This window comes from Cataglyphis hispanica, chromosome 11 (assembly GCF_021464435.1).
Source record: "Cataglyphis hispanica isolate Lineage 1 chromosome 11, ULB_Chis1_1.0, whole genome shotgun sequence".
NCBI classification, from domain to species: Eukaryota; Metazoa; Arthropoda; class Insecta; order Hymenoptera; family Formicidae; genus Cataglyphis; species Cataglyphis hispanica.
Genome location: NC_065964.1, coordinates 1,694,506 through 1,765,000, shown reverse-complemented (window position 1 = coordinate 1,765,000; position 70,495 = coordinate 1,694,506). Strand labels below are relative to the sequence as shown.

Sequence of the window (70,495 nt, the reverse complement as noted above, 5' to 3'; positions counted from 1 at the left end):
TTTTATATATATAGTTTGTGCAAAGCATTGTTCAATCTCGGGGAATAAATCACTTAAACTCCACGAACTGTCAAAATCAAATGTCACGCAACGTCTTGAAAAGTGAGAATGAAAAAAAACTCTCTTAGAGATTTTTGTGAATCCTAATTATTTAAGAAAAAGTGCCAAATTTTTTTTTTCTTTTTTTTACAATCAACTTATATAGGACATGATAACTTGACACATGAAAGTTCACACACACACACATGTATAAAATAGATTTAATTTTTCCAGAGATTATGGCATTACATTTTGATCAATATGTATATGTATTATATACAAGATGAATCTTTTTAAATTACCCATCCCAATAACTTTTTCATTTTTGATTCTACAATCAAAAATAAAAAAATGATATAAACAAATGTTTCAGACAAAAGTTATATGATTTGAAGAGGGCCGCATAATGAAAATATGCACTTGACCTTGAGTAACCTTTTCAAGGTCAGGTCAATGTGATCGATGTTTTCTTAAATAGAACCTCCCATTTTTATTGCATATTCTTGTTGCTTATGCGGAGAGCTTTTCAAAACACTATAATAAAGTATTTTTTCATTAAATATTTTTTGAATTATTATATATCTTAATCTGACATGTTTTGATATAAAATATTTAGTTTTTGATCTAATATCCCCTTCAAACTATACAACTTTTTTTCTGAAGCATTTGCGTCTACAATCAAAAATAAAGAAAGTTATTGGAGTGGATAACTTAAAATTACTCACCCTATATAAAATGATAGAATTTCAGCCAATTTTTCGCCGAGATCGCATCATTTTTCGCGAGAAATGCGCGGGGAGGTTTCTTTTTTCTTCGCGATCGAAATTAAAATTCATATCGAGCGGTCGCGAGTGAGTGCGCGTGTAATAAGGTCGCCCGGAATTTATTTCATTGCGTCGGTCGCATATTATGCAAGTTGACGTGCAGTTTGATAAAGAGAGCAAGAAAGCAACAGCTATATTTATCGCCGGCGTGGCAAACAGTTGTGCAATCGTTCGGGAATACACGAGACCTAGAAATGACATATGTCCGCACGTGGGATAAGATATGCATTTTCTTTTTTCTTTCTTTTTCTTTATTTGCCGCTGCGTATCGAGAGTGGGTTCCGTTGATATACCTAAGAATGTCAATTCTTTCGCTAATAAATTATTTTTTATCTAGAAATATTTAATGGCGTTGTTCATCGCTCTCTCTCTCTCTCTCTCTCTCTCTCTCTCTCTCTCTCTCTCTCTCTCTCTCTCTCTGTTTTTTACACATTTTATTTATAAAAAAAACATTCTTGAATTAATTTTCGCAATTCCTCTCTGTTCGTCCAAGCGAATTAAAGGCATTGCCATGTAAAACGATGTATTTATCTCGCTATCATTTATATCTACGACTTTTCTGTCTCATAAATACATATTCTTTTATGCATGATGTTAAAATGTTAGATATTTTTTTTTCATGAATAAAGCATAATAATTTTCAGTCTCCGCGTAAGTTTCATGAACGTCACCTTACCTATGTTTCCGGCACGTCATTAACATTTTTTTTTCAATATTACAATTGTCTTACACGAGAAAAAAATGTAGAACGTATTTAATATATCGTCAGCGTGTACGCGAGAGCTGTCACATTTGTTGCAGCCCGAAATAATCTGTGCGTACGCCACGACAGGGGCAAAGAGGGGGGTGGGAGGGAACAAGAGGGGTGGGGCGGGGGAGAGGGAGGGGAGGAGCAGGTGAGAGAAAGAGATGGCGCACACCGGATCTAAATTCCGTGAATAAATGATATTTCATTAGGGCGGGACGAACGAAACCGGAGCTTTTGTTGCGGGAACATCACCGCGCTCTGGCCGGCTGTCCGTCTGTCGGTCACGCAACGAAAAAAAAGAAAGAAAGAAAGAAAAAAAAGAGAAGAGCGAGTATTTAACACCGAAACCGATTTTTCGCGTTCTCCACCTCCCCCGTTTGAAACGGAAGGGGCAGGCCGGGGCGACCCGCACACACTGGATTAACTTTAAAAAGTACACAAAACCGTGCCGCGCGCAGTTCTTCTTTTTTCTTTGATCTTCAGAAGAGAGAGAGAGAGAGAGAGAGAGCGAACTCGCGTGCGACTCCATCCCCTTTAAAAAGCGAGTTTTTATTTCCTCCGCTACACGCATCTTCTCTCTCTTTCCCTCTGTCTCTGTCTGTCTCTCTGTCTCTCTCTCTCTCTCTCCTTTTCTCTCTCTCTTTCTGATTTACATTTGGTTCGGAAAAAGAAAAAACAATTACCCCTTTCCTTCGCGTCGGAACAAATGATTTCACCTCATTTCAGAAAGACAGAGAGAGAGAGAGAGACGGGGAGAGTAATTTAAGTTTGTAAAATCTCATGTTCGTTACATTGGTGCAGCTTGAAAAGACTCGAATTCTCTGAGACACGGTAATCTCGAAGATCTCTTTCTTCAGGTTTCTACTTTAAATATCTAGTGTATCCAAGGAATAAGACAAAATGACATTTACATTTTTTATTGTTTTTTTTTTTTTTTGCTCATAATATAAAATACGACGATTTTCGCGGAAGCGTTCCGTTTGCGCGGAGGGGAAAAGTAATTGACGTATTATTAGAATTTAGAACAAGGCGCTGATTCCGCTTCTCCCTCCTCCCTCCTCCCTCCCGCTAATAATTCCGCGGCGAAAAAAAATTGAAATCTGAAAGCCGCGAAATTACTTCGCGTTACATCGCATTATCCCCGCCGGGATATATACGCGCGAACGAAACACGGTGTCGTGAATTTCGCGCAACTCAAATTATTCGTCTCGCATTCATACACATTAATGCACATTCCCGTTTAGTCATCTTTACAATTACGGTGCGTGTCGTTTGTTATAAAAGTGGCATCGAAATCAAATGTCAAATGATGACGAATTTAAGGACAATAGAAGTTACGATTCTAATTTTATTACAAAAGATATGTAAAACTTTTTATAGTAAAATTGATCTTTAATTCTGCAAATTTTAATTAAATATTATTCTTGTAATATAATATTATTGGCATCATTAATTATCTTTAAATATTTTTATTTTTATCTCTTTATTTATTTTTTTTTTTATAAATATCTGCTAGTGTCTTTTACCTTGTTTTTTTATATTGTATACCTGAAAGATTTTCCTGCTTATAAATAAATAAATGAATTATTTGACGTAATATGTCTATGGGAATTTTTATCACAATATTAATATCTGGAAAAATAATAATTTTTATATTAGAATGATATGACATTTTTTTTCCGAGATCACGTAGAGTTTCTCGCGACAAATACTAATTTTCTTAAAATATAGCATTTAGTGTTCTTCCCGGGGAGTCTTCGATTGTCGTTCGTGACGTTTTCGTTACTGATTCCGCAGCCACGCGGAACGAAGGGGTTGGCAAGCCGGTCTTTTCTTCCCTCGACTCGGCAAGGGAATATTCAAACGCGACGTCGCTTCGCGTCCTCCCTCGTTGAATTCTCCTGTTTATAATTTAGTCCCGTGTCGGTAGGAAAGAAAAAAAGGATAGAAAAAAAGACAGGAAAGAAAAAGAGAGAAAAAGAGAAAGAATTCGCAAAAGTCAATATTTTGTAATATATTAATATTAATTTAATAAATATTATATTATATATATATGATATTTATTATATTAATATCTAATATTATATTATTATAAATATAAATAAATAAATAAATAAATAAATAAATATTTATATATATATATATATATATATATATGTATGTATGTATATATATATATATATATATATATGTAAAGAGAGAAAAAGAGAGAGAGAGAAATATCGAAAAATCTCTCTCTAAATATATTGTTTTTCGTGAATTTATTTTGCAAAAACTGCCATCTCTCCAATTTTCATATTGCTGATGCAATAATAAATAAATAACATATAACTCGAAACATATAATTATTTTTGCCGCGCAAAAGAGTTCGGATTCGAGAAATTTCGTGAAAAATAAAATGATACCGCGGCTCCGATTCTTTCTGACGCGTACGACGGGATCGACAAAATTTTGAAAATTTCACCGACTCGTCTTTTGATTTCACGCGATGACGATGAGGATTAAAAGGCTGGCGGTTCGACGAGAAAAAAGAGCTCGACGAGGCAAATATATGCATATATCGGGAATAATTTGTCCTCTTTCGGATCGGATAGACTTCTCTACGCGACAACACAATCGTCACTCGGGCAACGCGTACACCTGATCGATCATAGGAAAACATAATTTCATTACGCGAGCCGGGATATTATTTCCATTAGAGCGTGCGCGCGTTCCTATTTACACGACCGCGCTCGCTCGCTACACCAACAGCAATAACAATGCTACGTCATATGTGTATTTTATATATATATATATATTTGTGGATAATCCAAAATTCAAAGGAAAGAGAGGAGAAATTTATTAGAGTAGGCTAGACGTAATTGAGCGCCATATTTGCACGCGTTGAATTTTTCAATTCTCAGAAAATTATATTGACGGGGAAAAGCATTACGTCACGCGGCACGAGTGCAAAGCGGATCCGAGAAATGTCGAAATACGCGTTGATAATGAGAACCAATCGTTCGGCGCCGCCAAGTATGAGAGATTTGGAATTTCTTAATAATTTTGAACTTCGATCTCGTATATTAATCGGAAATGTAGAGAAAAATTTCAACAACGTTTCGCGTTCCCCACTTTTTGAGATTTGCACTTTCCAAGATTAGATTAAAAATATTTCTCACGAGAGAGTGCAAGTTTGAATGAAGTTTCCAGATATATATATATATATATATATATATATATATATATATATATTATTTTTCATTTCAAAATTGCATTAAAAACGCTGCAGGGTAATTTTATTATATACTTTTATCTAGAAACGATGCAGAGTGTAAAATACAGAATAAGACTCTCCATCTCTTCTCTTCTAATTCAATATTGTACAAAAAAAAATGTGAAAAATGTTCTTTTGCTTCTACATCATTCAAATGTTGTATCGGAGAAGCGACGATGAGAAAGAGGAGGTCGTATCAGCGAGCGAAATGTAAATGAATAATTTTTGCAATTCTCTCCCTTTCCCTCCCCCAGTTTCTGTTAATCTAAGAATTTTCCTTACACAAATATATCAATCGTAAAATATCAAGCGTATTCTCTCGCCAGGCTAGTCCAAAAATTTTCGACAAATTCGTTGGCCAACAATTCGCAAATGTAAAGCCGTCTCGCGAGCGAACGCGACGCGAATTAACGTCCAGCGAGAACCACGGCGGTCTCATTAAACAAGAGAAAGACAGAGAGAGAGAGAGAGAGAGAGAGAGAGAGAGAGAGAGAATTCCATGTCTCTCGTCGGCCGAAATAACCGATCGATTTTGCACGTAATGTAACCCTATATATTATCCTGCGACGTTGCACGAGGGTGCCTTGAGATTTTCAATTGAATGCGTCACAGGACGTCCTTCTGGGCTTGGCGCGCTCGGGCTCTCCCCCGGGCCGGGCCGGAATACTATTGTCGCGGCGCGCGAGCCGCGATATTTTCCATAATTATCAATTGTGCTCTCACGATTATGTTTCACACCGCAACGTCGCGTTCGCGATCGCGGCTACCATCTTAGAGATAAATTTCTAATTTTCGCGACGTCGCTGGCGCGCTGGCGGGCGCGCGATCGCGACGCTCGCGGCGCGACTTTCGCCGCCGACTCGGACAAACATCGCCGCCGGCGAATGTTTGGTCCGCGAGCGGGCGATGTTCTCGCTCGCGTCTCGCGCCACGCGAGCGCGAGCGATCGGCCGTGACGTCGGCCGCACGCTCGCCCAGCGTCCGCGACGTTTGACAGGTGCGTCAGCTGTTCGCGCGCGCTCGCCTCGCGTCCGTCAGTCGCGCTCGCGGCTCGCGCGCCGCGACAATACTTGCCCGGTCGACGCTACGTATGGTATATTAGGATTAAAGTGGATCTCGCGTTGCGCTCCGTTCCCGGAATAAAGGGAATGCCACGATATTAAAGCGCGAGAGACAGGGAGAGCTACGGCGGCGGTATCCCGCCGGGTACCCCGAAATGCCCCGAACGGTCCTTACCTATCCTTAGGGCGGATGACGCCCTCGCCCACAAAAATCCCATCCCCTCCTCATTTGTTAAAAAAAGGGTTAAAGAAAGAAAAACGTTCCCGGCGAAGACGTCCGAGACGCCGTACGAATGGTTGCTGACACGCCGTTGGCTTGCGAGAAATCGATCTTGAGAAATATTTCTAAATACTTCGATGTGCATCTTTCTTCTAGACAGAGATATTCGATATCTACGACGTATTTATCAATTCACATTTCGCGGCGTTATCAGCTTCGCTTCGAGGATGAGCCGTTTGGTAACGGAAGGCGAAATTATTAAAACTGACAAAATTGTACAAATGAAAACAACGTCGCGAATGAAAATCAATAATATATATTATATTCTCGAAAAAAAGATATACGCGAGCAACTTATATATGGAACGCATTATTTCCAACGAGCGTAGATTTTCAGTCGCCTCTCATCGCTACTATCCATCACGGTATATAATTCTCTAAAAGATGGTACACACACACACCCGCATAATTCCGGGGAAAAGATAATGAACGTGACGTTGGTTGATTATATAGGGCCCGTACGTCAAAAAGTTAAGCTTCATTCGGGATGTAGTCTAACTCCCAGACGGCCCATGGTAAGCTCCGGGCGAAACAGCAGCGGCCATCGGTATATCATAAATACATCGGTACTATGTTACGTTGCAGGTCATAGGTTACTAATGGACGAATTAATTAATTATTAATTTATTCCCGCGTATATTAATAGATATTGATGTCGATTACGAGAGATAAGTGTATACGTATATATCTTGGTTCATCCATGGGTCGTGATTAAATATAATATAAAAATATATATAAATAGATGAATAGAGAGAATAATAGATAATTAAAATTTAAATAGATAAATAGATAAAATGATAGATAAAAATCTGGCGTCATTTCAAATTTTATATCGGATATTTCGAATGCGAACAAGGTATTCGAAAATATATCAATATACAATCGAGATTGATTCGTATATACAAGGTGGCGAGGAGGAGAGGAAAAAGGGTTAATTTTACGCACGATGCGAATTTTTTCACATTTGTGAGGATACGATTGTAAATCGACATGGTGACGTCTCTATTTCGACCGCATTTTTTTTTTTGGAAGCCTCAATTTTGGCCACGCTCGCGAAAATAAGCGCTCCATAAGCAAATTTTTGGAGCTTATTATTGGTTTCGCTGATATAACGTTACGCGAAATTGTAACCTGATTTCGTTAGTATTATGCGAAGCATAATTACATTAATGTAACGATGTTCCCTTCTAATATAATGTTTCAGTGTAATAAAATTCTTAAGAAACTTATATACGCACATCGTATTACGCGTAACCGCGTAAGCCGGATAGAGAGAAAGAGAGCGAGAGAGAGAGAGAGAGAGAGAAGAATTTATTCTACCGCAAATAATTACGGTTCTCTCTCTCGTCGTGAAATGTTATTATAATATATGAAATGAGAAAAAAAAGCAGCCGTGTTGAGTCGGACGCGATAAATTTAGGTAAGATATGATTATAAATCCTGTCACAATGTATCTATGTCAAAGATATTAATTTTTTTTGTTTTTTGGGGGGAAAAATTTCAGAGAATGTACATACGAAACACATGTCTCGTATGTACATTCTCTGAAATTTTCGTCTACGTTTATCGAGATGAATTGAATGACTTAAAGACAAATTGAATACTTGATTGAAAAGCTTAGACAAAAAAATGATAAGGATATATTCTTTTTTCCTTCGATGAGTTTCGACTCATGAGACAACATTTCTATGAATTTTTCGTCCACTCAAAAATTTAATAGAACTAAATTACGGCTTATTTTTGCAAAAAATAGTCGTTTCCGTATCACTCAGTTATCATAGAATTCGCATTAATGATCATTGTCGTACAGAGAGCGATCAATAATGACAGGTAGTTTAACGTCCATATTTACTAATATCGCAAGATATAATTTTTAAGGGGATGGGGGGGGGAGGGCTCAATCATTTTTTGAAACGAATATCGGGTTACCTCCGTCCCGGTGTTTCCCCGGCGATTGTTAGAATATTTTGTTCATGAACAAAAAATCATATACTCTAAAAGTAAATAGAGAGAAAGAGAGAGCACGAGAGAGAAAGAGAAAAAGAGCGAGGAAGAAAGAGAGAGAGAGAGAGAGAGAGAGAGAGAGAGAGAGAGAGAGAGAGACAGACAGACAGACAGACAGACAGACAGACAGACAGAGAAAGAGATGAAGAGAGGAAGGGAAAGAGAGAGAGAGGAAGGGCGGGAGGGAGGAAGGTAAAGGGGGGAGAGAGCATTGTACGAGAGTCATCTTGCGATGCATACACAATTATATCAGCAAATAAATACAAAAGTATAGCTTTGAACTTTATTCATTATTATTATATTTTTGCATCACTTCATTCCGATCTCGATTCTACATTCTTGCATATCCTTCGTCTTTATATATAAAGAAATTCCACGCGGCTCTCCCCGATCGGGCGCGACGCCGGTCGCGCACAATTGTCAATTTCAAAACTGACGTAAGGCCGAGTGTACTATCGCCGTCCGGATAGTAATTTTGGCAATACATCTCCGCGAGAAAGTTTCTCCGATTTTTGTTGTCCCCTGAAAAATGGTCCTGACTGATAACGCGAATGCGGCACAGGGATGAAGATATTATTTCGTTATATTCCGCGTCACGCTCTCCTCCTGGAATTACGCCCGGGGGCTGCACGCCATTTGTCTGTTTCTCTCTCTCTCTCTCTCTCTCTCTCTCTCTCTCTCTCTTTTTCTCTTTCTTCGTTTCGCATCATTGATGCAGGGCGAAAATACATCACATCATTATATATGAGCGAGCTATTTAAGAGTTCCAGTACACTCGAATCGGACGTAAAACATTGTGCATGACGTTACAGTATTGTCGATTGATGCGATTTCTGAGATAAATTTCGAGGCAATTTTTCAGCGGCGATGAAATTTTTGCAAATCTTTTGTCAAATGTTTTTTTTTCTTTTGCAAATTTTTAATTTTTAACGTTAAATATCTGCAGAGTTCCAAGCTGAATTCCCGAATTGAAGTTCAATTAAAATTTGTACGAACAATATTTCGCTACTTATTTAGATTTTCGAGAAATAAATCGGCAAAAGAATCATTTAAAACCTTTAAAACTTTATGCTCTATTACGTTAAATAATAAAAATAATCTTTCAACAAATGAAATACTAAATGGTGATAGATACGGACTATCGTATTCCGTCTCAAAAAATAAGCACCCTTTGGCAAAATTTGATAATTATTTTTTAGTATGTTACAGTTTTCTTTTGTTTTTTTGTTTGTGTAAAAATTCCGATAATTTTGTTAAAATTGAATCTAATATTTATTATGCTATTAATGAAAAAAATTTAATTGAAGAAAAATTCGAATTAATTGACTTAAGGCAAATTCCTTTATATGGCAGCGAAATATACTTTAGGCGAAGGGTCGACAAAATTTCCAAAACAAAGATTTCTTTCCTATTCTATTAAATTATTCAAAATGTTTAATAAAACGGAAGTCTAAGATGATAATTTTCATAATATCATCGATTGCATTTTTGAAAAGGACGCGTATTTTTTTTCACAAGGAGTCGGTCTCTGTATATATCCTATACACATATAAAATATCCTGTATAGCGTTTGAATGATTTGCACTGACACGTGGAGTAGTTTTCGAATCTGGAAAACGCGAGCGGGGAAGAAAAGATCCACCGTAGGAGTTAAAAATGATGAAAATGCGATAAGGGCTACTTATCGACAAAAATGTATAGTAACCATATTTGACGTTGATAATACGTCGTTACGGGGTTACGAGGTTTACGTCAAAATACGATAACAATAAAATCAGCCGCGCGGAGAGGAGAGGGGCAAGAGGGGCAAGAGGGGCGGAGGAACGGACCAGGGGGAATGAGGGGGAAAGGGGCGAGGAGGGGGACGAATGGGTGGGTTATCGTATCGAACTCGATTACATTCTGTAGCTAGGACATTGTGCTACCGCCCAATATAAGCCCGTGGTACAAATACCGACTTCGTGGTGCATGTTAATTAATCTTCTTGCAAAACAAGTAAGGAAGAAAAGAATGCAAACAAAATATATACGCTTGTAAATCAAAAACAGTGGAAATGAAAAATGATTATTGAATATTTAATATAATATAATAATTTGTATAAGATTTTTTTTACAATTTTAATCTACATTTATAGGATTTCTTATTTGTCCTAAAATTATTATTGAAAGGGGAATAATTTGTTTTAATATATTCAAAAAAAATTGAGCAAACATTTAATTAAAAAAAAAAAATGTGCGAAAATGCAGAAAGAAAATTGTGCACTTTCAAGGTAAATTAAATAATTGAAATTGTGTGGTATGTAATATATATTCTTCATTTATATTTTTCATATCAGTAATTTTTATTTTTTTAAATATTTTATAAAATTCCTATGAAAATCCAACGTTATGTACAAAATCCAAACAATGGATCTACGATATAATACATATAATCTTTATTTTTTTATAATATTCTTATATTAACTTGAATCCTTCTATTAATACAGTTTAATTTTTTAAATATAATATAATAATTATTATTATTACGATGAATAATAAGTTTAAATATTATTAAATATTTGTAAGAATAAATAATTAGTTTGATAGATAGATTACTTTGTGTGTGTGTGTGTGTATGTATTTTTTAATTTCAAATCTTTTAAGAATTAGGTTGAAAATAATTTTTATTATGGAACATAATCATGTAAAATGAATTGCCATCGGATCAATAAATGTGAATAATTAATATTACAAATTAACAAATAATAAATTAAATAAATTATAAATTATTTATGATTACTCACCATTGCTCCCCCATCGACCAATGCCTCCCCGAGACTTCGCTCTCTTGATCTTTACTATTACTTTATGTCAAATAATGGCATTCACATGACACGAAAACTCGATTAATTACGCTTGCATTAATCTAACGATACATTAAAATAATATTGTTTAATACATTACATAATAAATTTATGCGAAACATTTTCTTCGTTTCTTGAAAAGTTTTGAATTAATTGTTAATAAATTATCGTATCACGGCTTTTGATACTTTAAATCATTTGATTCTGCGATTCTTGTATATTACAGCTTGTTCTCAATCCAAAAATGAACGATAAATTACATCTGAATCGAAAAAGTTCAAAAAGCGAAAGACAGAATTATCTGACGAGTCTACGCTGAAAGAAATAAGTGTATCGCTCGTGAAAATATATCGCCATGAAATGATAAATTATTATTCTCGTCCCGGATATTTTTCAATTCGTACTTCAAATGAAGATATATATATAAAATATCATGAAAAGTATCTTCGATAAATAATTATTGTCTCGCTTATGAGTCATCACAATCGCGAGAGTTAATTAATCGCGCAGACTGATAATCTTCGATTAGCGATATTAACAGGTGATAATTATTTTTTTTATATATGGAGAAAAATATTCCGCTTTGACTTTTTCATCAAGTCAGATGTAATTTGTTAATCTCGTTTTTATGCAATTTAAAAGCGTGCGATATGATATGCGAATCGGTTTAATCGATGTGATTAAAATATTGAAGAAAGCCGTACACATATTAATTATTACTAATACACTTACTAATAATTAGTTTGAAATTCAAGAAGCAGAATATTTCGCGTGAATTTATTTCGTAGTATGTTAAACAATACACACACACACACATAACATATACATATAAATATATATAAATATATATTAGAGTGGTCGTTAAAAACAAAATCGTTGTCACTCCCTAAAAAAATAGTAATTGATAAAAAAAAGTTCTGTAAAACCTTAAATATAAATTAAAGGGAATAGGTGCTTAATGAAAATATAAGTTTATTAATCTATTTTTTTCCATTTTTTTTCAAGATTTTGTTTACCATTTTTAATATGATAAATAGTTATAATTTTACGAGTTTTAATTTGTTAAATAACCGAATATTTATTATTACTGATTCTTTGATTATTATAATTGATATAATAGTTATTTTTTATTAAAATTATAAAATTATATTTTGTATAATTGACAAAAAAATTTATCAAAATTTAATTGTTTTGTCCATTAAAATTGATTGTCACATCTATTATCATACTAAATATGATAAGCAAAATCTTGAAAAAAAAAGTAAAAAATGAAAAAAATGGAAAAAACAAGTTATTAAACTTGTATTTTCATAAGGCATCTGTTCCCTTAAATTTATAGATTGAAGGTTTTACAGAACTTTTTTTTTACCAAGTATTACTCTTTTAGGGTAGGGGACGGTAGCGATAATTTTTTTTTAACGACCATCCTAATATATATATATATATATATATATATATATATATATATATATATACATATATATATATATATATTTTCGATATTGTTTTAAAAAATTATAAATATACAGATAATTTTCATATAAGAATTAAGGATACAAAAACTTGTTTTATCTTGTTATAGAAAATAATATATAACATAAATACATATTTAACAAAATAAATCTTTTCTTTTATATAAATGCAAAATACAATTCTGTAACAAATACTTTTGCGCGAAACACAAGAGAGAACAGCCATGAAAACTGTTAAGTATATATGTATAAACTAGCAAGAGAGTGTTTCAATGTAAACGGAACTTTTATAAGAATTCTGACTGCTACTAACTTACCTTTTATCGTAAGATATCGTAAAAAAATGCAGCGGTAATTTTTGCTTTAGATCGCACCAATTTTTTTTTTTCATTAAAATTTTGGGGTTTCTCTTTTAATTTTTTTCTTGCTCACTCGCATGTTTTTGACTATATTATCTCATCGTTTTACATATAAATGTATAATTTACATTTTCCTTGTCAGCTTGCTCAAAATCTGAAAATTTTGAATTTTTTTTTCTTAAGAACACTCTCTCTCTCTTTCTTTCTCTCTCATAATAGGACTGATAATTTTAGACTTACTTCTGCTTCTCAGACACGCTAAAAAACTTTTCTCAAGCGAATCCTTGCGCGAGCGGCACGCGCTGCTTCTCGCGGCGATTTTAATTTCGACGAATTTCAAAGGTATTTTTACGAAGGACGGGAAGCGTGTCAGTCAAAGAGTACGCGGAATATAGGAAGGGTGGCGGGGGGGGGGGGGAAGTTGCCGCGAGAGATGAAGGGAGGAGGAGACAGGAGGTGAAGCAGGAGGATGACGTGGAGGTGGCGGTGGAGGTGGAGGAGAGGGAATCATCGATTGGCTTACATGCCACCTGTAGCACCGCGGGAATGCGGTCGACTCGCGCTCGTTGTGATATCGCTTAGAGGTCTCGGGAAGGGATTCATCAATAAAGTTTACTATTTTTCCGATATCGTTTTTCCAATTCTATAAATCGTCGTGCGCGTCGCCCCTCCCCCTCCTGCCCCTCCTGAATACACACGGAGAGAGAGAGAGAGAGAGAGAGAGAGAGAGAGAGAGAGACCGAACGCCGCGTGTACGTACGTATATGCATGTGTTACATACACAACGTATGTCTCCACTCACTCACTCACTCACTCGCGTACACACGAATCGCGGCAGTGTGGAGCCCAGTTATGAATGGCCTACGTCGGTTGACGTTAATCTGCCACTTCATCTCTCTCATCCAACCTCCGCGCGCGCTCTCTGTACCGCGCCAATCTCACTCCATCCCCCTCCCTTCCCGATTCTCCTCCTCCTTCTCCTCCTCATCCTCCTCCACTGCCACCCTCACACGCGCCTGCCTCGAGCATACCCGCACCCATACCCCATTTTGCATGCACCCTCTAACCAATTGTTTCGTCGGGGGAAGCGAAAAAAAAGAAGAGAGCGCGCGAGCTGAGAGGATGGGGGAAGGAGAGGAGATGTGGGTGAGGGTGGCATAAAAGAGAAAAAAGGCAGAGAAAAACTCGACCTCGACGAAAAAATGCTTCGGCCCGTTCGCGTCCGCGTGTTGCATACGCGTGGCCACCAAATTAAATCGCTCGTTGTTTCGGGTCGCACGTCCATCCGCATACAAGAGAAGTGAAAAAAGAAGGGAGCGGGGATACAGGTGAGAAGGAGGGGATAGCGTTAGCGCATGGTGTAATCTTGGAGTGCGGACTGTTTCATATAGGAAATGCCACAGGTTTTTTCGCGATTTGCATCGAGTCGACAAGTTTCGTAGCCACCGATCATTCACTGCTCTTTCTTTCTCTCTCTCTCTCTCTCTCTCTCTCTCTCTCTCTCTCTCTCTCTCTGTTTTTATTTCCATGAAATTATAATAATTGATCAAAAAATATTCTTTTGTGAAATATCTAATCTACTATTTGCTTATATCATAATTAAATCGATCCTAACCTCACAATTTAAATGGAAAGTAGACGAACACTTTATTATGCTAACAGAAGAGAATATATTATGATCTAAAGTTGAAATAAATTAAAAGAAGAGGAGAAATATATTCGCAGCTCTTATACTTGCTAGAGTAAATTCGTTATAGAAGAATACTTATACAGATACAGGACTTTTCGACTCAGTTTGGCCCAACCTACCTTCACACTTTGGGCGTGTCAAAAGTTTCCGGACACCTGTTTAGGCTTCTATAGAGAAATTTTAATTTTTCTTTATCACATTTTTAATTTTTTATATATTAATTAAAAAATTTTTTTAATTAAAAGATGTTGAAAAAAAAATAAGGTTTCTAAAAAATAATCTGACGATAAAGTCTTTGTATTTACTAGTTCGAGATTTAATTGTACGAAAATATATAAATATGATATGAATGCAATAATGAATGTTTAATATCGAAATACTGAAATATTCAATTTCGAAAATTGCTTTGAATTTTTGACCGTCTCTAAATCGTCTCCAAATGATCCGAGATTCTATTATTAAAATTATATAGCATCAAGACTTTCCGGATATCCTATATAACGCATTCGTTGACGATTAAGAATTCACGAGCAAAGCAAGCTGCTGAATAAAAGAGCACGACTAGGCTAGAGTTAGCATCGTAGCTGTAGTGATCCATAGTCACTCCCATCAATGTCGAAGAAGGACCGATCGCTATCCCGTAAGATTTATTTGACGACATGAGGGTGGAATACGACACGAGGGCGAGGGAGGAAAGCGCGGGATTTCAAAGGGAGCGTGATCCTTCATTCGACGTAAGGTCGTATAGGAGGGGGAGAATTTTCGATGGAGGGACACACATTTCTATTTTTTACTTTTGCATTTTTATTCTCTCAGACAAATAGGTATGGCATTTCATACAAGAAATATCTTAAAATAAAATTTCCCAGCTAAATTACTCCAAGCACCTCTTTACCATAACATAAAGTGTTTTTTTATTTCATACAAAACTTGCAATATATTTATATATCAAAATGTAAAATTCATATATATTAAATTTCTCTCCCTGTGGAATTTTCGTATAAATTCATATATTATTTATATATAATAATACATCCTATAATTTTTATCAAAAATCTTCACTAATGGAAATAAATTTCTAGATGTGTGGAAAAAATATATTAAAAATTTTTTTTAATTTTAATATATTAAAATATTATATATATATATATATATATATATATATATATGTGTGTGTTATCTTTCTACTTTTATATTTAACAAATCATATTTATCAAGTTAAAGAAATTGATAAGGCTCTAAAAATGAAAATCAATTTTGAAATTTCGCAAGCAGCTAAGAGCCAGACGCAGATGGTAGTGCGTCAATTTCATAGAAAATAATTCTTCTATGGAATTGATTAGTGTGCACAGGACACGAAATTTTCTTTTCTTTCTTCTTGGTCTTATACCAATTATAATACATCTCAAATCGAGATTTATAACCCCTCTTTATCCCCCTAAAGAGACGGAGGCGCGAAAAATATCGGAGAAAGTATTAATATATATTATAAATTATTATCTATATTATTTATGTTTTGTTTTTTTAGTCTCATGCTAGGATTTTTCAAATTAATCAATACACGGACACCTCAAGTCATTTCAAGGCTAGATTATAAAAAAGGCACTGTCTTAAAATCGTTTAAAAAAATAAAAAAAAAAAGTAATCTTGAATAAAAAATAAGCATTTGCACGTATATTTACTGCAACACGCTCGGTTATGTATACATATGACTGCAAGACGAATCACACATTTTGCGTAAACTAATTAAATTATTAATTACAGTTCTCCGAAACGTCGTTACGCGCGAACGCCTTCTATTTCTATTTTAAATAAGATACTTTTTACAATATGTACAATTTTGCATTCGCAATTATAATGACGGAATGACGGAAATTGGCAGATATATTAAATAACATGCCTTTCTCTCTCTCTCTCTCTCTCTCTCTCTCTCCTCTTTCTCTCTCTCTCTCTCTCTCTTTCTCTCTTTCTCTCTCTCTCTCTCTCTCTTTCTCTCTTTCTCTCTTCCTCTTTCTTGATTACGCACAAAAATTATAATCGGCCATGTTAAAACTCATTTACATACGAGATGTAATCACCTTAATTTCGCATAACTTGCCATTATTCATGGCGCATATGATCGCATTGTAGTATATAAACAGTACTTATATTTATGGCCCATAACTTTGACAGATGAACACTTTATGTTCATATACGTAAGCGTTATTCAATACTATAATACTCGCGGAAAGTATTCGAGGCCTGGGTCGAACGTGACATTCTTACCGCGAATGGCTTTTTCCGTGGGTTCAGAAACCAGTATAAGAGCAGTACTGTCTCGCATTAAAAATCGCTCTATTAACGTCCATTTCTCAGACTTAATAATAATAAAATGAGATGATAATACTATGTAACTATAATAATAATACTATTATTTATCATACACGTTTTTTCGCTCGTTTCTTAAATACACATTCATATTTCTAATTCTCTCTCTCTCTCTCTCTCTCTCTCTCTCTCTCTCTCTCTCTCTCTATTTCTCTCTGAACATCATTACAAAGATCCTTTTGCAATAATATATCAATCTTATTATATATATCTATTACCAATTATATGTCTCACTTGTAAATAAATTAAAAATTATCTCGCAATATGTAAAAATATAAAAGTTAGATTTTGGAATGTAAATAAAATATTATTAAAACATACCTATAAAAGTATCCTTAAATATTAGATGAATAAATTAATTTCGAGCAAAATTCATTTTCTAAATATCTTTTCGAATTAATCTTCTGATGTCACTCTAATCTATTAAAATTTCTAAAAAATTCCACGTGATGTAATATAAAATTAAAACAAAATTGAAATTAGTACGCGGCCTACCTTTATTTTGACATTCAAAAAGTATCAGAAGGTTAATGCGAGGAAATATTTGAATAATGTAATCGCTACGGCAGCGTAAGTGTAAATTACTGATAAGAATGGAGCATTTGGGGCATCAAGAGAGAAGAAGTCTCAACATCGACGAGACAAAATATCTCGGATGCACCGTCATCAACTTATCTCATATCGTCAGAATTATTATGTGCGAGTTTCTCACGTTGCAAATCAAAACTGAGCAAGTTGGTCAACAATTACACTGTTAAAAAGTTTATAAAAATTCAGACACATTTTTGTCTGAATTTTCAGATCTGGGTATCTGAAAGAAATTTCAGACGATCTGTCTTAATCATCAGAGTCGTTTTTCTGAAAGTTCAAAAGAATATGTCTGACAGTTAAAGCGTGTCCGAAAATTCGGACAGCATTCTGTCTGTAAATTCAGACAGCGTGTCTACAAAAAAGCTACAGACACTTTGCTGAAGTTTCAGTCATTTTTTTACAGTGTAAAATGTCACGAAGTCACGAATCTCCCATCGATTTTAACATCACTTTGCGATCTATCAGAACTTCAACGCGTTCGCGACTTCGATATGTACATTTCTTCGGCACAATGCAAAAATATTCGACCATTTCATCGACCTGAGCAGTGTGTAGGAATAGAAAAATAGATCTCGTGTGCAATGTTTCGTTTCGTGAATGTAGGTTCCGAGCTAAAAACCACCAATCTCTCAAAGAGTTACTCCTAGTTACTCCTATCCTTCAGGAAATACAAAAAGATATATATTTGGTAAAGCATCGATACGATTGTATGAAGCCCTCTTTCCATTATCATTTCATTTTATTATCGTTGTTTCTCTCTGACGCCACGCTATGTTCATCGTACACAAGTACGCGTTTACTTATTGTTAGAAAAGAACCAGGTACAAGTGTAAAAAAATCTACTTTTGATATTGTGTTTTTGGGATTCCAAAAGTTTTTGTGTTCCTCTGTTTGCTACACTGTAAAAAAATTGCCTAAGAATTTAGACAAATTTTTGTCAGATCTGGGTGTCTGAAAGAAATTCCAGACAATCTGTCTTAATTATCAGAATCACTTTTTTGAGAGCTCAAAAGAGTGTCTGAAAATTGAAAGATCCGAAAATTCAGACAGTGTGTCTGCAAAAAAAAAACTGCAGACAGTTTGTCTGAACTCATACAGCACAGAACATTTCAATTATTGCAGCAATCTTAGAATTGCAAATTTCAATCAACGCAATATTGTAGAGACATTACAAGAACCTGTCACTATTTCATGAGAAATATTACTGCAACATTCCAAAAACTTTACAAAAAAAAAGATAGTATTCAATTGCTAGTTCTTGTTTACCGCTATACGACATGCAATGCATTATCCATTTCGTATTTGAGTTTTAGTGATGAGAATTATATAAAGCTTGTAAAAATCAACTAGCAGGGGATCAAAAATGTAATAATTATTTCTATCAGTTTAACTTCTGATACAATCCCAACGCAGTGAATTCAAATATTAGTCTGGTTGTTTAAAAATAGATAAATGTTCGAAATTCATTCGTTTATTGTCTACTTAAAGCCGCGTACTCACGGAACACGAGCACGAGCGAACACGAACGAGCAAGCATTCATATTCAATAAATTATTTGGTGTGCAAAGGATAGCTAGCATGAAAACAGTCGTTTGTTGCATTAGTGAGTACATGGCTTAAGATAGAATCTAATATCCATATAAATAAAATTTTTAATTTTACGAATTAAATTATTTAAATTAAATTATTTTATTATTTATTTATGTTAACAAGTGTTTTTGTCATATAATATATATACTGTAATATTTGTAACTACAAATATAAAGCAGTTTAGAAAATGTATAAATGTTAAGATAAAAATTTGTATATATTATATTACTATAAATACATTTACAGTAATGCATTGCATTATAACGAGTATGTTACATTGTAAGATTACTGCAATGTTACATTGCAATGTTATTGCAATCTTGCAGCAATATTTTGCAATATGCATGGTTCATTGTATAGTTCATTGTTACATTGAAATATCTATGTAATGTTTCTGCAACTTTTTTTTGCTGTATGGGAAATTTCAGTCAGTCATTTTTTTTACAGTGTATCCTCCCCTCCCCTTTCATTCCCCCTTCCTCTCTCTTGTTCCTCCAAATCGCTCGAACATATCTCGCGTTTATTTATTTCTTCCAATTCTTGGTCGCGATGTCTTTCATCTCACGGCCTTCCGAGATATCAACGATGGCAGGATCGAGCAGCTTTTTGACACTGTGCTTACGCTGCTTCTCGAAGCCGCTGATCTGGCCGTTCTCCAACGTCTCGTTAAGGGCGTGCACCGTCTTTGGAACGACGACGACGACATCGGCGCCAATATGCCCGAGGCAGAAGTGACGGCAGGGGATCAAGACGATAAAGAGACCGAACAGAAAGCCGAGAACGTCGCCGGCGAGTACGTCCCACCAATGGTGTCGGTGGTCGCCCACCCTGGTCATCGAACACGTCACGGCCCACATGGCTATCAGGCACTGCAGCCACGGTTTCAGAAACAACGTCCGATTCGGCAGACGGTTTTGCAGATACCACTGTGCGATACGTATAAAAGCAGGTTTTTAAAAAAAGGGAAAAAAAAAGAAAAAATCGATATTCGTGTGTCTCTTTTATTTTTTTATTTTTATTTTGCGCGCGATATTTGACGCGGAAAAAAAAATTCATTCATATTCCCGAAATATTCGATTCCCTTTTCCCACTTCGGAGCGTGAATCGCTTTGTTTTTATTTCCGGAAATTTACTTGGCGAGACTCGCGTTTTATTATCTATTTATCGTGCGTCCCGCGAAAATCGATATTTCGTTAATAGATTTTTTTTTTTGCAAATTCTTTGATTCTCATCGCTCCTAGATATACTGGCTATCGATACCGAGGAAAAATATTCGATGCTGGCATCTCAGTTTTCTGTATTGCCAACAGGTTGCTGAACCTTACCTGACGCGTTCTCTCCTTTTTTCTTAAGTATATATCACACAAAAAATATTTCTCAAGTAATAATAAAATTAATAATAATAATAATAACAATAATAATTTCTTACCACTAAGAAGATGCTTGTGTAGAGGGAGATAGCCGAATGACCGGAAGGAAAAGATTTGCTGGAATCCTTGACGAACCAATCGGAAAACTCGGTATTCGTGCACGTGTAAGAACTTATGTATCTGCAAAAGAAAAATGAGAGACATATACATAATTATATTTGTTCTCTGGGATTAGACGCATATATATATATGTATACAAAATAAAATTTAAATATGTTGAATAATTCGGTTATATTCAGGAAAGAGGGAGAACCCAATATAGTTTTTTTTCATTGTCTCATTAATAGTAATATATAATAGGTATAAATTTTTTCAAATTATGCATTTATCAGATTACTCGAGTAAAATAAAGAGCTAAGTAAACCTAATATAAAGATATATGAAAATATATTCTACAAGATAAATAGATTAGAGAACATTATATAACCGACTGCGCGTAACGAATCTACATTCTTCGCAATCGGTATATAAATAGTTAACTAGACTTATGCAAAAAATTAACATTTTTCTATATATATATATACAGAAAAATGCAGAAAAAATACCGGAATCCTAAAATATCTCTTTTTAAAAACAATTATTTTCTTTATAAAATTATTGATTCATCTCATTATTCTGTACATAAAAGTATTGCGGTAAGATTATCGAAAATTAAATATTTTACAATATATTTTATATTTAATATCAAAATATGTTAGAATAAGCTATAAAATAATTCGAAAAATACCTAATGAAAAAATACTTTATTATAGTGTTTTGAAAAGCTCTCGAGATAAGCTACAAGAATATTAAATAAAAAAAGAATTTCCATTTAAGATTCTAAAGTTGACCTTGAAATCTCCTTCATAACTGCGTTCAAATGGTATCACCGTTTAATGCATTTGTTGAAACCGTATAATTTTTGCATGTAATATTTTCTTTAAATGCCTTGTTTTTAAAATATTTTAGGGGGGTAGTATTTTTTCATATAGATTTCATAGAGACTGGAATTCAACTCAATCAACAAGTCCACCCTTTACTCATATCTTGGCTGATCATTCCCGTTTGATATTTTATGTGTCTCATATACATCAGATATCTAGAATACATAGTTTTCGGTTTCTTTGTTAGAACCCATTAAGTGTAGTTAGCCCATGAACATACTCCTGGTCGTGTCTCACTGTCCACGCCGTAAAAAAAGTCGACTAAATTGCATTCCGGTAAAAACTAGTCAGAACAAAAGAAAACGTGGGGAGAGAAAATGAGGAGGTAGAGAAAGATTGTGCTTACTCATCGGTGCAGTTGGTTGCCTCGCGCGGTTTGCACGTGTCGAGAAAGTGTGGCCGCGGTTCGCCGATTAGGATTTTCATGACCTCACAGACGAGTGTGAGCATAACAAGTCCTATGGAGTAATGACTGTACCAGGACCAGATCTGCTTGTTTCTGGTCAACTCGACCTGGTCGTGATTCGGCGCGTTGCTCTTGTAACTGTCAGCGGGGTGGCAGGCACATTCCGCGATCCACATCTGAAACCAATTACGTGTGGATTCTGTTAAGTTATACGCATATGTCGTAATTTCTCTTTAAGCTTGCATATATGTCATGTCTAACATAAAGAAAAAATTATATACAGATTGTTTCATATCGCGTTCAAAAGGGACGTAGGAAATTTGTAGGCAACTCACACATACAACGTGTATTGCGATAAAAGTGAAAGCTATATTTCTGACGTAATATTGGCAACATAACATATTCAGCGATTAAATAGCAATTAAACGTGATTGGTTCTTACTTTTAGAACCAACAAATTAACGTCGAGTGTTGACAAAATGATGCTTAACTGTTAAGTCTGCTGAATGCGCCCATTATTATGCGTAACATTGATAAAAATTTCATTATGTATTTTTTTTTCTAAAAATACTTTAAATATTCAAGATGAATTATGCAAGATGTAATTACAATTCACAGATTAATTTTTATAAAAAAATTGCTTTACTAGAATTTTAGAGTTGTATATGTTTCTTTATTAAATATTTTAATATTTTATTTAATATTTTATATTAAGTTTTTTTTTTAAACTATAAAACACATTTATGTCAATTTTCAACATTTTACCCGCTGATGGTATTGTAATAATCGAAAATGATAACAATATACAAAATGCAAAATGTATAAAAATATATTATTATTCAATTATTTTGTTTGCATAGACATCATTCATTTTGACCCAAAAAGTATTAACGTTAATATTGTCAATTTGCTTTCTTTTTACGAAGATACAGTCAGTATAACATTCAGGCTTTTCGTAATCCAATCATGTCGGTTTACAATATTCATCGCAAGGGAAAAATTATGAATTATTTTTCTTCACACCAAATCGAAAGAAATTATTTTTCCTCGTATACATATCGCCACATATTCTTGATAATGCAGATTGCTTGATTAAATCAATTTCAAAAAAAAAAAAAAAAAAAAAATTGTACAAATTAGAAACTTGCACATTTGCTTCCTCATAATTTTCTTTTTCTCTATAATATCAATAGTAATCGTAATTAAAAATACGTCCAAATTTAATATTAATCATTTTTTAATGATACTTTATTCATGTAAAAATATTTAACCCGATATCTCAAAATTTCAGGAAATTAGAGTAACCTTTTTTGGAAAAATTCAATATTTCATAAAAAATAAACCTTTTCACCAATTCTCATCAAATTCAATACCAACTATCCTTTAATAATATTCTATTCACATAAAAATATTTAGACCAATATCACAAAATTTGCGGAAGTTAGAATAACAATACCCTTTTTTTGAAAAATTTAAAATTTTATAAAATATAAACCTCTTCACTGATCCAAGCCAAGTATAATATCAATTAATCTTTAATGATACTTTATTCATATAAAAAAATTTAGCCCGTTTTCTCAAAATTTATGGAAGTTAGAGCAACTACGTCCTTTTGTGCACATACATACATACATACATACACACAAAGTGACATTTTTTAAAAATATGTTTTTTCGACATTTTAGAACGTTCTGAACACATTGACATCAAATTTGAAAAAAAAAAAATTTAAGAAAAACAAAGCTTCCTCTATGAGGAAGCAAAAAAAAGAAAAAAAAATTTAAATGAGCATTATACCCGATGAATAATGTCTTAATAATTTATTTTTTACGATTAACATAGATACGAAAAAGAGATTAGAGTGAATTGCTTATTCACGATTATTGTGTTCAATTGGTATTTTCAAGGCACTCTACATGACAATAGAAATGTAAAAATGATAAATTTAACCCTTGACTTGTACGGACTTACGTCATATGCGTCCAAAAGTAACTAGGAGGAAATAGGAACGAGAGCGATACTTACGACTATCATGGGTAAACTGATGCTGAGGATTATCAATAAAGTCATGGAGATTGTGTCACCCGTGAACTTGAACGAGATCTTTGGATCATTGCAAAAGAAACCGATTTGCTGGTACGGTATCACATTGAATTCCAAAATCCCCAGAAGTACGGTTACTGAAACGCAACGAGTCAGGATTAATTTTATATACGTAAACCATATCATTATATCACAACATATATAAAATTCAGCATGTATATATGTATATATATATATATATATATATATATATACATATATATATACAAGGTGTCCGGCGTCAATAATAATTCTCTTATTAAGCATTATAGAAAAAAGTGATACAGGACTTTTCTCCTTAGTTTTATCTGCTCTACCTGCATACGACGGATGATGCGATTGATGCCGAACACCCTGTATATGTGTGTGTGTGTGTGTGTGTGTATACATATATATATTTATATTGATTATAAAATGTTGAGTAAAAATTTTTTTTCTAACATAGGACAAGTCACTTCCAATAATTTTTTTTTTATATATAATTTTATATATAATTCTAGTTTCCAAATGCCATCACATTTATTCCATCACATTACAATTTTGAGAAATCTGTGACGTCACATTTTTTTATTGAAGAATAGTGTTATGTAATTCCTGGACACGAATTATAATACATCCTGTAAGTGTATATGTATATATATGTGCATATATGCGCGCGCGCGCGCGTGTGTGTGTGTATATATATATATACAGATAAAGCGGATTAAACCAAGCAGAAAAGTCTTTACCATTTTTTTGTATATAACGCTTAATAAAAGGATTATTATTGAGTAAAGTTTGGTCAATCATCGCTGATCTTTAGCCATCTTTAGTCAGTGAACCAAGCGCTTGAAGTGATCATGAGCGTTCAACTGTTCTAACGCAGCTCACTGACGTGCGCTAGGCTAAAGATCGACGATGTTGTCCAAACTCAATAATTTACTCAATAATTCTTTTATTAAGCGTTATACAAAAAAATGGTAAATGACTTTCTTGCTTAGTTTAATCCGCTCTACTTGCACATTATGGGTGGGACGATTATTAAGACACCCTGTATATATATATATATATATATATATCAAATAATTCAGAAGAAAATATTCCTAGAAAATGATTGTGCTGGTCACTGTATGAGAATAAAAGATCATATAAACACGATTAAAATTTTTTTTTTCAAAAACAAGTTATTTGATAAAGATTGATGTGATACACGTATGCAAATCTTTGTCTCTCTTTTTGTGTTTATTTTGACGCAACTCTAATAGTGTATAGCGCAATTTAAACTATCATTATTTGATTGTCGTAGCTTTTATAAGTGATGTTGTCCGAAGGATATATATATTAGAGTAAAATGCCTAAGTAAACATCAAACTAACAACGTAGCATCCGAGATTCAAGTGGGCGATAAGATTTTTGAAAATTAATTAATTAAATGTTTTATTAATTGATCATTTGTCATTAGGCATACCGTCGTATCAGAAGCAATAAGTAACTTGTCATTCTTTATTTCTACTCACGATAATTTTGTATTCGCGCTGTCAAAGAAGCTATATCGCGTTGATTATTAAGAATCGAATGTTCATGTTCGTACAAACTTTGTTATTGACAATGACCGCGATATTATAATCATATATATTCATCTTTCCTCCTGAATCATATTTATATCCTCCTATCATACGTACTGATAGCATACTGATTACGACGAGACCGCTTTGCACGCAAGTATGACGTCATCGACCGGCTCTCGTCGAATTTCCTTTCCTGCTTGTTCATATCGGAAAACTTTCTTCGCGAACACGTTTTCCCAAACGGAAATGGACAACTGTCGCTCTCGCGGGAGAGAAAAGATGATGAAAAGAAAGAAATGACAAACGTAATCTTGGTGGCCGATGTCGTCGCTCGCCCATTAACACGAGTACTGCACACTAAATGCGATTGCACGTAATATTATCATTGGCGGAGATGATTTAGTACGCATGCGCAGATGTGACGCTCGAAAATTTATTCTGATGATACGCGAACGTCTGAGCAGGCCTGTCAAATCCATCCATCGATTATAGATTCGTTTAAAAAAATGCAGTGATCGATCAATTTGTGTCCATCGATCAATCTTTAATAAAGATTGGACAGGCCTGATATATTCCTCTTTTAAAAAAGGCATGTTAACTGAGTGAAGTATCAGTTTATATCGAAATATTGACCTCTTTTCCGCGATGCTGATTGGTTCTATCATTGCGCTTACTTCGTGAGTGGCTGTTATCGTACATTTTGACAGTTATGTGTATCAAGACGTAAATAGTGTATTGTGTGCCATTAAAAATGTATAATAAAAAGAAATAAATGGCGCGCGTGAAGCGCGCGCTTCGTGTTATCTAGTGTATATATAAAATAATCCGTTATTCTAAATTTAAAGAATGAAATTTTTTGCGATTTATAATAATTCAAAATAACTTCCTCTTGTCACGGAAAATTTGGCGATATTAGTCGCGATATAATTCTCCTCGACTCCAGGAATATTTGATTCTCAACATTTTGAACAGCGTTTTTTTTTATATTAATAGAATATATATACATTACGCAAAACACATCAGGCTGATGAAGTCGATCGAATTTGGTCGATTTTAATGCAGCTGATCATAAATATTGTGTTACATTTGAGAATATTGAATTTATGCGAATAATATTAATAACATAGTGACAACCGATGGAGCGGACAATATTTTAATTAATTACCTAAATGATGATTAAATTATGCATTATTATATCCCGGCATATGTATCTGTAATTTTATTAAGCTGTATCATTGATGCTGTATCATACATAATATATAAATAAAAGATATATTATTTCAGTTAAAGAAATATAAAAGCTTTATTTAAAAAAAGAATATTCTAAATAGATACTGTTAAAAAACAAACAATTTTCATATTCAAATTAGTCCAGAATTCCATTGAATATACAATCCTTATGTAAACAAAAACTAAATAAAAAACTTAAATGGGCGATTTTACATTAAAATTAGTCAGATAATGTAAAATACTTCATGTCAAAGAATTATAGTCTATTTTGAATGAAAAGACATAAGAAAGCAATGTCAGATTCTTTCCACGCTGATATATTTCCACACTATTTTGCAAAGGGATTTTCCATTATAGTCATCTCGAATTGCAAAACAAAATATTCTGCGATACTATACTATACGATAATTGGCGAAGCGATAACACAATAATATTTTTTTCTGATATCAACAGAAAATAATAACAAGTAAATTACTTATTTGCCACACGCACTGCGGAGCAAATATACACCAGAAGTATACACCAGAGCGTAAAACAGAAACGAGGATATTACCAGATTGACGTAATGTAAAATATTTCGACATAGAAAGCGTTTCGCCCACAAATATTGACTATACATTTATCAAATTAGATTAGATTATTTATCATTCATAAGACCGAATCGAAAGTTTAATAATTAAATTTAGTTAGATTTATCAGATCCAATATACATAGATGTATATAAAATGTGTTTATAAATACATTAATTATACTTATATATACATATATATATATATATATATATATATATATGCTTACATATACAGGGTGTCCCGAAACTTTTGACACACCCGAAGTGTGAAGGTAGATTGGGCCAAACTGAGTCGAAAAATCCTGTACCATTTCCCTCTATAACGCTTCAGACCTGTATACATATATAGAGTGTCCCAAAACTACCGGGACAACCTGTATACATATACAGAGTGTCCCAAAACTACCGGACTTTCTCTTAATGGCAGATTCCTTAGAACATTTCAAGACGAAAATCCTAATACAAAAATGTCGAGGTTATAATAGTTTTTAAACGGGAAGCGATTATATTTCACAAATGAGAGGGCTGAGATTTTGCGCGCTCAGGTACGGCGAAATAACAAGTGAAAAAAGTGCTTTATAAATGCGATGCTCTTTTTATGAGATTATGATTATCGTATAAATTCACAATAGCATTGTCATTATATGTTTTTTCGCTTCTCTACGCAATGCATTCTTTTTACGAATAATGGACGAGAACTAAAGGCATCTAAAAAATGATTCAAAAATTCAAGCGCCATGTTCCAACTTCAGTCAAAGTGATCAATCAATATTACAATGAAGGTGTCTGTTATGATATGTTATAAAAATAATTTGTATTTCATTACAAAGATTCTAAAATATTTCAAAATGCAAAATAAATAAATGTCAAATCTAATTCTATTACAATTTATTTGTCTTGCATAGCATATCATAGCAAACACTTTCATGATAACATTGATCAATCACTTTGATAGCTGAAGTTGAAACATGTCGCAAAATTTTACTTGAATCATTTTTCAGGTACCTTTTAGTTCTCGCATTCATTATTCGTAAAAAGAATATATTAATACAATGCGTAGAGAAGTGGGAACATATAATTACAATGCTATTGTAAATTTATACTATCATAATATAATTTATAATATCATAATATTATAAAAAGATCATCCCATTTATAAATCATTTTTTTTTTAGTTGTTATTTCGCCGAGCGCGTGAAATCTCAACTTTAAAATATAATTGCTTCCCGTTTAAAAAACTATTATAGCCTTGATATTTTTGTATTAGGATTTTCATCTTGAAATGTTCTAAGGAATCTGCCATTAAAAAAAAATCCGGTAGTTTTGGGATATCCTGTATATGTATATATGTAAGCATATACCCTGTATATAGCATATATAAATATATAACGCCATCTACTATGAAAATTGCAGATAAACTCTGTCGATAAAAAATTTTATGATATTAGAATGTGTGAAAGAATTTGAAAGAAATATAGAAACAGAAAGAGAGAGTGAGAAAGAAAGAAAGAAAGAGAGAGAGAGACGTTGTAACAATAAAAAATTTTAATACTGATTTGTATATAACAATCGCTTAATGTATGTACATATATTTTGACTACAAATGTTTTTACCACTGCATGTATATATCTGTATACATTAAAAAAACACATAAAACACACATAAATCAGACATAAAAAAAGCGAATGAATTGACAATATATTATCCTTTTTTGACAAATTCCAAAGATTAAATTTGTAAGAAATCTTCGCGACGAAGGGAATGGTAATTTTTTTTTTTTTTTTATCATTAATCTAGGGTACATATTTCATAGGGAAGAGTCCAGATTTTGATTCCGTCAAGCACGACGTCATTGCACTCGCCACTTGGTGTGCGCGCAAAAAAAAGCAAGCAGTCTTTTTCTCAACAATACACAATACAAAATACACGTTTCACGCATAATTCCATCAGTTGCGCAAGAAATACTGCTAGTTTGCGGGAGGGTAATTATGATTTCCGCAAATGAATTTCAAATAAAATAACCTTTGTACACAAACGTAATAATTTCGATATTATTAGCGCGAGATTATTGCATCGTTTATACATGTGAAAGTAGTTAAACTTGTTTATGTAACCGATTATTAATTATTAAATTTTTTCTCATGTTATATGGAAATAAATATATTCAAAATTCTCTCCTCAAAACAATTTGACAGTTCTAATTTAAACGATTACTAAATTCGCGATAAAATTTCGGGAAGTAATTCTACTTATAATTTCATGCGGCATGTATACGCGGAAAATATTTTTCAGAAAGTTAAATACATACACGAAATGACTTGTACGAAATGACATGTCGCGATATCTGCTTTGTGTACGCGGTATATAAAATTATCAATAGAAATTTGCCTTGAATTTTGTTGCGATTTATAAATCAATTATAATTAGCCTACTAAAACTTATTTTCCTTCATTAATTAAATTAAAGTTTGCGATTAAAGTTCCTTATTTTGCTACGATTATAAATACTATGATTTAGATTGACTAATCTTAACAGTTTACAAATATACAACATCAAATATTCAAAGTCATCGTGAAGCGATAGTTCATTGAAAACAATTTTATGAAATTCGAGTGATCCATCAAATCAAATAAATCATATCATGTTATATACGCGAATATTTCTCTTAGCATTTTTATTAAAAAAGCGAAGATTATCGAACAGATATCTAATGGTTGAAATCATTTCGCGTGACATCGAAACAATCTGAATATACTCCATAAAATGTTATCATGTATCTTAAAATGTTGTCATGTATCATAAAATGTTATTATGTATTTTTATATTGCATATATGGAGATAAAATTTTTTTTCTACAATTTATTGGCGTCGACGAGTGTTCGTCCTTGTTGCCATTAATTGATAAGGAATCCTTAATCAAAATATGTAAGGTTTTTGAAAATTCGTTCTTTCAGTCTATATCTTATAATGAGATACAAATGTCGGACGATGTAATACTAATCACGCACTAATTATAAGATACAGAATCGGAAATGTGTGTTTGTGAGTGTGTATGTGTCACTGTCTGTGACCACTAGTTTGAATTTGAATCCAGAGTAAGTTCGTTAAGCCCAAAGGATTATGCGGATCAATCTTCCCTATGAGTTGAAAATGAACTTTGTTAATTATCAAATTGCGTACAATAAGTACACAAGATATTAAACAGACGAACAATCGAGATCGCTGTAAAAAAAAAAACAACTGAAACAACTTCAAACAAAGTGTTTGCAGCTTTTCTGCAGATATGTCTGAATTTTCAGACATTCTTCAATTTTCAGAATGCTGTCTGAATTTTCAGACACACTTCAATTTTTAGACACACTCTTCTGATCTTTCAGAAAAGCGACTCTGATGATTAAGACAGATTGTCTGAAATTTTTTTCAGACAACCAGATCTGAAACTTAAGATAAAAATGTGTCTAAAACTTTTAGAAAAATTTTTTACAGTGATCTTGATGAAATAAATATCGTTATAATCTTTTTCCGAGATCAAAATGCTGCATCTTTGGATTTGTAGTAGCCTTGATCTTTCGCTTTCGCGCAAGCTATACTATTTTATCATATATAACAAAGACAAATTATAAAGATTAAGATACTTGTCACACTTTCTCAGCGAGAGATGTCTCACCATGACGTAGAGAAAAATGAATAGACTGAAATTGCAACATCGTGATTCATTCTTAGCTTCACGTTTAACTGTGTTAAATTGAAAAATGATGCAGCGATATATTAATTTGACGCCATTGAAATTATTCTTCTAGAAATTAATAGACTGTCAAAATTTAACACACGCAGAAATCCATATATATATATATAATTAATGATTATAATAAATAGATATATTATAATTAATGATTATAATATAATAGATATATTTATATGTTTTTAACGAAATATATTAATTTCTTCAAAGATATAATAACGTATTTCTTATTTAAATTTTGTGCATTTCCATACATATGTATGTGTATTTGTGTGTATCAAATTTTAATAACAGTTATTCATTCCTCGAAGAATAGTTTTGATAACGACAAATTAATATATTTCACGGCACGATTTTTCAACTTAACACAGTTAAACGTTGAGATTTATGGAACAAAATTTTAACACAACTATACATTAAGATTTATGAAATAAGATTTTAACACAGTTATATTAAAAAAAAAAAAATTATGAAACAAAGTTACACATCGGAGAAAAATGGGGTTACATAATTATATAAGATTATAGTATACATATATGATATCTTATGCTTATCTTTGTTCGTACATCATCTTTTACTATGTTTTGCTTTCAAAAATCTCGTTTATAAATAATTATATATAGAGATATTTTGTATTCGTATTTTTAACATGTATGTGTGATATATTTATTTCACAAAATATATATATATATTTTTTAATATATATATATATATATATATATATATATATATATATATATGTATACAGGGTGTCAGGCGTCGCATCACCCGTCGTATGCAGGTAGAGCAGATAAAACTGAGGAGAAAAGTCCTGTATCATTTTTTTTTATAACGCTTAATAAGAGAGTTATTATTGAGTAAAGTCTGGCCAATCGTCGCCGGGGGCACGTCAGTGAAGCGCTGTACAGCTGAGCGCTCACGCACACATGCCAGGCGCGCGGCTCAATGACGTGCGTCCAACTAAAGATCGGCGATGATAGGTCAGACTTCATTCAATAATAACTCTTTTATTAAGCGTTATTGAAAAAAATGGTACAGGACTTTTTTTTCAGTTTTATTTGCTCTATCTGCACAAGACGAGTGATGCAATTGACACCGGACACCCTGTATATATATATATATATATATATATATATATATGTATATATATATATATGTATATATATATATATATATATATATTAAAACAAACTAAAAAATTCTAATTATATCAATCAATTTATAATTTTATGCAACTAGCGTGTCGATAATGTTGCATAATCTAGTGTCACTGTTGGAAAATTTGTTTTCTTATTAAAAAATATACCGATTAAAATTTTTATGTTAAATATTAACACTTTCATGTGTTAATTTAACATATTGCTGTTGAACTCAAATATTAAATAATTAGAACAACTAAAAAAGTATGAAAATAGCACAATGTGTACATATTTTTAATTTTACACAATAGATATGTTCCATATTATTAATGACAGGATTTATTTATTAAAATTTACAGAAAAAAAAATGTTGATTTTATTCTACAATAAGAGTAACTACAGGCCAAATAACATTTTTTTCAAATTAATTTTATGATTAAAAATATGAAAAAATGTTCACTTTACACCAAATTTATTTCATATTACTATAAAATTTGCATTCATTTTGTGTTGAAATATTAACATAATATGAGTATCACCATTTAACATATTCATATTATATTAAATTAACATGAAAGTTGGTGTGGCTCGTTGGAGGATATGCGTTATATGTTAAATTTAAGCCAAATTTTCCAACAGTGCAGTTTTATGATTGAATAGATGAACCGGACGATGCGCGTTTCCGCGTAGCCCGACATATGTGTATGCGCACATTTACGCGTCTAGGACGATCCCTAAACTGAAATTAGCCTTGAGTCTCCTTAATCCATGACTGACTAACCATGCGTGTCATACTCGCTGCATATGTGAGCTCCAAAGAGACGAACGGACAATGAGTGGCACACATGTGTGAATGCGGTAAACGTTGCGGGGGAGAATACAACACTCACACTAATGTGTTACAATCAGTTAAGAGATTAAAGCCCGTTAGATACCTTAGATGCATATTTTTTTCCTCTCTTGTCATGCGTGAAGTTTATAGGATGCGCGCGCATTTAGTAGTTGAGACAATTTAAAAAAGAGAAGAATATTAATATAGAATTAACTAATTTAATTTTAGATAAATAGATAGATAGATAAATAGATAAATAGATAGGTAGATAGATAGATAAATAGATAGATAAAGAGAGAGAGAGAGAAAGAGAAAATACTTATTAAATCAGTTGAATAAGAGTACTTTAAGCACTGGATGACGTATGTATAGAAATCAGAGTTATATGAATAGATAATTTATTCCAGTTTCATTGATTAGCTCTTCAGCAATCACAATTCGTTTTTTGAATTCATTACCATGCCAGTCGCAACGACACGTACACTGTAAAAAATTTTCTAAAAGTTCAGACATGTTTCAGACATGTTCAGACATATTTGAACTTTCAGATCTGATTGTATGAAAAAAATTTCAAGACAATCTGTCTTATTCATTAGAGTCGTTTTTCTAAAAGTTCAGAAAAGTGCCTGAAAATTGAAATGTGTATCTGAAAATTGAAGTGTCTGAACATTCAAACAGTGTATCTGCAATAAAGTTGCAGACACTAAAGCTTTCTTTTACAGTGTTTGTCATACAATGTATGTCATACAATGTAAAAAATTTTCTAATAATGCCGACACACTTTTTCTTGAACCTTCAGATCTGGCTGTTTAAAAGAAATTTCAGATAATCTATCTTAATCATTAGAATTGTTTTTCTGGAAGTTCAGAAAAGTATCTGGAAAATTGAAGTGTATGCCCAAAAATTGAAGTGTGTATCTGAAAATTGAAGTGTATGTCTGAAAATTGAATTGTGTGTATGAAAATTTAAAAGTGTGTCTGAAAATTCAAATAATTCAAAAAATTCAAATGTAAATCAGCAATCAAAAGTATATCAGCAAAAGAGCTGCAGATACTTCGTCTAAAATTTCAGTCAGTTTTTTTTGTGCATATTATCAGCAAATATCTTTTAATTTCTTATATGAAATAATAAAATAACAAAATTTTGTATATAAATACTAAATTTCTCTCTCTCTCTCTCTCTCTCTCTCTCTCTCTCTCTCTCTCTCTCTCTAAGAAATCTTTCGCATTCAAACAACATTTGTACGTTTATAATTGTCTTTTATATATATATATATATATATATATATATATATATATATATATATATATATATACGTGCAGCTTATTGCCAGCATTACGCGACAGTTGTACAGAGGTATTTAAAACGACACGCCTGTCCGTAAAAATTCTAGTTAAATATGCCATCCGTAATATATTGCATTACACAAAGAGAGTGACACACCCGTAAAAATTCTAGTCGAACAGTCGTCCGTAATATTGCATTACACAGTTCGCGGTTTCCCTGTCAGGCTTCATTACACGCATGGTTTCATCCCCGCGACGCAAATGCGCTTCTATACAAAAGACTGCGTTCATAAACGAGGGGACAAAAAAAAAAAAATAAGTCCCTCGGTCGATTTCAATTCTTATATTTTTATTTCACCTGCATGATTCGTCTAATACCAATGAAAGATTTGATTAGAAATATAATCGAAATCGCAGGTCTTAATTTCTCTCTTTTTTTTTTTTTTGATTGACAAAATAATACAAAATAATAAAAAATAAAATAATAAAATAAATAATAATATAATAAAACTAATAAATATAATAAAATAAAGTTTACGCGTTAAATTCTTAATTTAAATATATTGAAAAAAAATGACATATAATAACAATATTCTGAGAAAAGTAGAAATACTTTTTTAAATAAAATTTTCGAGAGAAAGTATTACGTCATAATATAATATTTTTCGTTTCTTTTTATTATTTATAAGGATGTACGGCATAATCTTTCGAGAATCAATGGAATATTTTTCCAAATAATAGATAAAAGAATTATCTTGCGATTCAGTAAACGAAGTAATTAGCGAGAATGTTCGCGATTAAATTAACTATAATATAGTGCGTCAGTTTGCGCGAAGTTTCGCGCTTTTAACGGACGCGCTTTTACTGTTCAGGAAGAATGCGCGGCACGTTAGTTCCGACTATTCGCGGCTGGCTCGCTAATGCAATAACGTGCCAGTGGCGTCAGTTAACAAGCTAACACTTCCTCCTGTCTGGCGTAAAAACATGCACATTCACCGGCCACGAATATTTATGGGGGCTAGCTAATAAAAGCCCGCGCTGCGCCCAATTAGCAGAATGGACTTTAAAGTACGAGATTCGACAAGTCGACCATTATTATACGCGTTACTCGAAATAGAACAGGATGATTTGCATCGCTCATCGAGGCGTACACTGTAAAAAAAGAAAAAGAAAACTAACGAACCTTCAAGTAAAATGTCTGCAGCTCTTTTGCAGACACCCTGCCTGAATTTTCAGACAATTCAATTTTCAGAGACTTTTCTGAATTTTCAGAAAAACGACTATGATGATTAAGACAGATTGTCTAAAATTTCTTTCGGACATGCAAATCTGAAAATTTCAGATAAAAATGTGTCTGAATTTTTAGAAAATTTTTGCAGCGTATGTAAAATCCAAAGTTTGTGCAATTTTTATATATCACATATATATATATTTAACACAAAAATATCACATAAATTTAACAAAAGAAAGTGAGTAAAAGAGAGATGAAGTATTTCTAAAAGAGATCTATTAATTTTGCATTGAAGTAAATACAAATGTGCAATCTAAAAACATCAAGTATCCTATATCAAGTATACATGCTGTATGAATAATCCTCAAACTCGTTTCATGGAATTTCGTCGCAACGTGAAATTACATTTACTACGGCGAATACAATAAACGAAACTTCAAAATTCAATTTGCGAGAATTACGCAATGAAATGATTATTTCCACAAACTTTAATTTGCGCATTTCGAGTAAAACGCGATATATGTACATCGGTAATTGAAATTTCTCATTTAAACGAAAAATATTGCCGGAAGCAATTGCGTCTTTTTGCCAAGAAATCGATTTAAGCGTGCGCATTATAGCGCGATATGATATACGAGAATTTCTGCTTCACATTTTTTTTTGTCATCCTTTGAAACGTTAATGATAATAATGACAGAGTGTCAGAAAGAGAGCAAGTATGAGCGAAGGGAAGATGTAAACATGTGGGAAAAAAGTCGATCGCATTCCAAATGCCTTGTGTCAATAAAATTCGTACGTTGTGTAATCTACCTGATAACGCCAACATCAGATCGAACATGTATATCCAGCGTATGGTTCTTCTGCAGACACTCATGATCTTCTCGGACACCGTACGGGTCGCCGTTGTACCGTCAATATTTTCCGCCACCTCCTCCGTTAGCGTTATCGTGCTGCACCTCGTTAGCTGTTCCGTGGATCTCTGAAAAGAAAGATTTGCCAAAAGATTAGACTCGTATGATGGAAAAATGTGTGTGTGTGTGCGACGCGAAGTGCGATTGCGTATAATGGTAGTTAGCAGGATCACTCGAAAAGTAAGGAGTCGTTAGAATTTTCCTTATTTTTAACACTTATTGTATATAAAATATATTATTGGATATAAAACACATACACATATGTAAATATTATACATTTTAAATATTTTGCTTTTATTAAAATATAACAACAAATTAATATAATTTCGATATTATTATATATTGATATAAAGTTTATAATAATTTTGAATATTAATATCTTCATTGAAAAAAAACTTGTTCCAAAAACGATGCAAGAAAATGTTATTTTCTTAAGATTCTTTAAATTCTGTAAATAAAAAAAAGGCTTTCTCTTTTAACAGAATCGTTAATGCAACAAAGATTGTTTTTTGCTTCAACTTTATGCAATTTCAAAATTTTGACGCTATTTCATGAATCAAATTTGTTTTTAACATGCAAGAGTTTATAAGAATTTCATAATCTGATTTAAAATAAAAATTGTTAAATTTTATTTTATTATTTTCTCTATTGACTTTTCAAATTATTTCTATTAATTTTTGAAAGAATTCTATGCTTTCTATGCTTTGTTTGAATGCAACAAGATGCTACTCAAATCTTGCTACTAAAAAATTCTCTGAGAATTCTTTAATCTTCCAGATATTCTTATTCAAAATTCCAGATAAAGAGAATATTTTGGAGATTTTTGGTACAAATTTTAAAAGATAAATTTTTCTTTTATTACATTTTTTTAATCAAAAATTTTTTAATACTCTTTATATATATATATATATATATATATATATATATTTATTATATATTTATATATTATATATTTATTATATGTATTTATATATATTTATATATTATATTAATATATTTATATATTATATATTTATATGAATTATATATTTATATATTATAAATACACTTATTTATATATATATATATATATATATATATATATATATATAAGTGTATTTATAATATATAAATATATAATTCATAGCTTGACTTATTAACAGATTGCTGATTACTTACAATACAATAGCAAAATAAAATAAAATAATTAATAAATTCAATAATTAATTAATTTAATTTCCACAAAATTCCAGAAAAATTCAAAAATTCAAAATACAGAATTTTCCAGATGCAAAAGAAATTCCTGAAAGTTCCAGGTTTTCCATATTTTTTCAAGAAGTAAACACTCTGATGGAAATCGTGGCATTGTAAAGCTCGAAAAGTAATTGTCAAATTTCATTAATGCAACGAAGTTACTTTACCGGCTACAATTAACGGTCCTGTTAATATATAATTACGTTTGTCCAACGATTTCGTCATCGACGTCCAAGAAGACAGAGCGAGTTCTCTGACCCATCGTCGTCTACTGACAAAGCAACATGATACGTGAGTTTTTCTCGAACGATATCGGTTTTCCACCGCAAACCGCGAGAGATGCAAGCAATCATTTTTCGAGCGTGTTTCTCGTAAAATGATCTTGGCATGCAGATCACTCGTATCGAGAACACGGAGACTTCATCAAATTACGCTTCGTCGGTAAACATTAGGCGGCTTGTTTCGTTATCGCCGAATGCGTTATCGCGTCATTTCTTTTATCACAATTCGCATATTGAATAACGCATCTCTACTACAAAGGTAGGCTGTTTTCGATCGCTAATAATAGCAATTAATAGTTGATTGCGGATGTCGGGATTTCTATCACGCTAATACGCTTAAATGCCGCTTGAATCTCCAACAGGAACCGACCTCTTAACGGCATCTGGGCCGCCCTTGGCATACTTGTCCCCTCTCCTCCCCTCTTCAAAACATTAAGCTTTGTTACACGTAAATGATATCGGGAAACGATGCTTTCGCCGTGTTATATGCGTTTTAACACAAATAACAATTCTTTCGCATAATTATCTATACAAAAATTCTCGGACTTCTTCGAAAATGTAAATTAAAAAATCTAGATGCAAAGTGTTTTTAGCATTTTTTTTTTAAATTACATTACAGAGTTTGAGAAAAAAATACCGGATCTCAAAATGAGAGAGACGCGAGATTTTTGTATCACTTTAACGATACAAAATACGAAACAATTATAATTTAATTAAAATATAATTAAAATATAATTAAAATATAATTATATATATATATATATATATATATATATATATTAAATTATATTTTAATTAAATTATATATATATAAATATTATATAATTTAATATATATAATTTATTATTATAACTTACAATTTTTATAGCAATAAATATTTTTTTATCCCACAATATACGTAAAAGGAAATACATTTTTCATGTAATTTGTACTGTAAAATTTTCTCCGTACATTTTTTAAAAATTTCAAATCTGAAAATTGATATAAAATCAGATGATAAAAAATCAGATCTCGTAATTGCATTTATAAACTCTTCATTTTAAACGTTAAATCTATACATGCTTCTAATACGTGATAATTATGTATCAGATTTAAACATAGACAAGAAGCTATCTTCGTTGAAGAGGATTTGGCACAAAGTGACGTATGCGTGACTTTTTAATCGCGAGAAACACGGAGAACAAATAAGATACTTTCTTTTATGGAACACACGCGTGAGACAAAAATACGCTTGTTATGCAAAACGCACTCGTGGATCATTATCGCTCTCAAAAAGCTGAGGTATTGTCCTTTAAATCCTTCTGTCACACTAGCGTGTCGCGAGAAATTATTTCGACCACCTGTTGGATCCGCGGCTTCCTTTCACGGCCTATCCCAAACGTGATGCAGCTCTATAAATCATCCAAATCGTTTTTTTTTTTTTTTTCTCTCTACTTATATCTTAACAACGATGCGACATTCGATGGATGTGACACGTTCTCTTTCGCGAAAATTAAAAAAGAAACGTAAAAAAATGATGCATGCCGCGACGTTAATTTGAGTTGGGATAAAAAACTGTATGTAATTTCATTTAAAATACAGAAATGTATCCCGACATAATATCTTAAAAAGTTTCTCCCCTAAACGTAAATTTAATTATTCATAATTATAATTAAATTAAAATTTTAAATAAATATAATTTAATTAAAATATAATTATATATAATTTATTATTATAATTTACAATTTTTTTAGTAATAAATATCTTAATATTCTTTTATCTCACAATATATGTAAAAGGAAATAAACTTTTCATGTAATTTGTACTGTAAAATTTTCTCCATATATATCTTCTGAAAATTTATATAAAAATCAGATCTTCTTATTGTCATTTTAAACTCTTCGTTTTGAACGTTAAATCTGTAGGCACTTATAATAAATCTCCATGGAAAATTTTGATAAGAAATATAGATTTATTTAAATGTCAAGCTTCCTATCCAATTTTCCCGACACATTACGTTTAATGATATTCGTATTGATTGTCATTGAAAATGAAATACGCTGGCAACTTTAATATAAAAATACTCTCTCTTCTGCGCGCATATGATATTCTACAAAAAATTATATCTTATAGTGTATGTATATTATGTAAACAATCTACTCTGTAAAAATCTAGAATTTAAGTCCTTCGTCCATAACAAATAGAGGCAACGATAATCAAGCGCATACCTGGCGGAAAACCGGAGATTAATCGGACGGCGTCGTAGATTGCGGTGCATCGATTAACGACGCTTGCGTTCTAAAACGCGATAATATATCCGCGGAGGGGACGCGCGTCCAACTCGGTCATCCACTATGAAATAATTTAGGGGGAGAAAAGCGGCCGCGGGGACTTCGTCGAGAATAACATCGAGGATGGGGAGGGGGACGAGGCGGGGGAGGAGGGAGGAGGGGGAGGAGGGGAGGGAGGGGGTTCGTATAAAACGAAGGAGGAATTAATTATCTGATGATTTTATTTTGATTTACAATCATTTGCGTCAATTCGAGAAACTTGTGCATACCATTGCCGATTTTCATGATTATCATGGCATAAAATTTTATTATGTTTGCACGCGTTATTTGCTTTCACATTATATATTTCGCATAATCGTCAAATGTATGCACGAAACGATAAGATACAATCTGTACAATTAAAATACAGATGCAAATGTATTTTCGATATTGAGAATTTCACGTTCTCTGAATTTGATTTTTGTTGATTTTGACGATTTTTGATGACTTTTGTTTTCTTTTGACTGATTTTTGAAGAATAATTGCGAAATGATGACCGATAGAAATGTATGAAACAACGCAAATGATTCTATCTATCAAGAAGCTGATTATTAAAAATAAATGTCAAAATAGATGGGTCAACGCACACGAATCTTCTTCTAGTACATTGTAAAAAAAAACTGATTAAAATTTCAGACTGAGTGTCTGCAGCTTTTTTTGCAAACACACATCAATTTTCAACACACACTCTTCTGAACTTTCAGAAAAGCGACTGTGATGATTAAAAACAGATTGTCTGAACTTTTTCTCAGATATCCAGATACCCAGATATGAAATTTCAGATTAAAATGTGTTTTTAGAACATTTTTTACAGTGTATAACAAACAAAAAAATTCAGACAAATGTCTGCAACTTTTTTGTCTAAATTTTCACACAGAATGCTATCTGAATTTTCAGACAGAATGCTGTCCGAAATTTTCAGACACATTTTTCTGAATTTTTAGAAAAATGATTCTAATGAGGTTAAGACAGATTGTCTGAAATTTCTTTTAGACATTTAGATCTGAAAATTCAGACAAAAAAGTGTCTGCATTTTCAGAAAATTTTTTTCATTGTATAACAAATACAATAAAAAAAAACTTTTGCAGCTTTTTCGCAGACATACTGTCTGAATTTTCAGACACGATGCTCTCTAATCTTTCACATGCACTTCAATTTTCAGGCACACTCTTCTGAACTTTCAGAAAAACGACTCTTATGATGAAAATAGATTATTTGAAATTTCTGCCATACATCCAGAAACTTCAGACAAGAATGTGTCTAAATTCTTACACAATTTTTTTATAGTAAACTAGATTAATTTAAAAAAAAAAGTTTAAGCTCACGGCTTAGACTGAAATGTTACAAACGGAATGATTCTGCACTTAACTGGGTACAAATTATTTGAAAGAATTATTTCCCCTTTTATAATGATGATGGTAAAGAATTCAAACGTAGTTAAATCGTCTTGGACACGATATTACTATACAATAGCGCAATTAATTTCGGGCAAATCTCAACGGAAGACAGTTCTCATAATTTTATTCAAAACAATAAATTGTCAAATTTCTAAGCAGCTTTTTAATGTGGAAAAAATTATGTCCTTAAGAGTATTTCATTTTCTTTTTTAATATTTTCCTCTAAAATAAACGCCAAAAAGATCTTCTTAATTTAAGAGAAATTTTCTAAAGAGTATAGATATAAAATATTCTTAATGTGTAAGAATATATACTAAATAGAATGTTTTCTTACTATTATATTTTTTAAATATTTAAGATCACAAAAAAACAATTTTACAAATATTTTGCAAATTTGCTATTTATGCATGTCGGCATTGCAAGGCGCTTGAGAAAATGATAAGTTAGGTTGAATTTTGTCGCTAAAATTGTCGCAAATTAAAAATATATTTTTAAGAAGATATTCAAGCATTACGTAAAGAAAAAAAAATATCCTTACTCATTGTACATCAAGAATATAATACTTTATAAATCCTCAATGAGGATTTATAAAGTATTACATAAAAATAAAATTTAATAAAATAAAATTTATCTTTGGGACATATAATATTAATAGTACACATATAATAGTGCACATTGATAGATTATATGTCCCAAAGATAAATTTTATTCGCGACAAAGCACATATAAAAACAATGCGATGAAAAAACAGTTAGCAACAGTGCCTTTCAAAGCTATGATGATTCAAGATACAATAGATACGATTAGCTCTTACTATCTATCGACAAATAAAGTAGTCTATATTACAGACAACATTATCGAGTTCATTTTTTTTTATATATTCTGGTATAGTGCATTCTAACAGTCGCTGATAAAAAAGAAAATTAATATCCATGTGATTAGATACAACTATTCATATATATATATATATATATATATATATATATATATATATATATAATAAAAACGATTATACACGTATTGTTAATAAAGTAAAAAGTATGTTGCATATATCGCAGTTTAAATTGCAGTTTAAAAATAGTACTAATTGTGTAAAATATATTATTGTATATTATTAATTATATACATATAATTAATGTATTATTAATATTATATTATTAATAATATAATAATAATACAATTATATATTATTTATATAAATATAAATATAAATATATATATATATATATATATATATTTATTTATTTATATATTTATATAAATAATATATAATTGTATTATTATTATATTATTAACAATATAAGTAAAACGTTAATTATATATTATTAATAATATAATATTAATAATATAATACATTAATTATATGTATATAATTGATAATATACAACAATATATTTTACACAATTAGCACTATTTTTAAACTGCAATTTAAACTGCAATATATGCAACATACTTTTTACTTTATTAACAATACGTGTATGATCGTTTTTTATTTACCGCTAAAAATCAATTAAAGTATAAAACACTCTTGTATGATTAAATTCATTACGATACCGATAACAAAAGTATCGCTCATTGCGGGACGAACTACGCGAAATAAATAAAGAAAAATATAACAATTAAGCCAGACAGATATAATTTTAATTATAGTTGACAGGTAAAATTGAAAAATCCTTGCTATTTACATATGTGTTATATTGTGTTAATTAGCTATGAATGTAATTGAATTATATATATATATATATATATATATATATATATATATATATATAATTTAAAGAACACGGAAAATATATTATAAAAAATTGATAGCCATAACAAGTATGACAAAAGAGTTTATAAGACCGGTATTCATAGTCCGTTCTTATTTCAGACCGTCTTAAGTAATGTCTTAAGATGCTAATATAGTTCTGTGATTGTTTATGACATCTTAAGAGTGTATTTAAGACGATCTTAAATTTAAAAACTGACTATGAATATCAGCCTTAATGTTTTGGATCCGATTCTTCTCGAACGCAATTGTTTACAAAATAGAATACGATAACAGCAACAGTAAATCGGAAAATATAATTTTTCCTCCGATGCAAAGTTCCAAGATTTACCTCCTGATGATGATGATGGATCGAAATCCATCATCAAGTTGAAAGTATATATTTATCAATCGCGAAGCGTATCGAGCACAAGCACATCGTATGCATTGACGACTCTCGATGTTGCATATATCGCGATAAAAAGTACCTACGGATACTATGAAATAAACTCACAATCAGCTTTGACAGCCAAAGTCCAGAGTCTTGACAGGCACGAGTGACGACGATGCATGATGAACAATTGCTTTGATCGAACTGGCTCGCACGCTGGAAAATTTATATTCGCCGCTTCTCTCACGTGACTACTAGACAAAAAACGCGGAATTTTTGAGCGCGCTTAAGGGGGCCGATCGGAATCGATATAAGACTCATCGCCGACAGGACTCGAGTGAGCAGTCTCGAGGCGAACCCGATCCACGCACGAAGTGTCTCGATCGTTCGAATATATTATTCGTGTCGATATAAGATCGCGGATTTCTCTCTTCCCTTGGGGAAGGAGATCTTCTCACTCCCGGAAGGTCCAACGATACCGACTGCTGGCCTGCAACTGCTCGTCTGCGTTCAGCCGACGAGAGTCGTACCTCACATCTCCAATCAACTACTTCCTCGCAAGCTCAAATTAAATGTTCTCTCTACTCACCCTGCTTCCCCACCACCACCACCACCATCATCATCAACACCATCACCAGCATCGTCGTCGCGGAACGGACTCGACGCGTTCTCTTTCTCTTCCTCTCTCTTTCTATGTCACGGTTTAGTTGCACCGCGCACTGTAAGATCCTCTCTATTAGGCCCTCCGCACCCTCTGATCCACACCCTCTCTCCCCTTCTCTCCCCACCCTTCCCGTCGCATCTTTGGACCCCAGGGTAAACGAGGTCGATTCGGTCGGTTACGAAAATGTGCCGCGTCGCGCAGATGCACTCTTTGCCCTTTCGGGGGTCTTCTTTTATATCGCGAATAAAAAGGGGAATGGATTTTTCTCTTATTTGTTCGATAGAGAGATTTATATAATATATTAATTTGTTAATACGCGTCAGTTTTTTTGACAGAGATTTAATATTTAATAATATTAAAGTAAAATTTAGGTTATGTATAATTACACGGTGAAAATATTATATATAGAAAAGAAGTAATAGTGATTATAGTAAAAAATAGTATAGTATTTTTGTAATCGTGAAACACCCTAACAATATATCATATATCGTATTATATTTTATAAGGAAGTATTGTAATTATTCAATTATTCAGGCATAAATAAATGCATAATCGTTAACAAACAATGGAACAAATGCATAGTTTACAATTTTTATAAATATCTTAATATAATTATATTTCAGTTTTATAATAAAGTTTGTAAAGGGAATGTATTTGTCATAAATTGTACAATAAAATTTTCTCTGTGTACCATGTAATTACTCTGAATCTGTCCTATATGCAAAAACACAACGTTCTACTCAAATTTTGTAAAAAACACTCCATAGAAATTCCCTGATCTTCCAGATATTTTTGTTCGAAATTTCAAGAAAAGAGAATATTTTTTAAATTTCTTAGTGCAATTTTCTAAAATAAATATTTTTATTGTACGCGTTTTCTAATGTTCACTCATACACAAAGTCATTTAAGTCTCAGTGCTAGATTTATAATGTACTAAAAAAAAAAAACTGAATAGCTTTTGTTAAGATACAAAGTTTTAACATGCATAATATTTTCATTTTTTATCACTAAAAATTAAATTAAAGAATATGTACTGCATATTCGATATTTGTTAAGATATTAAATATATAAAACAAAGATATATACATATATATATATATATTTGTAATATATTTTAAATAATTTTACAACTTGGCTTATCGGCAAATTGCAGATTGTTTACAATATAAGAGCAAAATTATTAAAAAAAAATTTTTTTTAAATTCCCCGAGGCCCAATAAAGTTTCATAATTCTCTGGTTTCTACAAGTAGAAAAAAATTTTCTGTGGAATCCAGATTTTTCATATTTTTCCAAGAAAAGCCACCCAGAAAAAAATATATTTCAATGTTTCTGACATTTATTGCACTTCGAGATTTTTTATGTTGCAGATGAATTATAATTTATCAGCGGATTTATAACCAAAATGAAATCACTAGTCCGCTTTTTAAAGAGATATTTATTTTAGAGAGATTTAATATTTATTATAATTAAAAAAAATTAAATAAATAGATCAAATAAAAAACTCAGGTAAATATCATATCACATAATACTTGTAAATAATATTTTGACTTGTTTTTATTAATGCAAACATATATTTTTAATGTTACGGATAAAAATATGTATTTTTAAAATAAAGTATAAAAACAAATATGAACGGCGTTTAAAATAAATATTTTTCAAAATATCGAGAGTCACTTTAAAGAAAAAAAAATGCTTTTCAAGAAAATTATTTTCTTATTTGTTTAAGTTAATTAGTTTTGTGTTTAGCATTACATGCATGCTAACCTTTTACATCGTAATAGGAATCATCATCGTAATGTGCATACTAAGTATACAATTGTGCACATAATGGTTAATGATTGAATCCGTTTATTATCCTATAAAATGAGCTATCCAATTTAATTTGTTCTTTTACGAATCAAATAAATCTTTTTAGTAATTTTTCCCGTAACGAAATAAGCTGTAGCAATGCAATCAATTGCCAAGTGCGAAATTAAAAAGAATCAATATTAATAAAATTCAATAGAATGTAATTTATTGTTCACTAAAATCAACAAAACGATACCGCAGATGTAGATCTAACATGTTACATGCATGTTTTATCTATGCACTTCTTATCTTTTCTTGCAAACATCTTACGTATTTGACACATATATCTAATCAGAATTAAAAACCTGTAAAAATATGATAAAAAATATAGCAGCAACTATATAGAAACAAAATTTGAAATAAATAAAATAATTATTTTAAATTGATTAATATATTGTAAACAATATATATTTGATATTTTGGGTTGAACGGAAAGTTCCTTCCGTTTTTTGCTAACAGATGAAGATCGAAAAAACGGCACAAACCGTTCAATCCAATATTTTAGCATATTCATGCATCTGCGCGCGCGAACGCGACACATCACACACACACACACACGCGCGCGCGCACACGCGCGCACGCACGCACGCACGCACACACACACACATACGCTCAATACTATATCTTAATATAAATTTTTAAAATTTTATTATTTAATAATAATAATTCGATTTTATTTAAATTATAAGTTCATCAACAAACAGCAATTTTCTTTTTCATTTAACAAACATAACAAAGATGTCAAAAAAGTTAAAAAAATATTTTAAAAATATATTATTTATGAATATGAATATATATAAGCTATATAATATATCCCATTTTAAAATATTTAATTTATTATTATTAATAATTATTTCTACTTGATTTATTGGAAATTTTAAATAAAGCCATTTAATACGTGCAAACTCGATATTTTTTAAATAAAAATTGTCAGAAAATTCCATCACATCCGTCATAATTTTCTAATTTTTAAGATACAAAAAAAGATTTATAAAATTCTCTTCAAATTATAAATTTGTTAAAATTTATTTGAAATTAAATGATACTTAAATTTTACTAAAAACTTTATTTTCTAGCGCAAGAAATCCTTCGTGCGCGTTTGCGATAATTTATTGGAAACTATCAACTTTTTCTAAAAATTGATTAAATTTTAATAAAAGGTTTTAAAAATATATATCTTTTAATATTTATATCTTTTTTTATTGTTACATTATTCGCTCTTTATTTAAGATTATTAACCATCAGTCTTCTAGCATTTTAATTAGTCTAATGCCTGAGATTATTATAGTCTCTATTCTAATTATTATTATTATTATATATATAATATTATATATAACTAGTATTATATTATTATTATATAGTCATTAATTATTAAATTTCTGAGCCAATATCTTAATAATTAGTAATCGATTTAGGGAAACATTGGAATAAATATTTTCGGAACACTAGCTCAATCGATATATCATAGAGATATATCATGAAAACAAGATAAAATTTCTGCAATTTGGTTGATTTTGATAAGCAAAAATGTTATTTTTTTCTTTTTATTCGTAAAAGTAATTGTGACTCTTTCCACAATAAAATAAATTAAAAGAGATCGATATATACATACATATATATATATATATATATATATATAAACTTATTCGAAGAAGATATGATTATCTAATCTTCGAAATTATGATTCTTTAGAATCATCCAACTATTTTATCTTTTGATTCTTTTTATCGAAAACTAAGAAGAGAACGAGGAGAGAAAGAAAAATATTAATTTTACATAAAATAATTTGAAACACATTTTTAAAGAGCGCATATTTCTCTTTTTATTTCTTATTCGACATCGTTTTATTAATGTCTTTAAATGTTAATTTAAATGTTAATAACAGAAATATAATAGTATTTAATAATTTTATAATAGTATTTAAATTTAATTGCTTTTTATTAAGGCTCTTAATAAAATGTTTATCCATTTATATTGATTTGCAGGGAAACGTACTTGTAGGAAAACATATTCCTACAGAATAAGGTTCACTTACATTATACGTTTAAAGGAAAACTGTTTACTTGTATATTTAGTACATCTATTTATTGGAAATATCTATTTTCAAACATACTGTTGTGATGTTATTGTACAGACATATTTTCTCCGTTTTTATTGCATCCAAATGTTTTTACACCCCCAAAAAAAATGTTCGAAATGAGAGGAAAAATTCCTCTAGACGTATTCTAACAATTTCTAACTAACACCATAACTATATTTGTGATAAATATTCTTATGATAAAGTACAGTGAAAAGTAAAATACTTAATAAAGGAATAAACGTTTATAAAAAAAAAAAATGTTGAAATATTCGAAAAAAAATATTCGGAAAGTTTCGAATGGACGAATAAATGAACAAATTCGTATTAAATATACGTGTAAATGTATTTTCGTTTAAATGTACAATAAAAGCCATAGACTTAAAGGCCGTGTATTCAGTATAAAATGTTTCTAATAAGCGGATATGCTAATTATATACGCGTATACGTGTTTTCGTTTAAATGTATTATACAAGGTGTCTAAAAAACTAAGAAAAAAAGTCTTTTAGAGATTTGCTCGATTTTGCGTCACTTTGTATTTGCATACTTTATTTATTATTTAAATAAATAAAAAAAAGTGAACTTTATTGTTTCAGTTTATTTATTTATTCATTTATACTTATTTATGTTATCATTTCCTTAATGATAGCAAGAATGTAAACGTAAACTAAAATAAACAAGCTACAATAATAATTCCGCATTGTGTCGCATATTTATTTACAATCCTCTAATTTTACTTCAGGAATTTTAATTCATCCCATGCTCAATTTTTATCTCATGATACCTTTTGATAGACCTGATAATTTTAATGTTGTTTTATGTTTTTTGGTGAATATTTTTTTATTTCCTTTTCTTGCAATTATCTCCAAAACAAAGCAAAAACGAGCAAATCTGTAAAGGAGTTCTTTAATTTATCGATCCCCCACGTTCCCGAAATTTTGACATTTAATTTCAAAACACAGTATAATAGCGAGCCCTACTTTTTATAGAGTTAAAATATTTTTTAAACATCATTTAGATTTCTTTTGAAGCTTTTTGTTATTTAATTTCCATCTTCGATGCATTTTTCAATTCGTATGTTTTCGAACAGAAACTCTTCCTTCGCGCAATCGTCGTCGCGCGAAACGGTGCAAACAAGACACTAACGGGTGATGCGGGAAATTCCAAACCGCCTTCGCGTCTGTTGCATATTCATGAGATACAAATATATGCGTTTTTAAACGCGTTTTTCACATCCAAGGAGAAAGAAATTCGAAAGGCGCCGGATTGGTTTTCGCGCGATTTCTCTCCTCGTTCTCTTTGCTTGCGCGCGATTGCACGAAATATTCACATGAAATTTATATAAGGAAAAAAATAGAATGTACCAACCTGCATATTTGCGATCTCTCCGGAACACTTCGTGTGGGAAAACACTTCGTAGGGTTCCGTTTTCGCGCGATTGTTCCGAAGAAAAATGCGTCTAGATTGTTTTTTTTCTGTTTTCTTTTTTTTTCAAAAATTAAAGAAGTTACACGATACGATCCATCACTCGTGACAACAACTGACGTCAACTGACACACACCTAACGCGCGTCCAGAAGCGTCACCGCCGCAGTGATTCAACCATTGGCACGCGGCCTTGTTAGAGGGGGAAATTTTTCGCGAAGAGAAAGTGCGCGAATAACACGCCCTCTTTTCCTTTCATGCAAACTCCGTCAATACAATCGATACGGCAGATTTCTTCTTTCTTTTCTCTTTTTACAGATATCTGCTCTTTTCGGACACACAAAAAAGAATCGATTTTTTTTCTTCTTTCATCTTCTCCTTTCCTCTTTTTCCGTCTTATTGAATAATGCCTTTACCTATTTTTAATAAAAAAATGCAGAGTTGTATTAACTTCTCTGCTTATATATTTCTTTAGACATACACGCGCTTTAAGCACTTATAAGCATTGCTTACACACGTCATTACGTTTTAAAAGCACTCACAAAATGAGTTATGACTTAATCAATAATTACAATATTTTTATATCTCTAAAAATAACAAAGATATTCTAGGAACAAAGATATAATTATTGCACCACCCTGTATATATAAATATATATATATGAAATTTAAATAACTTGATTTATAAAATTAACAAGATTTTAGTTATATAGAAATTTTATTTACTTCTGATGTAGATGTAAGAAAGAAAAGAACGATTTTCATTTATTTGGGTACTTATTTATCCCCATTTTCGAATAATTTGCTCAAGATCTAAACAATTCCTTGTGTTGGGATCAAAAATGTATCATCTTATATCAAAAATTAAAGTTATTAGCTATTAATTATACTTTGTAGGCTTTATACATTTTAATGAAAAAAAAAATTGAATACAAGCAAGATAGATAGTGCATATTAATGTGTCACATAATATAAGCGAATGTCGCGTCACTTGACTTCATTCGAACATGTCTAGTATTTGACGTCGAATTAAGGTGTGTTTTGTATTTTAATATTGACTATGATTTACTGTTTATTTTGAGAAACAGTAAAATAATAAAGAATTTATCATCAAGTTATTTTCCTAAGAAAGATTAATTAGAAAAATTTATCTTTTTCTAAAAAGATTTATTATGTGTAGTTATTTTTTAAAGCATTTTTTGAATGAATTTAAAATACTTACAAATATTTACTTTTCTATCGAATTCATAAGATAATATAAGAAAAATTTATTACTTAATTTAAGAAAAATTTATTACCAATTTATTTTTTTTAAGAAAGATTAATTGAGAGATATACTTTAATATGTATTATAAATTTTACTTTAAAAAAAAAATTTCTAAGGAATAATTACTTATAATTTAATTTTTTTTTTAGTTTAGTAAGATATTAAAATGTAAACATAATAAAATATAAAATTTTCCTATGATATTAACATTTTACAAAATAAATGACATATATTTCCATATATTTCTTATTATTATTAAGTTGTCACAAATTGCATTTTGTTTCATAAGGCTTACTTGTTGTTATCACTTTTTTGATTTATTATCTCAATATTATGATTATTATTAATTTCTAAAAAATTTGATTCTATTATTGGAACATCATCTTTTTGTAATAGTCAGATGTCATGCAAAATGCAACATGCAATAAAATAAACTCTAGAATTAAATCGATACGCTCCATGTCAAGAATTTTTAATAAACTTTGAAATCTTCCTTTGTGAGTAATACAAATATTCATTCAATCATAAGTCGAGTGGATAAATGACAAAAATTATAATTTTGTTGTCTATTTATTAAATAATCATTATCATTTTCATCATCATTAAATATTTGTGAATAGTATAGCTATATCTAGTAGCTATCATTTAGTAAATGACTATCATTACAAAATTTTTCTGGAAAATTTCCAAATATTTATAAACTTCAGATAGATGACAAATGTTGGTCATGGACAGAACCTGTGTCTAGCAAAATAATGAATAAATCATTGCTTATAATCATAAACAACCTATTAATAATAAAAGTAAATTCATTAATTATATAGCTATATTTTTCAAAAATAAAGAATGTTCATAATATGATAAAATGTATATACATACATCAATATATACCTGCAATTATGCTATGATGTCTTTTTTTATTAAAAGATTCAGAATTGATATGTGCTAGTATGTATGTCTATGTCGTCAATAACTCTTATACATATATTATTTCGAAAACACTGATTGCAACAAATCGTCAATAACTACTTCTGTTCTATGTATTTTTTGGCCATCTTATGAAAATACAAGCTAATTTAACAATTGTCTTGATCACTCTCTTTAGCTTTCAATGCTGCGGCTTTCCCTATATTAATCTTTTTTTTTAAATATTAAATAGCTATATTAAATAACGAAAATATATAAGCAAGGAAAATATTATATATATATATATATATGTATATATATATATATATATATATATTTACACACACACACACACACACACACGCGCGCACATCACGCACACACGCACGCACGCACACACACGTATGTGTGTGTGAGTGAGTGTGTGATGTGTGAGTGTGAGTGTGTGATGTGTGTGTGGTAATGTATGTGTGTGTGTGTGTGTGTGTGTGTGTGTGTGTGTGTGTGTGTGTGTGTGTGTGTGTGTGTGTGTGTGTGTGTGTGTGTGTGTGGGGTGTGTGTGTGTGTGTGTGTGTGTGTGTGTGTGTGTGTGTGTGTGTGTGTGTGTGTGTGTGTGTGTGTGTGTGTGTGTGTGTGTGTGTGTGTAGGGAACAAAGGGGGCTATTTAAAAGTGACCTTGAATTTGACATTAAAGGTCATTTTCAAGGTCATTTGAAGGTCAACTTCCGTTTTTTAAATGGAAACCCACATTTTTTATCGCATATTCTTGTAGCTTATCTCGAGAACTTTTCAAAACACTATAATAAAGTATTTCAATTCATTAAGAATTTTTTGAGTTATTTTGTATCTTAATCTGACATATTTTAGTATAAAATATAAAATATCTCGAAAATTATTTAATGTTAAATAATTGTATAGTAATACTTTTATGTACAAAATAATAAGATGAATCAAATGGTGTAAAGAAAAAATAAATAATTGTTATAAAAAAATATATTGCAAATAATTGCATACTTTTTTTTAAAAAACAATTATTTTCTGCACTCCAGTTGTATGAAAGGAATATAAAATTTCTCTATAGCTGCGTATCAAATTATATTGATACTTGAGATTGAAGATTGAAGATTAAAAATTAACCATCGAAAGGAAGAAATTTTAATTTCCTTTATTCTGATTGGTTAAATTTCAATTTTTAATTTTTCTATTTATAATATTCAAATACATAATCTGATACAAGCTTAACAGAATGTAAGGAAGCGCCGTTAATACGAACGGACCTATCCGCGTTTGACGCGCGGATAATAAATGGATTTTTAATGAACGATGCGTCGCACGGGAAGTCCGGTGCCTTCTGCGAGCCGATATTGTCCCGATAACAATAATTGACGTCGTCGACGTAAACATCATCTGGGGGGGCCGATCCCCGGTGAATCAACGAAAGAGAGTGTAATCCACTTGACAGAATCGTTAAGATGGCCGATATGATGGAATCGCCGCCGCTATTCGACACCAACGAGACCAAATTGGACGATCTAGAGGACGATGACGAGGATATCTTCGCGTCCGCAGTCCAGGTATCCGCCAAGAAGAAGCGATTGACATTGGGAATCGAAATTAGGAGGATAATATAATCTCGAGGAGTTCGTGCCTCATGCGATGTTGCGAGAAACTCGCGAGAGAATGCGATCTGTATTTATTCTGTGATGATACGCGATAATTTTTTCCCCATCTAGAGTTTCCAAAAAAGATGGTATCAAGTTTTAGGAAGTTTTAGTAGTAAAAACTCTCGTAAAAACAATTCAGAAAGTCTTAATAAGTATTCTAAACAACATTTATTTCCGAATTATAAAGCATTTTCTGTTATTACAGATATAGAATTCATTTCGAGTATGCGTTGTGGTTACATCATATTCAAGAAAAGTGAATATGATGTAGCGGTTCAATTGCATGGTCACACCTCGCTCACTGGATTTAAATTTGTTAGACTTTTATTTATGGGGAGACTTAAAGAGCACGGTATATGCCATATCAGTTGATACACTGGATACAACTGATATAGAAAAATGAAAACTGTTGTCAACAAATACGAGATAAACCTGAAATCTTTGAGCATGTTTGATCTTCAATGATTTATTGAAATGAACAGAGGGTATATCAAACATCTATAGATTGAATTTATTTAATAACAGAAAATGCTTTATAACTCGGCAATAAATGGTTTTTGGAATACTACTTATTAAGTAGTTAAGATTAAGTAATTAAGACTTTGATTTGTTTTTACGAGCACTACATAAAATTTCCTAAAATTTGATACTATCTTTTTTGAATATCCTGTATAAACACGAAAGAAAAAAATAACCTCATCAAAATTGTATTAATTTTAATATTCAATGGAGCAATATTTCTCTATACGATTGATAATTTTGCTCATGACTCATGATAAGAAACATTATAATAATTCATTATAACATGCATAGAACAAAGTTTGTAAACTTGCACACAGATTGTAGTAACATTAGTATATTTGTAGGAACAGAGCCAATTGGAGGATACTTCACCTTACAATGGAATGTCCAAAATTCAAGCAGAATTGCCAAAGCTGTCTCTGCGAGATGCACCAGAAGAGAATTCATTCTCCTCTATGTCCAGTCCAGCTCCAGGTCCCTTGAGTCCTCCGCTAGGACCGATGAATACAGATATCGGCGATCTTCATGACGTTCCTATCAATGATAATGCAGATACACTGTCGACAAATATAATTCACTCTCGGTCTTTAGAAGAGGTATAAGCATTAAATTGTATCAATGCAATTATGACTTAAATTGCTATTAAATAAATTGAATACTATATTATTTTTTATATGTATGTAATGTAGGTTCCAGCAGATGCATCTGAAGTTTTTTTAAAGATTACTGTTACTTCTCCTCAAAAGATAGGTGATGGAATGGGCGCTTATGTTGCATATAAAGTTGAAACAAGGACAAATATGCTCATTTTTAAGAAGAGAAACTTTAGTGTAATTAGACGTTTCAGTGATTTTCTAGGTCTTCATGACAAACTGACAGAAAAATATCTTAGAAACGGCAGGATAATTCCTCCAGCCCCAGAAAAAAGCGTTATTGGTAGAAATATAATTTAATTTTGTAATTTGTTTGTACAATTATAGAAAAGTTACGAAAAACTACATGTTATTATATATACATCAATAGGAACGACGAAAATTAAAATGTCTGGAGATAAGAGTCAAGAACAAAATTCGAGTTCTACTGAATTTCTTGAACGACGTAGAGCAGCTCTGGAGAGATACTTGAACAGAACAGCAGCACATCCTGTTCTGAGTATCGATCCTGATTTCAGAGAATTTTTAGAAGCTGGTAGGTAATAATATTTCTCAGTAAATTACATAAACATCTTAAAAAATTGTTTCTTTTATGTATAAAAAAAAGAAAAAAATATTTTTAAATTAATATTTAATTTTTTTTTTTATAGATATAGAATTGCCTAAGGCTACTAATACATCTGCTTTGAGTGGGAAAGGAGTGATGCGACTTTTCAACAAAGTCGGAGAAACTGTTAACAAGATAACGTACAAAATGGATGAAAGCGATATGGTGAGATTTCTTTGATATAAACATATATTTCTTCTTGCATGTATTTCCTATAAAGTATCGTGAAATGACTTTTTGTTGCTTGCATTAGGAGAGTAAGGTACGTTCATTTGAAATCAACGTGTTGATTTAAATATTGTTTATTAATATTTAATCTATTTCACATACATGTTCTAATCACATTTAGAGTTACAATTATTATCATAATCTATTATATAAGTACATTGTGTCGAATATATATAAAGTTTAAAATAATATCAACCTATTTGACAACAACAGTTATCCATTAAAGAATACAAAACTGTTTGAAAAAAGACTGAGTGAAGACGGTTATTTATTTCTTTACAGTGGTTTGAAGAGAAAACATCGCAAATAGATTCCCTTGATATTCAATTACGCGCATTGCATTCCGCAGTCGATTGCTTAACAAATCAAAGAAGGGAATTAGCAAATTGCACCGGCGCTACGGCAAAATCGATTGCCGTTCTTGGTCATGGTGAACCGGGAGCATCTCTTGGCAGAGCATTGGCGCAATTGGCCGAAACTCTAGAAAAAGTCGAGGTCATCAGGAAAACGCAAAGCAACAGTGATCTCTATCAATTTGGAGAAATGTTGAGGGATTACGTCGCGCTCATTGGCGCTATTAAAGTTGGTATTTACGATTTACGATTGCACTTATGCTCTTCATTTTAATTATATTTATACGAGATGTTTCTTTGTGCAGGATGTCTTTCATGAAAGAGTGAAAGTCTTTCAAAATTGGCAGCATGCTCAAATGATGTTGAACAAGAAGCGCGAGCAAAAAGCACGACTCGAGCAATCCGGTCGGACGGACAAGACGAGTCAAGCGGCTACTGAAGTCATAGAATGGGAGGCAAAGGTGGATAGAGGTCAGGAAGAATTTGATAATATCTCGAAAATGATAAAAGAGGAAGTCGAACGTTTTGAATTGGTCAGAGTACAAGATTTTAAGAAGCAGCTAATTGAGTATCTGGAATCGATGCTGCAACATCAGAATCAACTCGTCAAGTATTGGGAGAGCTTCCTGCCGGAGGCACGAGCAGTGGCGTAAACACATTCCTCGCGTTAAAGAAAAAAGAGTAATATACATTTTTAATATGATAATAAGGCCGATATCTACCTAACGCATAATGTTAAACAAGTAATTTATATACTGTTTATGGATTTAAATTATTCGTTCAGTATCGATAAGCATATTCTTTTTATTAAGAGGATTTTTAAGCTTTGTTGAAAGAACAGTGTATACTCGAAAAAAGTGGGAGCGCACACGCATTTACGATTTGAAGATACTGTTTCGATTAATTTGAAGATATTCTAATATTGTACGAACTTAGAAAAGTTTCAGATTTTTATTACACTTCATTATATGTTCAGTATATAGTATATATTCTCATTCTTTATGATTACTTTACTAATATTATATACATATTATATATAACAATATATATATATATATATATATATATATATATATATATATATAATTATACAATTTGTTAAAAATGTTACCGGATATAATAAAGATCGATTATATATATATATATATATATATATATATATATATATATATATATATATATATATATATACATACATATCATATACATAATAATATAACATACAGTTTTCCTTTTTTTTTTTCAAATTATAAATATTTAAATTGAATAAAGAATTGAATTTATTACAAATGTGATTATCAGGATAACAAAATGTTATAGAAATTATTATCTATACAATTTACGTTTTATAGTCTGTATTATACAATATTTTTTACAGGCACAAAAATAATTATGAAGAAATAAAATACACATATATACAGGGTGTCCATCTGAGCGCTCACGCACACCAGGCGCGCGGCTCACTGACCGTGCGTTCAGCTAAAGATCGGCGATGATAGGCCAGACTTCACTCAATACTCAAACTCTTTTATTAACCCATTTGCATCATCGCTCTACTTAAGCCTCCGCATCGAAACATCAGCGACGTTCAACAAACGACTGACGCGTATCACCACGCGCGGTCGATCGTATGTGTAGTAACGGGCACCGAAATTATCGCGGATTATTCCGCGCTTGGTGATAGCTGACAGTCGCGACCCGCGGAATATTCCGCGCATGGTGATAGTAGACTGTCGCGACCCGCGGATTATTCCGCGCTTTGATGCAAATGGGTTAAACATTATAGAAAAAAATGGTACAGAACTTTTCTCCTCAGATTTGCCTACTCTACCTGCACACGACGGGTGATGCGACGCTGGACACCCTGTATATATGTATATATATATATATATATATATATATATATATATATATATATAATAAAATTTTATTTATAACGAGAGAAAAGAGAAAGAGATATGAATATGTATAATAATAATTAATCTTTTACTTGCAATTTTTGCTCTTTACTATATTTTAATTTTATTCTTCTCTCAAAGTCTAAATATATACTTATGCCCTTCTAATTTATCGCACAAATCTATTAGCAAATTTTCAAACGAAAAAAGAATAAAAGTGTCGCCAAAATGAATAGATTTATGCAGACACACGTGTCCCAGTTCCAAGTCTACACAGATGTCATGATTAGAATCCTAAATAATCAGAGAAGCGACAATAGCGTCTCGCTTGCTGATTGGCTGATCGTCATGTTGGACCCGTACAAATTAATCGCAACCAGTACACTGTAAGTGAAAAAAGATATATTTGTAATGTTATTTTCTAAAAAACAAAAACATTTTTAATATTCCTGAGACTATTAAGATTTTAAACGTATATTTACGATTACAATTTACTGCTGCAAACGTATATTTACAAATGGACTGCGGGCCCAATATGGCGATCATCGGAAGCATGGTGGGGGTAACGATGTGGCTTCTCTGATTATTTAGGACTCTAGTCATGACGTAAAGAGACATATCAAACGTGATTGGTTTTTACGAGCTCAACGGTTGTGGGTTGTGTTTCCTGAACACATAATCTCGATGACGCATCAGTCACATCAGTTGATATCGCATAAATTCTAAATTTTATGATAATATAATATAATAAAAAGTCGAGTAATATAATAGATCTTTTTTATTACACGTACGATGTCGTCTGACAACGAAAACGCTCAACTTCAAGAGTATAATGATGATCCGCGAATTCCTTGTCAATACGGTACAAAGTGTTATCAGAAAAATCCGCAGCATCACAGCAAGTACAAACACCCGCCAAAGGAAGAGATGGTATCGTACACTTACATACAACTTTTAATTCACGAAGAACATTATGCAAATTGACAATAATTGATACGCTGACCTCTATATACAGAATGTTTCAGAAATGCTTCAACAAACTTTAGGAATGAGTTCTCTACACAAAAATAAATAAAAAAAGTTTTTCAAACATATGTCGGGAATGTCTGATTTATGAGTTATAATCGAAAAATTTCAACAACAAAAACTGGCAAAATACATCTACAATGACACATGACCAGTGTAATATATCTTCACTTCAATTGTTTATCTATTCACAATTCAAACAAATGCATACATGGACATGTCGGATCATGAATTGTTGCACTTTTTCAAAGATCCCATGACAATTGCGAATGGTTTCGCAGGTATCTATATGTTGATGAAGTGTCTCTTCATTTGCAATTTCAGTTGCATAAACTAGGGCTTTTAAATGTCTTCATAGATAAAAATATAATAGATTTAGGTCAAGCCATAGTACTGAATTGAATGTAATCTTTCAGTTATAACTTACAAGTCAGGAATTTTTGGACATGTTTATATAACATTTTTTTCTTATTTTTGATGGAAAACTCACCTCTTTGTTGAAGTACTTCTAAAACATCCTGTATATTATAAAATTCTATATGATATGATTAAAATATAATATTGAAAAATATAATATATAGAAATCTGTAAATTGAGAGATACATTAAAGTTAACTAATATATTGACACGAAATTACTATTATTTATCTTTTAAAAACATTGCAGGTGAAACAAAGAGTTGAGAAAATGATTACTGGCGTAAAGAAAAAAAATCTTAAAGATGATAAGAAGAGAAAAAGTCCACAGAGAAAATTGCAAAAGATATACGAGTTCTGTCAAAAAAATTTGCACGATATCTCGCCAAGTCCGGAGAGAAAGGATGACATTAGAAATAGCAACAAAGATAGCAATAAAAACTTTAATGCGAAAATAGAAGCATCGGATAAAGATGCGACAATCGTGCAGACATCATCAAAGAAATATGATCATTCCCTTGAATCGATCAAGAGTAGTGCAACTGAAAATACATTATCGACATCCAATGTCGATACTGAAAAAATTATTAGGGATCTATTTCTGGTCGAGATGCCAATAGATTTTTTTCAGTTTTATGAATTTTGTAAAACTATATCAAAAGATAATAATCCTCTTCTGGCATGTAAATCTGTTTCTTTAAAACTTGTCGGTCCGTACGACGTGCTGGACGGTAAAATAAAAGATTCTGAAAGTGCGAGCGATAAAGAAAAATATTTGATACACTGGAGATATTATTACGATCCTCCAGAATTTCAGGTATGTAAGATGAACGACTTTTATTCTCAACAATTAACATCCATTATGTTTGTAAATGTTGCACAAAAATAAAATCTAGATTTAAAACAAAAATTTTATTTGTAGACCATTATCAAATGTGATGGCAAGGAAGGATTACATTTTGGCTACTGGCGAGATAGTGCTACAGAGAAACCTGTATTCGTAGCAAAAAATCGAGCAAATGTAAATTGCATAATCGAACCCGTTGCGGAAAATATATTTGGTGCTGTTGAGTAAGTAGATTAAAAATTTCGTAGAAACTAATGTATATTTATACATGTTTATTTATTTATTGTTTTATATATTATTCCTTGATCTGCATATTGTCTAAATTATAGCGCTTATTTGCAAGATAAAATAAAATCGTCCAATCCTTTTGAGAAGACCAACATAATGCGTTTGCATTCCCAACTAAAAAACTTTGCTAAACATCATGACATAACTCTAGAGAAGAATACCGTAAACATGCGATCAAGAGAGAGGAGAGTTGTAACACGAACTTTTCATAAAGCAGGCATTGTAGTCCCTTATGATAAGAAGACTCAGTTGGGTTATAGAGATTTGGCAGCAACAGACAGTAAGTACAATTGGCTGTATTGATAACACATTGATGCACATATATTCAACAAATAAATTTTCTATGATATATTTAAAAAGCTTTTTATTTACATAATTAATAATATAGTTTGATTACATTTGATATCATTGCTGATTCAAGTGTTTCTTATTGGTATGTTACAGACGATTTGCAAAAGATATTAAAAGAGATAGAGGAATCTGACACTTTGGACGAAAGAAAAACGTCTTTCGTGAAACTCGATGAAATCGTAAGATTGGCGACGATAGCCGCGGACGAATGCGACTTCGGCACTTGTTTGGAGTTGGGACACGATCTCTTCTCAAATGGCGGCATTCATATACAAACAACAGTTTTACAAATGTTATCCATTGCCTATACTCATTTACAAAGGCTGCAATTTTTAAGGATACTTAAAGCACACTTGAAAAGCAGAAAAAAAGGTTGCGAATTAAGTGTAATTTGAAAAAAAAAAACCTAGTTGGTTATATATTTCTGAAAAAGAAGAATAATTATAATTTTTATTTATATCGTGATTCCAATTCTCTCTTGATTATACCAGCTATTCTAGAGTGTATTCGAATGCCTTTTCTACGAACAGATGATAAATTTTTGCTTAAAATTTGTAGAAAAATTAGAAATTTTCAAAAAAGATTTTTAATTTGTTAATGTGGATAATATGATGCTTTTCAAATGCCGAAAAAAAAATTAGGAAAAAAATGATACTTAATACTATTTAATAATTGTTATAAGATTATTTATACGAATTTAAAAAAATATAATAATTTTAAAAAAACTATAAAACTGTTACAATTATACCTGTGGAAAACTGTGATGCTATATATTCTTCATCAGAGATTATCTTTATTTTGTGCTATATGTATGCTTATAATGTAAGTTTATCTACTTTTTTCTAAAATTTTTAATAAATTTCAAAATGTGTGTGTGCATAAAAAAAGCACAAAATATCATTAAAAAGAAGTGTCGTAAAAAATAGATAATTTAATGTATTACATAAAAATCAGATAATTCAATAAGACAATCAATGAAAAGTTCAAGCAGTTCCCTATTCAATTTGTGTGAATGTATTGTTACAAAATCATCACGTTTCGGCTTAATATTATATTTTGAAAAAAATATCGCCTCATATACTTTGCGTTGCGTAGACAATAGATAAGAAGCGAAGATACTAGACCTTTTTTCAGCAAGAAGCTCTCTCGAGAAAATCGCATTCAATTTATTTCAAGCGTAAGAGCAGTTTTCATCTTTGATTTCGTCTCGAAACATTTTGTATTGGATGGATGACAACAAATTAACATTATTCATTTCGCGCGTTAATTTTCTATTTTGAGAATTTATCCAAAAAATTATTGTAATGAAAATAATTCTCTCTGATAAAAAAAAAATAAATAAATAAAAGTTTGATGTGTGTAAACTCAGCGATTATTTAATTAAATTTTTTAATCCTTTAACGATTATATTTTTTAAGACAAATATTTAATATATACTCGAATTTTTGCATTTCGTAATCTTAAATGTCATTTAAATTAAATGAACGAGCATACATTAAATAAGAGAAACATATAAAAATAATTTAGTTTCCGTAAATACAAATTGTATACATATCACATATAACTGAGTGTATGAATATCATTATAAACTGCTGAGATATGTAACTCGAAATAGAACGAACGGCGAACAGCCAAAAATATCTTACGCTTCTACTTAGTCGTCGATGTCCAGTCGCTCCGGTTAACAGTGAAGTTTCGATGAAAGTGTTTTTTTGACGAGAAATATCAGATACATATACATATACATTCTAATAAGTAATTCATTCTTGATATATCCGCCTTTCTAATAAGTAATTCATTCTTGATATGATACATCAATAGACTGTTTAGATAAGCATCGCAATTTCTGTTTAAGAATCATAAAAGGAATTATTAATACTTTTGAACGAATCGTATCACTAAATCTAATTAAATTAATTAACATTCATTAATGAGAGAAACGTACATATAACAATTGTATAATTTTCGCAAATACAAATTGTTTACATCATATAAACTGAGAGTGCAAATATCATATTAAAGCGCATGAATCATAGCTTCATATAACTTCTTATAGCTTCGATAATTCATAACATATATTTAATAAGAAAACATATTTAACGAAGATGCGTGACACACACACACATTTTTTATTTGTTTGAAATATGACACGTGGAGAGCGTAACAAAAAAATAGTATTATTTCTCGCCTTCTTCTGTTCTTCTTGCGACTTGACATTACGGCATTGACTTTACCATTTGGGATTGAAGTCACTATTAATCAATTGTCATTCTTGCAGAAAGAGACATGTCGAAATTAAGTAGGACAGATCCTACGGCCGGCGGAGATGCGCCCTTCGCAAAAAAGACCGATTATGCCGATGACGCAATTTCGCTATCAACTATCGAGTCGAAATGTTCCGATGATGAAACTGCAGATACGAAAGAAGCTTCAGTGTTGACCTTAAATGTACAGACTGAAACCGAACATTCGGTAGAAGCGATCATAAGTGACACACTTGGTGAAGAGATAGCTACAAAAGATACTGCGATACTTATCGACGCGCAAGAATCTGAAGTTAAAAGTTCACTTCGAAGCGAAGAAATCACTCTTCAAAATGAAGAAATGCCGCAGTCGAAATCTGAAGAGAAGGTAAAAAAAAAAGAATAGATAATCGATTATGGATTATAACCGACTGTAGGTTTTTAAATTATTATATATTTTAATTCTTTTAAAATTATTATTTCTCTATTAATCGTATTCTCCTGTTGTATCTAGGCTGATAACTCATTGAAGCTTAATGCGAGAGACGATAACGCGACGCGTATATCCGAACTGGAGGAGGAAGTGCGGGTGAGAAAATCCGTAGAAAAGGCGGATGACTGTCCGGAAAGAAACGAATCATCTCAGCACGATAATGAAGTTAAATTTCATCATATTCTTAGTAAAGAATGATCTGGTCATTTCCTGCATCTTTGCTATATGCATATAGGCTCTTCTTATAAAACTTTCCAATAAATTATGTCTTTTAAATTATTCTTCTATTATAATCTATTATAATTTTTATTTATTTTGTTTAAAATTAGAATTAAAATTGTTAAAACTATTATATATGTGTATATATAATACTCAATAATCAACTCAATCCTAACAACACACATGTCCTCTGGATGTCTTTTGGACACGTGTATAGGGAAGTAATATATTGTACATAAAATTCTATTTAATTTTTCTACAAAAAGTCATCTTGTCACGAACAGGATCTTTCCATTTTCAATACAAGCTGTTTAAGGATTCATGGAGCTTTCAATTTTTACATAAGACGTCAACTGATATGATTTTCTTATGATTTAGAAAAGGACAAAGGAGCGTGATGAATATCGAAAGAAGCTTGAAGAAACGGAGACGAAGCTAGCCGCATTACAGGCGTCCTGCGAAGCAATAACGAACCACGATGGTACCGAAGACACTCTGCAACGATCGGTGGAACAATTGCGCGGTCAGTTGGCGCAGACCGCGTTGATGTACGAGGAGCGGAATCGCGTGGCGATGAATCAGGAAAATCAGATTAATGCCCTGAACAATCAAGTGACTTCGTTGAAAGAGGTGGTATCGATCACGCGGGATTTACTGCAGATCCGTAACATGGAAGTGAAGCATCTGCAAGTGAGTCGCGATGATCTTATCTTTAACTTATATATTCTCTTGATAATATTTATGTACAACAATATATATATATATATATATATATATATATATATATATATATATGTATATGTATTTGTTATACAGGGTGTCCGGAAACTTTTGACACATTAATAACACAATAATTATTGCGAGTTTTACAAAATGGTACAGGATTTTTGTTTGGTCCAATCTCTCTTCACACTTCGGGTGTGTCAAAAGTTTCCAAACACCCTGTATATAGAGAGAGAAATATAGAATACATAAAATCTAAAAAGATTATTCAAAAACAAGATAGTAAGGCTCTTTTTAGGAAAAAAATTTCTTTTTCAGTTTTTTCTTTGATTAGGGCTGATGAAGTTTGAAACTTCGGTACTAAAATCTTTAAAGATTGAAGTTTCGAAGCTTTGAGACTTTAATATTTATTCAATCTTCGAAGCTTTGAAGAATCAAAATTATACTATTATTAATTTAATATAATAGTAATAGCAATTATATATATAGCATATCGCAATTACCATCGAGATACACAGTTATAAAAAATTATATGATAAAATCCAGATAAAATTTCTAACGTTGCAATAATTAATGTTGAATAATTACATATTTTTTGAGCATATATATTAATTAATTTTTTTTATTTACAATATTTTAGCATTCTCTGAATGAATTCGCCATTTGCTCGAATATATTCTTCAAAACTTTGAAAAAATTTGAAAGTTCGAAATTTCAAACTTTCGAAATTGTCAAAAATAACAGCTCTGTTTTCTAATAGCTTTCTCTTTCCTATTTTTTTTATTTCTTTTTAATGAAGAGGAGAAGAAGGTTTAGAATTTCGCAAAATAAAACTTTTCATACATATGTACAAATTGAATTAATTCTTTTTGATTTATCTTTTCTTTTCGAAAGTGTTTCTTATATCATCACCGATAAGTGTGCATCATTAGAGTGAGAAAGTGATCCAAAATTATTATATTTTTAAACTAACATATGTGATATGCATTGTAGACTGAAGTCGATAGTATGGAAAAGAAAATCTCCGAGGAACGCGATCGACATAACGTGATGATTAGCAAAATGGATACAGCGATGCAACTCAACGCGGATCTTAAGAAGGAATACGAAACCCAGCTATCCTTATTCCAAAGTCTTCGTGAGAAATACGGCGAGAAAATTACTTTGCTGACCGCGGAGAAACGAGCCCTCGAAACAGCCGCCTCTGCACCTGAATAAAAATTCTTTTATTTGCACGTTTTCGACATCATTAATAGATTTGGCACACAAATTTCTTTGTCATCATAATGTATGTATGTTACCTGATACACATTATCAAATAATATGTTAATAAAAATTTTATTTTTTTTCTCTTTCTCTCTTATGTGATTTCTCAATAAATTGATTCAGCCTTTTAAAAAGAAACGCAAAACTTGCATTCTGGCAATTCGTGCAATAAACAAATGCTTGTATTATATATATATATATATATATATATATATATATATATATATATATATATTATATTTCCAAGCCTCAGATTAATACTTTTGTAATTGACTTGTAATGACGATTAAATTAAAACTATAAAATGGAAATATAAAATTGACTTATTTAAGTCTATATAATTATTTTCACATTATATAGTTCCAGTTCATTTTGCAATTTTTAATACGATGCAAGAAATAATATAGACAAAAATTGTTAATAGATTTGTAATTTTCTGTGTATGTATTAGAAATTTATTTTTGTCCATTGTGTATAATTTATACTTTGCATTAAAAGTTTCACGCTCATGTAAAACCAACATGCATATAATGTTTCATGATCAAATATCGTAAAATCTTTAAATTAAATTACACTTTTAATTGAATTACATATAAATTCTTGCTACGTATTGAATTATATATAATTGAATTATATATAAATTCTTTCTACATATCCTTTTAGAATCAAGAATGAAAGGTGAAGCAGAATTGACAAAGCAAAGTAGACGATACAACCGATGATTTTATTTATCAAACAAATCATAAAAATTAATTCTGTGATATTATACTTTAATATTTGTACGACGCTATTTTGTATAATATGTGTCACTAAAATACATATAAATATTATATATATATATATATATATATATATATATATATATATATATATATATATATTAGAATCATTATTTTAAGCAATTGTGACCTGAAATATTTACTTTTATTTTTATAAGACAATAATTTTGAAAAAATAATATTAAGAGATATATTGAAAAATATGTGCTTTTGTGTGTATATATTTATTAAATTTTAATATCAAATATTAAGAAAATACAAGAAAAATAAATAAAAAATTTATTTTCATTTATTTATTTTTGTTTTATTTATTTTCATAATATAATATTATAACTTTGGAAATAATATTAAGAGAGATTGAAAAATATGTATTTGTGTGCACATTTGTAAATTTTAATATAAAAAATTAAGAAAATACAAAAAAATAAAGTATACAAAAAAAAAATTTGAAATATTTTTTTCATTAGAAGAGAGTCTTAAAATTAAACTTGAAGAAGACTGAACTTTTTAAAATAAGATTTGACTTGAATTATTAAAATAAAAAATAAGACACTGAAAGTAGATAGCGCAAGATGTTAATTTAATATATCATATGCATAGAATTTTTAAAAAATTAAATATATAATTTTTATGTTATTTGTTCAAAGATCGCATTTATTGTATTCAAAATAAGCTTAATTTACGGTACAATCTTTCTATACAAGTGCCCCGAAATTCAAAGATAATAAGAGTTGCATAAAAATTTGTGAAAAATTAAATAATAAAAACGTTATTTTTTATTTTAAAATATAATTTTTGAGATGTTAGTCTAAAGCTAATTACAAATTATGGCTGTGTTCCAAAATTCACTGCTAACTGGAAATCTAAAGTTCACGTGATATACGACGTATATTATAGATTTTCAATACTGGCAGTGAATTTTGGAACACGGCTTATTTATAAATAGTTATCTGTTCATCAATCTCATGTGCGCTAATATAACAATCTATAAATGTTTAGTTCATTTATTGTATGTTATGATTACTTTAAATATACAGAGTGTCTGATAATAATTGCCCCACCCGTAATGTGGAGATAGAATGGATTAAACCAAGTAAGAAAGTCCTTTACCATTTTTTTATAATGCTTAATAAAAGAATTATTATTGAGAAAAGTCTGGCCAATTAGTGCTGATATTTAGTCAGGCATGTTGGAGTCGCGTGCCTGATGTGCGTGAGCGTTCAACTGTCACAATGCGGCTCATTGACGTGCGCCAGGCTAAAGATCGGCGATGATTGGCCGACTCTACTCAATAATAATTCTTTTATTAAGCGTTATACAAAAAAATGATAAAGAATTTTTCTGCTTAGTTTAATCCCCTCTATTTGCACATTACAATTAGGTAGGCAATTATTGTCAGCCCTGTATATATGTCATTCTTAAATTAACATATAATTAGTCTAAATTTTTATTTTTCCATGTTATGAGCGACTATCTTCAGGCAAATTCTCTTCTGTGATCTTAAGAAAATACATATCGCACATTTTTCTAAATCATTAATTGAATATGTAAATCGTACTCTTTGCGATAAAATAGTAATTTGTATAAAATGTTAATAAACCAAAAGTAAATGTAACTCTAGGAGAATTAATCTGAAATATTTTGTAATCTTGTAAAATAAAAAAAAAACTTGTTGTAACGAAAAATATATTAAAGTTACTTTTTTCGATAACGTGTAATAATTTTAGTAGTTACTTTTATTTAGTAGTTACCTTATTTTTGTCGAATCTGCTGGGAATAATTCAAATTATTTCTTGTTATTTATCTTCTATAAATTTTATAGAAAAAAGAGCTATATATTAATCAAGATTAAAATGCAGTATTATTATAAAAATTGCTGAAAGATTTTTTTAGTATCTCGTTTCTCTTTACTTTATAAGGAACATTTCATTAAACAGATTATTTATTTTTCTTTCTTAAGATAGATTACTAGATAATTGGTCAAAAGATTTAAAAATTGTATAAAGTTAAAAATGTAAAAAAGATGAATTTGACTTTTCTTTTAAAAAAACTCTATATAGTTTCAAATCTTAAAACTTCGATCTCAGTTTTCAATGCGTAGTCTGATACGAGCTTTAAGCCCGTAAGTGCGAGTGAGACAATAGGACACTGCGCTGATTGGACAACATTTTCAGTTGTCACATTTATACTAATTTATACATCTAACGAGGGACACCATTTCTGCCCTTGAGTGTACACGGTTTTTGCTCATGTACATTATTTGTTATCATCTTCACTACGGTCGCTTGCGTCTCACTTGCTCGGTCTTTGCATTTCTGTGTGGTTTATTTATATCTATTGCGTCTAGCAACTAAATAACAGTGAGATTTCTCAAAAAACATTTTGTCCTGTAAGAAAAAGGAAGTTCGAAAAAGCGTTAACAACGTTGCGACAAAACTAAAAAGAATTTGTGACTATAATTAACTGTGTGCGAGTAGATTTGCTTATAATATTTATATTATAAGCAATTTTCTCTACTAAATTTAATTAAATTCATTATTTAAGGAAAAATTATTATCAAATATAAAGATATTGAAGTAAGCATTTTGAAATTTAAATTTATTATACTGCATCATTAATATGTAAGTAAAATATTCTTTTATTTTAAATGCTTCCTATTTCTTCGTTACACGCAAAGAAAATACCGTTTATTATATTAGATCTTACAATTAATATATTATATAGTTATAATTATGTACATATTATAATATCTTATTAAATGGCTTGATGTATATTATATATAATAATATAATAATAAATCTTTGATGATATGATAAATCCTTGATATAGGGGCAATCTGAAGAAAGTTTTAAAAACTCAAATACATAAAATATATGAGTTTTAAAAAATTTCGTGAGATTGCCCCTATATCGAAAATTTACCATAATAATTAACTTATTATAAGTTCATCAGCTATTATAGTATAAATATAGTATTAAGTATATATATATATATATATATATATATATATAATTTTATATATTATTTATACCAAAATTCTCTATTAATATCAAAATATGCTGAAATTACTTTAATGTAAAATATTAATTAATTATTCATGTATTAATCCATATTCATATATTCATTACTTATTGTTATTCAAATTATTTCATGTTATTTATCTAAAAACATGCAATTTGAAAGACTCAATTGCTTTAAAATATTATATATATATATATATATATATATATATATATATATATATATTTATGTCTTTGCTTAATCAATCTCTATTATAATCTTATTTATATATTTTTATCTCACTTGTTTTATTAAATTTTATTTTGAAAGGATACACATATACAGACTAACAAATTTCTTAAATTATTAAAGTACTATATTTAATGTGAACTAATAAATTAAAAAACGGGCAACTGATGCGCTGAATGAGAGGCGTCAAAAATGTGTTATTCCGTTGTTTATGAGTAATGTATATTTATTAAACATTTTGATCAGAAAATTTAATCATCTAATAATTTGATAAATAAGAGTAATATCAGGAGCGTGTCATGCGAGCAGGACTTGTCAACGATAACGATATTAATACATGATATTAATAATTCTTCATCCAGCGCATCGGCTCTCAGTTACCCGTCTCTTTATTTATTAATATTGTTAATATTATTTTATATTTAGGGACTATTATATAATGATATATTTTATATTTAATGTGTTTTCTGACTTAATTTTATATTTTTTAATTTTTAAGCAATAATTAATGAAATGAAATATAGTTTAAAACAATAAAACAATAAATAAAGATAGATAGAGTGAAAAATCAAATATTATTAATTTGATTTTTCACTCTTATAAGATAATATTGGTCTGTGTGGAGTTACATTTTAATTTTATGATAATAATATTGAAAAATATATTCTTCAT

The 70,495-nt window shown here is 30.9% G+C and overlaps 5 protein-coding genes across 9 annotated transcripts in view; 4 read left to right on the top strand and 1 right to left on the bottom strand.

The window, feature by feature from the left end:
* Positions 1-16,536: 16,536 nt before the first annotated feature.
* On the bottom strand, positions 16,537-49,957 carry LOC126852682 (phospholipid phosphatase 1-like). Of its 4 annotated transcripts, none has more exons than XM_050597713.1 (6): positions 49,772-49,957; positions 36,352-36,520; positions 23,907-24,061; positions 21,822-22,057; positions 20,552-20,672; positions 16,537-20,048 (listed from the first exon to the last, which is right to left on the bottom strand). In XM_050597713.1, the coding sequence occupies exons 1-6, from the start codon at positions 49,775-49,777 to the stop codon at positions 19,647-19,649; spliced, it is 1,089 nt and encodes a 362-aa protein (XP_050453670.1). In that variant the 5' UTR covers positions 49,778-49,957; the 3' UTR covers positions 16,537-19,646. The 4 variants fall into 4 exon arrangements, with proteins under 4 accessions (XP_050453670.1, XP_050453672.1, XP_050453671.1 ...); XM_050597715.1 differs by lacking the exon at positions 49,772-49,957 and adding an exon at positions 44,403-44,516; XM_050597714.1 differs by lacking the exon at positions 49,772-49,957 and adding an exon at positions 43,937-44,352.
* Positions 49,958-53,276: 3,319 nt separating this feature from the next.
* LOC126852673 (sorting nexin-2) lies at positions 53,277-57,151 on the top strand. The gene is made up of 7 exons (XM_050597699.1): positions 53,277-53,573; positions 54,530-54,781; positions 54,875-55,121; positions 55,209-55,373; positions 55,489-55,610; positions 55,956-56,255; positions 56,332-57,151. The coding sequence occupies exons 1-7, from the start codon at positions 53,472-53,474 to the stop codon at positions 56,677-56,679; spliced, it is 1,536 nt and encodes a 511-aa protein (XP_050453656.1). The 5' UTR covers positions 53,277-53,471; the 3' UTR covers positions 56,680-57,151.
* A 1,282-nt stretch (positions 57,152-58,433) lies between these two features.
* On the top strand, positions 58,434-62,352 carry LOC126852678 (histone PARylation factor 1). Of its 2 annotated transcripts, none has more exons than XM_050597707.1 (5): positions 58,434-58,854; positions 59,616-60,182; positions 60,288-60,436; positions 60,542-60,780; positions 60,945-62,333. In XM_050597707.1, exons 1-5 carry the CDS (start codon positions 58,717-58,719, stop codon positions 61,244-61,246), a joined length of 1,395 nt encoding a protein of 464 aa, XP_050453664.1. In that variant the 5' UTR covers positions 58,434-58,716; the 3' UTR covers positions 61,247-62,333. The 2 variants fall into 2 exon arrangements, with proteins under 2 accessions (XP_050453664.1, XP_050453665.1); XM_050597708.1 differs by lacking the exon at positions 58,434-58,854 and adding an exon at positions 58,887-59,231 and having other exon boundaries at positions 60,945-62,352.
* Positions 62,353-62,488: 136 nt separating this feature from the next.
* On the top strand, positions 62,489-65,881 carry LOC126852684 (myosin-2 heavy chain-like). The gene is made up of 5 exons (XM_050597718.1): positions 62,489-62,538; positions 63,130-63,482; positions 63,609-63,752; positions 64,185-64,496; positions 65,523-65,881. Exons 2-5 carry the CDS (start codon positions 63,138-63,140, stop codon positions 65,745-65,747), a joined length of 1,026 nt encoding a protein of 341 aa, XP_050453675.1. The 5' UTR covers positions 62,489-62,538; positions 63,130-63,137; the 3' UTR covers positions 65,748-65,881.
* A 2,781-nt stretch (positions 65,882-68,662) lies between these two features.
* Positions 68,663-70,495, top strand: part of LOC126852938 (uncharacterized) — a 4,125-nt gene continuing 2,292 nt past the window's right edge. The window contains exon 1 of the mRNA XM_050598237.1: positions 68,663-69,195. Within this exon, the coding sequence (XP_050454194.1) occupies positions 69,194-69,195 (2 nt within the window). The 5' untranslated portion in view covers positions 68,663-69,193. The remainder of the gene's footprint in view (positions 69,196-70,495) is intronic.

Coding starts and splice junctions, on each gene's coding strand:
- LOC126852682 (XM_050597713.1), bottom strand. Junction 22,058..23,906: donor TCAGTTTACCCATGATAGTC/GTAAGTATCGCT, acceptor AATTGGTTTCAG/ATGTGGATCGCGGAATGTGC. Junction 20,673..21,821: donor GCAACCAACTGCACCGATGA/GTAAGCACAATC, acceptor TTTCTTTTGCAG/ATACATAAGTTCTTACACGT.
- LOC126852678 (XM_050597707.1), top strand. CDS start 58,717: ATGTCGTCTGACAACGAAAACGCTCAACTTCAAGAGTATAATGATGAT. Junction 58,855..59,615: donor ACCCGCCAAAGGAAGAGATG/GTATCGTACACT, acceptor AAAACATTGCAG/GTGAAACAAAGAGTTGAGAA. Junction 60,183..60,287: donor ACGATCCTCCAGAATTTCAG/GTATGTAAGATG, acceptor TTTTATTTGTAG/ACCATTATCAAATGTGATGG.
- LOC126852673 (XM_050597699.1), top strand. CDS start 53,472: ATGGCCGATATGATGGAATCGCCGCCGCTATTCGACACCAACGAGACC. Junction 55,611..55,955: donor AAATGGATGAAAGCGATATG/GTGAGATTTCTT, acceptor ATTTCTTTACAG/TGGTTTGAAGAGAAAACATC. Junction 56,256..56,331: donor CGCTCATTGGCGCTATTAAA/GTTGGTATTTAC, acceptor TTCTTTGTGCAG/GATGTCTTTCATGAAAGAGT.
- LOC126852684 (XM_050597718.1), top strand. CDS start 63,138: ATGTCGAAATTAAGTAGGACAGATCCTACGGCCGGCGGAGATGCGCCC. Junction 63,483..63,608: donor AGTCGAAATCTGAAGAGAAG/GTAAAAAAAAAA, acceptor TGTTGTATCTAG/GCTGATAACTCATTGAAGCT. Junction 64,497..65,522: donor TGGAAGTGAAGCATCTGCAA/GTGAGTCGCGAT, acceptor TATGCATTGTAG/ACTGAAGTCGATAGTATGGA.